This window comes from Zalophus californianus, chromosome 11 (genome assembly GCF_009762305.2).
Source record: "Zalophus californianus isolate mZalCal1 chromosome 11, mZalCal1.pri.v2, whole genome shotgun sequence".
Classification (NCBI taxonomy): domain Eukaryota; kingdom Metazoa; phylum Chordata; class Mammalia; order Carnivora; family Otariidae; genus Zalophus; species Zalophus californianus.
In genome coordinates this window covers 70280813-70352901 of record NC_045605.1, presented here as the reverse complement: position 1 = coordinate 70352901, position 72089 = coordinate 70280813, and the positions used below count along the sequence as shown (strand labels likewise).

Sequence of the window (72089 nt, the reverse complement as noted above, 5' to 3'; positions counted from 1 at the left end):
TGCAGTTTTTACCCCCTGAACATTCAAAATCAAATAGAGAGGAAATACCCACACGCTCTGATCTGCTGAGTGCCAGTACCAAGGGCTGTGGGGCGTGGAGGAGGGAGCTTTTGCACTTGCAAAAGTCACGGAGAGCTCCCAGAGGAGATGTGGAGGAAAAGAAATTTTCCAAATGGAGAAGGGGCAGGAGGGCTTTTCATCCACCATAAATGACTTGAGCAAAGGACAACCAGCAGGGTGTGTGCAGTGAGAAAGGAGTCACATGGAAGGAGGCTGGGGACAGGGGGATCAGTAGCAATCAGATCCTGAAGGGTATTGTGTGCAAGATGGTGAAGCTGTGTTTTATTTGTGAAGCCATCCGGACCCACTGAAGAATTTTAAATAGGAGTGATACACTTGGGTTTGAAATGATCCTGGAGCTCTGTGCATTAGAAGCAGCCAAGCCTGCATGCAGACAGACTAGCCATTCTGCTCAACCAGGAGAGAGCCGATAAGGCTCTGAGAAAAAGCAGTCCCATGCAGTGGGACTGGAGAAGACAGGAAAGATCTGAGTGAGGTAAAACCATCAGGTACATTCACAAAAGCCCCAAGGAGGGGAACTAGAAGAACCTCATGAATCCCTGAGAAGCTTCTGAATGGTAGGTAGTCCTCTGTCCCAATCTTTTGAGCACCACTGCTCCCTCCAGATGATTCTTCCTTTTCTGAAGTAAGACCAAAAGTGAGTCCTTTATTTATCAACATTTGGCTAATACTGTATTTATTAAACCATTTAAAGAAGTCACTGTATATCTTAGTTGTTTGTTTTTAGGTATGTTGCATAATTCATTAGCAGCAAGTGCTTGGAGGATGAAGCTGTTACAGACTCAAGAGAAATGAGTTAGGATAAAGAATCAGATCCTTCTTGCAACTAGAAGCTTCTACCCAACCTCCTCAAGTGGGCCTCTGAAGCCAGACATGTCTATAGAATATATCTTCATAGCCCGCCCCACCAATCCATTCCCATTATACGTGTACCATGAACTTTTAAATATGGTTTGGGGACTGGTTTCTGGTGATACCTGAAACATTATCCACTACATTATCCACTGTGCTCATTCGATTACCATTGGGGATGCTCAGTGAGATGAAAAGGGTCAAGGGAACAGGATGTTTGCCTGAGAATTCTCATCATATGGAAGAAGCAGGAGCACAGCCTTGCTCTAGGTGGTCCCCAAAGACAAAAAAGTAATCAGTGGATAGAAGTGCCCTGGGGGGGGGGGGGGCAGCTTTTAGCTCATCCTCAGACTGATGGAGGAAGAAGGAATCTGCCAGGTAGGAAATGGATGGTGCCATCTGCAGGACAGACTGTACCTTTATTGAGGTCTGACTGCATTTCAGGTACTATGCTAGGACTCTCCTAGCTCTCTTCCCTTTGCAATCCCACACCTCCGCTCTGGCTTAGGGAGGTTATCCCCACTTCATGAAAAGGCATCCAACCCTCCCGGGAGGTAAATCACTTGCCCACAGTCACACAGCAGATAACCGATAGATCTAGGATTCAAGTCCGACCCGAGACCCCAGACTGAGGTGGTCCCTGATGCTCAACAGCCTGATGCTTCCCTGGTAAGTGTGTGGGTGGCCTGACCCTAGGACTCTGCAACCAGAGACAGAGTGGCCAAACGTCTCGGAAGCTCTAGAAGGGAGTTAGCTTTGGACAGGACAATCAGCCCAGATGAACCCACACCTTCCTGCTGGATATTTCTGATTCTCAAACAGCAAAATGAAACTGAAATGAACACAGTGTGGAGGCCCCTAACACAAGATGGTGGAGAGGGATGTTATCTGCAACATAAGTGACTTCTTCCCTTAAAAACGGAAAGAAAGAAAGAACACAAAAGGAAGTAAACACATATTTTATAAAACATTTTTCATCACCAAAAGTTCTGTTTTAGGTATTCTTCTTGCATGTTTTCATGCTGAAACCTATTTGCAAATTATTTTCTCACTTTTTTTTTCCACATGAAATGTACCCTCGATTATATGACAAGAAATTATATGGTGCTAATAATTTATTTAAAACCAGATCCATGTCTCACATTCATCCTGTGTTGTGAAATCAAGTCGATGCAGAAGGGGATTTTTTTTCCCCTGAACTTTCTGACCACCTCTATTGTGGTGGAGAGAGTAATAGCAGGTATGGAGAGTGCCAATTATGTGGTGATGTACAAACCCGCTGCAGAAAAATCTATATGATATTTTAATGCTAGTCAAACAGAACGATGAAGTTTAAATTAGCTTGAAGCTACTAAAAATTCTAAGTATGGCTCTGCCTTTATTGTATGGGAGGGTGAAAAATAGCTTTACAGAAAAATATATGCCTATCTTCTCTATGGGTGGGCTGCCTGGTGCTTCTTTCTCTTGCTGACGTGCTAGGCTCCATTTTTTGTTGTTGTTGTTTGTTTGTTTGTTTGTTCCATTTTTCTTTCCGTCTCTCCCGTCTTTCCCTTCGTGTTCTCTGCCGCTCATTTTTCTTGCTGACCACCTGCCCTTTCCTCCTTCGATCATCTTGTCCTCTACTTCCTTTTATATTAATTCATCTCTCAGCTTCATAAGCTCATAGAATCCAAGAACATTAGAACTCAAAGCTCTGGTTTTAAAAGGTGGGGGGTACTTTGGGGAAAAGTTCAAATCCAACCACCTCATGGTACAGATGGTGGGGAGAGGGCTAGAGAGAGGACCCAGCTTGTTCAAGGCCCCCCAATAATTTTGGAAGGGACTCGTCTGAGCAGGGAGTGAGTCACAGAAGCAGAAAGTTCGGATTAGAACAGGAAACCGGAATTCTTACCTCCATAGACTCTGTCCATTACCAGAAAACCCTGGTGTAATAATCACATTTCCAAAAGACTTTTTTCTTCCAAAAAAAAAAAAAAAAGTCATAGAGCTCATCCAAACCCCCTGCAGCCCTGTCAGAAGGTGAGGTAGGTAGGAACATCTCTATTACATGAGCGACAAAAAAGAGCAGGGCAGGGGAATAATGTTTAATAAATACTTCCTGTGGGTCAGGCACTTTCACATGATATTTAATTCTCAGTCAGCCCCGCCATTAAGTATTTATAACACTGTTCTACAGACAGGAGTCTGAGGTTCTGAAAAATTAACTGGTCACACAACTGCGGTGTGAACTGCAATCAAACCTCAAAAGCCCGTGTCATCTGGAAGAGAAGGCAAGGCCCCTCAGGTGTTGCAACATGCCTGTGGGTGAATCGGGGCTGGAGATCCAGTCTTCTAGCTTGGAAAACTTTCCAGAGGTTCTCAGGAAATAAGCCCAGAGGCTTGGCATCACCTCACCAAGGGACAACAGAGTTCGCATTGATTCCTTATTGATACCGATGCTCATGACCTGCAGGACAGAGCCCAGGAGCAGGGACAGAAGCGTGAAGTTGAACTTGGGGTTTGTGTATTACTCACTTTGAAAAAAATGGCTGCATGAAAAGAAGGAGTAAGAATTAGGGTTTACACAGTAAGCTTTGTTTTTTTTATTCTGGATGGTAGGGTTGGAGATGGTTTCTTTCTTTTTTTTTTCCCCCATGGAAAATAGCTGCATTGTTCCTAAAAAGCTAGAAATACAGAGAGGTTCAAATAAATGGTGAAAATCACCCAGAACACCACCACCAAGTGGTGATCCTTAATAATGATTACATGTCCACCTTTCCAGACCTTTTGCCTTGGCCAGGAAACATATTCACATTATCTTCTTTGTCTTTTCCTATACTTTCCAAATTTTCCATACATGTTATGTATTTATTTTTTAATATATTAAACATTTTTCATCAGAAGAGTCATTTGGGGGCTAGAAGATGAAGAACTTTGGCATGGCAGGATCAGGGATCTGGTTATATGTCTTGCATGTCTGTCTGTCTATTTTCCAACTCTGCCTCTTTCCAAAAATGATTAGAGATGAAAAGATAAAACATGCAGACTTTTACTCCATTAATGACTAGAACATACTGAAGACCTTCCAGCAGAAGTTACAAAGATTCCTCTAGAGAGTGTGCTCGAAATTTAGTGCTCAGACCACCAGCACTGGGGACTTGTTAGATATGCAAACTCTCAGGCCCCACCCAGACTTAGCCCAGGACTCTGAGAGCTGGGGACCCAGAAATCTAATCTCTCCCAAGTCCTCTGGTGATTCCGACACATACTTGAGCTTGAGAGCTCCTATTCTACCCTCCAGCAGCATTTCGAGAACATATTTGGCAGGAGGATTCAGTGGTAAGAGGAGAAGCCCCAGCGGTCACCAAGGTGAGGTCTGAAGAAGGGCTGAAGGTATGTGGGAATCTTGGCTCCCAGGAAGTTTTAAGTTCGGCACACCCAACATCTGGGTTTGGTTTAGCTGGTAGTCCTGAGTCCCCGAATTATCACCTGCAATCTGCATTTATGGATGACTACAGTAGGACTTATGAATCAATTATTTTTTGCATCAATGTAAATCTTCCTCCTAACAAGGCAGGTTAGGTTTTCAATAAATTCATTTTAAAAATTGGGTTTGCCTATTAATTTCTAAATAAGAAGTGCTTGCTTTCTTGTTCAGCTTAATATAAAAAAGAAAAATTTAAAACCCTTCCCAGCTTGTTATTCAATAGCCACATGTTCTAGAAAGAGAATGTTTTTATGGGTGCAGGCACTTTCTTCCTTTTATTTTTTTCTTCCGTCCTCTAACCATGGAAGTGTCTGCACATCCATTTTGAGTCCTTCATCAGCTCTGATTTTGTGTTGAAGTTCACTTCCCAGGCCCCCTCCCCCAATGTGAAAGATGACATTGTTCACCACGACGATTCCCTCAGGATGTTCCCATGTCATGCCTGCCAAGCCCCAATGACAAGATATAGGGGGCAGTTAGACTATTACATACTCTCCCTGCCACTTTCAATCAAGCCTAATGCAATCAGAAACACATGACTACATCAACACATCTCCTTTAATCAAATGTGATTAAGTCAGTCATTAGTTTTTCAAGACAAATAAAGGATACAAGTGCTGGTATTACAAATGTAACCGCCCCCCTTCTTAAGTGATTTGTTAGAAAGGAAGCCCCCTCCCCCGAGCACAGAACTTGGGACCTTCCGAGGTCTTTGTACTTCTCCTGCTGGTGTGTATTATCATAAAGCATCCTGGGTTTGTATGCACAGTTCCTTCTTCCCTGTCCCCCTTCACAAAGCCCCCATGTTGTCAAGCAGAATTTGGCTTCAGCTTGATCAGGATGATTTCATTATCCCATTGTTACCATTATGACTTGGGCAATTAGTAGTTTATAAGTATAAATTTATGGCAATCTGTGATCCAGGCGCATTGGCAGTAGTCAGAGCATAATAAAAACCCAATCAATTTCTTTCATTTAATATGTAGGCTGTGACCCTAGTTTTGATTAGAACTCTTAGCTATTTCATCTTTAAATAAAAAAGAATGTCTGCAAGCAATTATATGGTGTGTTAATTGGATATTCCTTTTTATCTCTTATACTACTGAATGCATTGCTAACGAAATCCTTGTTTTCTCTTTATGTCTCATTCTCAATGATATCTCTGCACATCCCTCTCTCTGAAGGTTACGGTCTTTGTCTCCCTGCATCTTCGTCTCTTCCCCATTCTGTCCTCCCTCTCCATGGTAGTGTATTCTCACTGGCCATCCACAGCTTGGCTAAAAACAGCAGGGGCTTCCCACCACCTGCACTGTGTCCTAAGTACCCCACTTGCCATCAAGCTATTGGGAGCATTATGAAGCTGAAGTCACCAGATTTGTCTAAAAGGTCTAGCACACAGCAGGTGCCCAATAATTGGTAAATGAATGAACGAGGCCACTGGTTTCCTGTGTGTCACCTTCTGTCCCAGGATACTTTGCAGAGGCATGCTCTGTTTTTCCAGTCACATTTCCCTGATGGATCTACACCCTTGGGTCTACACTCTGAAAGGTGGCAGTGTTGTGGGGTGGGGGTGGGGGTGGGGGGTGGGGAGGACTCTAGTCCTGCAGATGGGGAGCCCAGGTCCGCCAGAGAAGAGACGGAGCTTCTTATCTCTATCACACGCAATATGCCCTTCATGGGATGATTCTGTAAGCTGGGATGAGCCAGTACCTGGAAAGTGGGCTCCATGGTGCATGTGTGTTTAATTTCTTAAATACTTCTGTGGTGCATTTAATATCCTTCAGTTACCCACAGACGGAATTCCAATCCTCTTCTCGGTGTCAATACATGAGGGAAAATGTTGTTCTGGTTCTCTCTCCTAAGCATCCCTCCTGGAGCCTTCCAGCTTCCTTTCCAAGCTGTGGCCATCCTTCTGCGGGCCCTCATTCAGCATCCTACAGTTTCCTTGATAAGCCCTTATTTCCAGGATCCTAGGGTACAGTTTCCTTGATAAGCCCTTAATTCCGGGATCCTAGGTTTTCCTTCTCTTCTGTTTTGTTCCTTTGCTTCCACAAAGTACATTCTCCGGTAACACCCTGAGAGAGGGCATAGGGGAGGAAAAAATGTTTGAAACCTGCTTCATCTGAAAATCCCTTTGTTCTCTCCTCATATATAATGACCGTTTGGCTTGGTCAGGATTTGGAAGTTGGTTTTCCTCAGAATTTTCAAGGTATCCCTGACAGTCCTCCAGCTCCCCATGCTGCTGAGGAGATGCCTGCAGCCCCCCACTCCCTCCAGTCCTCAGGACAGGACTTCCTTCGCCTTCTTTCAGGACTCCTGAAGCTTCTAGAATCCTCTCTATCCTTGGGTCCTGAGACTTCACAATAATGTGCCCCCTGGCAGGACGTTTGTTCATGCTGTCTCTGAACCTTGGAAATGCATTCTTCAATTCCAGAAACTTTGCCTGTACTATTTCTCTGGTAATTCCTTCCCCTCTTTGTTTTATCTCTCTGGAACTCCTCCTATTGGCCAGGTGCAAGACCCCTATCTTCAATCTCTGATTTTTCTCATCTTTTCTCTCCTAATTTCCACCTCTTTGTCTTTTCATCTTCTCACTTTTATCTTCCAACCCTTTTGTTGACTTTTTATTCTTCCTATACTTTGAATTTACAAAGTGTCCTTCATTTGTGACTACTGTTATTCATGGCATCCTATTCCTGTTCCAGGGGCAGTCATTTCTCTCTTCTATCCAAGAGGCTTGATACAGATCTGCCGGACCCCAAAGATCATGTGCTGATTATGATATTCTGCCTAAGCAACCATCTTTTTTGATGTTCATGGTCTACTCTTTGAGAAGCTGGAATCAATTGAAATAGCTTCCTGACGGAGATCATAAACTACACAGCGTGTGCTACCCAAGGGCAGGGCCTGTTCTACTGACCATTGTAGACACTTGACCTGAGTCCTCACATGAATAGGTGTTCTGTAAGTCTTTGGCAAATGAATGAATGGCACAAGGACAAAGTTCCCTGATTTTATTTTTTTAAAGATTTATTTATTTATTTATTTATTTGAGAGACAGAGGGAAAAAGAGTATAGTATGAGCAAGGAGGAGCAGAGGAAGAGACAGAATCTCAAGCAGACTCTCTGCTGAGCATGGGCCCCATGCAGGGCTCGATCTCACGACCCCAAGATCAGGACCTGAGCCGAAACCAAGAGTTGGATGCTTAACAGAGTGAGCCACCCAGGTGCCCAGGGGTTCCCTGATTTTAATACAACAGCCACATAAGAGAAAAACAGATGCTTTCTAATTCCTGTGTTGTCACAGCCGTTCAGCAGTTCTTGAGGTGATAGAACAATTTCCGAGTGAGTGTGGCCCTGTCCCCCTGTCTGCCTGATGAAAATAGAATCCTCTAGGAAACTGCAAAAGCAGGAGGTGCGAGGTGTTTAACAGGGCTTGCCCAATGAGTTCATTTATATTGTTAACAGACCCAATTCCTGAACAAGCTCAGAGGCCCCTATTGGACCTGTCAGCCAGGAGAGACAGCTGTCGGCCAGGATTCATGGTGGGCACCTGCCTGCCCTAAGGCCAGCCTGGCAAGGGGGGCCAGCAGAGGGGCAGTGGGAAGATAACAGAGATAAATCTAAATTCATTCGGGAAGCAGTCACACTCAATGACATATTCACTGACTTCTTCAACAGCTCATTTGATAATGTTCTCTCCGCACTATTCATTTTTCTGAAAGATGAAAGCCGGCTGAGGATCTCATCTGCTCACTGATGCAGGGAAAGGATTTGAAATTAGCACACACACATACACACACACACACACACACACACACACACAACAACTCAAAGGGGGAGCGGGTGGGGGAAGCAGGAAACGTTCTGATGACCAGTTTTGTAGTTGGTCCTGACACAGGAGACCCAGCAGCCTGGTGTGAGGTCACCTCTGATTAGCTATGCATTATAATTCAACAATATGCCAATGGGCAGAGAAGAGGCTCAGTAGGGAGGGGGGCATCTATCATGATAATTAATTGCTTGAAGAATGCCTGGTGAGGGGCAGGTCAGGATTTGCGTGTGATTAGAGGGGAGAGAGGTCAGAAGCTGGGAGCCAGGTGCTACATTCTTAGTCTGTCCTGAGTCTCACTGTGCCGATGGCATACATAAACCAGTAAGTGTTGACTCAGTGCCAGTCACTATGCAGAGTTCAGAGGAATAAGAGAAAATGAGACATCGGTCAGGCTTCCTGGTACTACCTTCCAGGGAGGAAGACAAACCCAGAAATGTTAAACTCCAATGCATACTTGTGTGGTTCTACAAAGTTCTACGACACAGGCTCTGCTTTGCCAGCACCTATTGGCAGGGGGGACCAACAATGCTTTGTTTTAATTTGATGCTCTCACATGGCTTCTTAAATAAATGAATGTTTTGTGGTAGAGTATGAAAAGTGCAGGCTTTTGAATCTGGCAGATCTGGGTTAGAAACCCGATTCTTCTATTTTATAGCAGTGCGACCACGAGCAATTGACTTTGTGTGTCGAGGTCCCATTTTCCTTCTTGGTAAAATGGGGAAAATAAAACTTAAATTCAGGGATTAAGTGTTATGAGGATTGACATCTAATTGCTTAACCTAGCATCTGGCAGACGTCACGGGGCCGGTCCCCCTGTCCTGGCAAGCAAGGGCCTTGCTGGGGGGGGGGTGACCCTGAGGTGGGGGCAAGATAGGGAACGAGAGTCCTTCTGCCTCATTCACAGGGCGGTGCTTGACGCTCCAGGACTTTACCGAAAAAATCACGCAACAAAGGTTCATGGCACATAGCAGTTTCTTATCCATGTTCTTTAGCATATTCTGGATAAGTGTTCTTAAGAAGGGTCATCAATCCAAATAAAGCCAGGGAGAGAAAGAGACACAGAGACAGAGAGAAATCAGGTACAAAAGCAAACAAGACAGAAATGGAGAGAAAATAAAATTTAAGAGGCTTGAAGCAAACAGGTAACAAATAATTATTTAGCAATCCTGTCAAAGTTTAGGTGGTTGCCAGCTTTTTATCAGATTCCCCAAACCACTGAGGTGAAATAGTTACTCGTACTGAAAAGACCAGCCAAAAAGCCTATTCTTAGAAGGCACTCCGTAAGGGGCACCTGGGTGGCTCAGTCGGTTAAGCATCTGCCTTTGGCTCGGGTCGTGATCCTGGGGTCCTGGGACAGAGCCCCGCATCAGGCTCCCTGATTGGCAGGGAGTCTATTTCTCCCTCTGCCCTTACCCCTGCTTGGTTCTCTCTCTCTCTCTCTCTCTCACGAATAAATAAACTCTTTAAAAAAAGGGTCGGGGGAAGAAGGCACTCTGTAAGATAGTTCTTCCTTATCCAAGTTCACTGGAAACCCGTGAGCTGATTCAAGGGGATACTTTTCAAACCCACATGGAAAAGTCATCAACTATGTTTCCAGGATAAAATACACCCACAAATACCCAGTTTTTCTTCTTCTTGCTCTTCACAATGATTATCCACTGCCCTACGCCAAAGATTCTGTTCACTAGAAAGCACAAATTTATTGGGGGTGGGCGCAAGAAGAAGGAAGCATACCAGGAAAATGTTTATTGTTTTCAAAATAGGAGCACCAGCCCTTAACAGTAATAAAAGCACTAAAGGTGGCAGGAAGGCAGAGAGACCGGTACGCATGGGGACAAGCTACCCTTGAGTACAGGAGCCATTTAATTTCAAAAGTCATTTCTTTGTTAATCATCAGATGGTTCTTTATCTCCCAAAGGAGTTGGGGGCGGGGGACATCTGATCATTGTTACTTACATTTTTTTTTCCAATTAGGAATTTTAACCCATTTATGTCTGATGGCAGGACTATTAAGTTTTACATCACCAATGTTATATTTGTTGCTTTTATGTTTCCTTGCTTTTTCTTTCACTCAGGGTGATGTTTTTGTCTTAAGAATCTTATTTATAAAGAACAGAAGCGTCGATACTTTCTGAGAGGTGAACCGGTTTTCTTTTATGGCTATAGAAAGATGACGTCTGCAGCCACAGAGGCACTCGCCTCCGACTCCTGTGTGCCTCCACCATTCTCACGCCTCTCTCAACAAACCACCTTTCCCATTTACCTACGGCCTTCTGACCTCTTCATGGCAGCTCACTTGACATTTCAATGACCCACAGAGCTACTACTTGAGTGGAAGTGCTTGACCAGGGTCTCCATGTTTTATTGTTCAAATTCCCAAGCAAAATGCAGGTGCCCCAGGCCAGCATCTGACCTGCCCCCCCGCTGCCCCCCGCTCTGGGTTCAGCATCACAGCGGTGCATGGGTCAGGTGGCACATTCCTGCTGCTGGGGCTCCGGGCAGGGGACTGGCTCTCATCGAGTGATCATGTACAAGGAAGCCGTGATTGATGACTGCTCTTTCTACCAATGTCTTTTTTTTTCTTTTAACTCATTTGTAAGGAATATATCACTTTTTATTCCACTAGAAATTATCTTCAAGTTACATTTTCTTTAAAATGTTTCATCAGCATTGACAAGGGACGCATGCTCGTGTTGCCTGCCTATATTAGATGAAGAACTGAATAATTTTATTTATTTATTTATTTATTTATTTATTTATTTATTTATTTATTTATTTTAAGAACTGAGTACATTTTAAATTTCCCCACCCATTTCCCTTTGCCGATATGGTCTCGGATTTCAGATTTGGATTATTATTGGATTATTTTTGGTAGTACATATCACCTTAAAATGATCCTTTCTCAATATATGTATGTATACATTCTACACATAACACAAATCTATATTTCATTGATTTTCTTTGTTCGTTATTTTATACTGTGACATTTCAGTTCATGAGTTTTTCATATCATGATTCAAATCTTGGCTTAAAATCTTCAAGTTATAAACGCCACCCCCACTGACCCGCCACACACATTTTTTTTTCCTCAGAGAGGGTTCCAGAGTGGTTTACCTGGTCAGCTCTTTTAAATAAGACTAATTTTTTTCTTGCATCCCTACAGGGAACACTTCTAATAGTATATATTCTCTATCCATAATCCTATTTTTTCTTATATGCTGTAGAAGTAATTTTTTTTTACCATTGGAATTTAATGGGGTTTTTGTTTTTGTTTTATCAGAAGTGTCAGGCTAGCCTGTTTTGTTTTCTTCCCCTTCAGATGACTGTTTTTCTGTCTATATGCCTGCCATGCTTTGTTTACTTGTTTTTTTTTAAGTCACCAGAATAAATTCAGATGTTTGTTTTTACTAAGAAACTGCCTCCTACACAGTCGGTCCCTTTAATCTCAAGATAAATTTCTTTACATCATGACTTTTTTTCTCTTCTTCCTCTGTTTTCTCAATTTTCTCCTCCTGGCATTACCCCAGATATTTGAGGACACCAAAATCTGCTTGCAATGCCCTTCCCCCCAATTATTTTTTTTCTCAGATAATTTTATTAAATGTATCTACTCTGTTATTTAGAACAGGTTTTTTTTGGTTTTTTTTTTTTAATTCAAGTTGAAGGACAAGACATTCCAACAGTTCCCAGAGTAATCAAAGTTCACGAAAAAGATCACAAAGACATCCCATTTCTGACCAGAGGGGTTAATAATGAAGTTGATGATCTAGGTTCATCTCTGAGGATCTGGCTCACATAAGGGCCAGAAGTGCCTTCAGAAGTAGGACATGGAGGGAGAAGCGAGAGGGTTTTTTACCACATGTTGGTACAGACACCATAATAATGAAAAATGATCCAGAATCCAAGTTCTTCCTGCTCTTCCTGCTGTAATGGGTGCATAGGTCCTACTAAAACATGAATCCTAAAATGAGAAGCAATTCCTGAGACCAGACTGAATGAATTCTGTTAAAAAAAAGAAAAACTAATATATTTTAAATGCTCCACTTTCTGTATAAATGGAAACAGTGTAGAGATGTTTTCATCTTGTCCAAATAAATGATTCATCAGTTAAAAAAGAAAAAATAAAAACACTTTTTGTCTTTAGCACTTTGTATGTCTGTCACCTTTCCCTAATTTCTAGCACAAATGCTTGCCTTTCCCTATTTTTGTTTCTCCTATTGCTCATTTTAATAGGAAAATCAGAGGCAGGGGAGAATTTGACTCATGATCTAGGCATCATCTGATCTTACAATTCCTTCTAGTTTCCAGCGGCTATTTCTAGGTATTTGCTGTCAAAATGCACGGCTGAGGAGGGGGACAGAATTCCACAAGGATATTAATGCTGACAAAGAAATAACAAAGCCCAGAACTGGCTTAGATTCAAGCCCTAGTCCAGGAAGGCAAAAGTAAAGGAGACATACTTAAAGCAGAGACAGAAAGGTCAGTCAAGTGACCTTGCGTGTGAGAACGGACCGTCTGAGAGAGGACGTGAGGGCAGGGTCCGTGGCAGCTACAGCACATTCAAGGTGAGAGGAGCCAAGAAGAATGGACGGTGCCCAGCCCTGCATGGCATCTTCTAACTCTACGGCTGACACCTGGACCACTTCCAAAGCGGAAAACACAGGGGTCCCCCTGACTCCTCCTGCTTGCTCTCCTAGGCCTCACATTCAATTTGTCACTTGCTCTTGTTGATCCCTTGTCCTCAACGACAAAAAAGCCCACCTTCGTCTTCATGCTCCCCTGCCACCATGCTGGTCCAGGCTTCCTCACCCAGAGTTCCCAACTGGTCTTCTTACCCTCATGGCTTCTTCTTGTATCTAAAATGCATAGTATATCTCTTCTCAGATTAAAGTTTTCTGCGACTTCCTCTTATCCTCAAGATATGTCCAAATTCCATGTGGTCTGCTAGGCCTGCCTCATGTGGCTCCTCAGTCACCACAGCCCCCCACCCCTTGCTCTCTGCCCCCTTCTCCCAGATGGCTACCATCTGTCGCCCAGGCCCAGTCATGACCTGTTTTCTCTGCCAGAAACACTCCCTCGGCTATCTTTCTGAATGCAACCTTTGCTCTTCCTTGACCTTCAACTTTTCATAAAGTAGACCACTTGGTTCATCTTCGTGTCACAGACTGTAATCCTAAAGGACTTGCACAAGGTGCGCTAAAGGCAAAAAGCATTGTAGTGGGTTGAACGGTGACCCCTAGAAAGATATATCTGCATCCTAATCCCCAGGCCTTGTGAACGTTACCATATTTGCGGAAAGGGCCTTTGCCAATATGATTAAATTAGGATTGAAGTCATTCTGGATTATCTGAGTGGGCCCTAAAGCCAATGACAAGTATCCTTATAAAACAGACGAAAGAGAGGACACAGACACACAGAGAAGGCGGAGGCAGAGACTGATGTGACGCAGCCACATCCAAGGAAGCTGGCAGTCACCAAAGGCTGGAAAAGCAACAGATTCTCCCCGAGAGTCTCTGGAGGGAGTGTGGCCCTGACAACATCTTGATTTTTAGACTTCTATCCTCCAGCACCGAGAGAACAAATTTGCATTGTTTTGAGCCATAATATTTGGCATAAATTGTTATGGCAATACCAGAAAACGAATACACGGGTGTTTGGGTCATGGCTATGGAGGGACTCACCTTCCCTGTGATGGACATTGTTTCTGAGTGTCATTTGATGCTGGAGCCCAATGTCTGACAGGTTCTCCTCTCTTCATCCCTTTTTGAAGGCAATCTGGGCCTTCTGTGTTGGCATTCACCTTGGGTACCTATACAGTTTTATTGCGCCAACAAGGTCCTTCCGAGAATTACCTTCTCTCTGTCCAAGCCAATGGTTCACTCTAGTCCACTGGCTGGTATCTCATGTTTCTTCAACTTCTCTCCCCACCCCCCTCCCACTCATCTCCTCCCGCCTCACACTTCAGCAGTTTCCCTGAAATTAAAGTATACAGCCAGTGTGCCCTGTCTCAAGTAGAGAGCCAAATTTCATTACCACTTGAGTACTTTAAATCAATATTTGGGCATTTAATGATTTTGCTCATTTTATCTGAATACATTAGAGAAGTCTGATAGGCCTATTAGGGTCCCTGTGATTAACATCTTCGAATCAGCAAAAGGTGCCAATTTTAAAAAATTGGCTTGTTTCAAGCCCACCATAAAAATCTGCATAATTTAGCAATTATTTTATCATTTTGAATATATATTAAAAAGTAGTTTTCAGTGTTTAATTAGAAGATATAGTCAACATATTTTAAAGTGAGCTACCTCCTCTACGTACTTAAGAGTTGAAAGGAAGAAATATTTGGGGCTGGCTCCAATTTGTAAACTAACTTCACATCATATTTCTACCCAAGGCATACATGACCTTCAATCATCCTAGCCCCTCATTAGGAGCAGATTTACAACTAATCAGATGAACTAGAATCTTTCCTAGAGGCTCTGGATACTAACACCACAATTAATAAAGAGGCTGTGTCCTCAAAACTTAGTAACTTCATTAACCTGAACCCCAGAGACAGAAATCCTAGAGGCTGTATGGGATGTATTTTAGGGGGCCCAGGCTTAGCCATGGTTCTACAACCTTCCTGCAAGAATTAAGTTTGGGAAGATGGATGTAACCTATGCATACACCCTTCCTAGCTGCACCCACTCAGGACCCCTAATGGAGTCCTATCTGTCAAGCTACAGGCTCATCATTAAGTAGTTAAAAAAAAAAATACTGAATGATTATCACTAGTAGCTGTCTGGACTTTTGTTCAAAGAGGCATGGCTAGGTCTGGAGAGGGCATCCACAGAGCCAGCTGTGCAACTGATGAGTGGGGAGGTTTAGATCCGGCCTCGAAGCTAGAACAGGGTACCCACCTGCTGTGAGACAGATGTTAAGAACAGAAAATACTGTCAAGAAATACAAAGGGGATACCGAACCCTTGGAGGCTAGGAAGAAAAAACACAGAGCTGGAAATAGGAAATGAACACTGGGCAGATGTGGAGCCGAACATCAACCGCACTGAGGGGGTGGCTGCAGAGTCCGAGCCATGCCACCTCATGGCCAATGGGCACAAGACCAATGGATGGGTCAGTTATGCTTACTTAAGGATCTGGGAAGATAATAAAAGCAGGGAAACCTCACTCAGCTGATTTTAACTTGGATGCTGGTCCTTCATCATCTCTATCCTTCCCTTAACTTTGTCCTATCTTCCATAATTCCCCCACCATACCTGGCCCTCCTTTCTTTGCCTACACTTCTGGCTTATTTTGGCAGCAGCTTCTCTTTCCCAGTTTGGACCGTGCTTCTTCTGTTATGTGATTTCTGCTACAGAACTTCCTGGGACCTCTGCCCCTTCCTCTAAAGTCCAAAACTCATCAGCCATGACAGTACAGAAGTATGATGTTCTCATATAACCACTCAGGAAAACAGCTGGAACTGGAAGGTGCCATGAGATTCTTCTAAAAGGATGAGGCAAGAACCAGGAGGCAGACCCAGGAGGCAGAGAGAGGCTTCACCTGTTCATTTGAAGCACCTCTGCCTGAAGCAATGTCCGAAAGGTTTCATGAGTGGCAAAGGTATTGGTGTTGATGTGCTAGTACACAATGAGCTAGACAGGTAAAATACTACGCAAATATCACCTTAGAAAATTATAAGCATTAACAGAGCAGAGCAAGGTAGCAAGGATGACAGGCAAGTAGCCAAGACATCCTCTGGGAAAGAGAGAAATGAGAGATAGGGTTGAGACGGAGAATTCATAGGACTCCCCACAGTAAAGAGAGAGACCTTCTAGAGTTGGGATACCCCCAACCTCCCTTGGGCTGTGGTTCGTTCACTAGCTAACTGCCTGTGCCCATCTCTGGGCAGAGGACATGTCAGCCAGTGCTTACTCACCTACATCAGGAAGACCACTTTTAAGAAAAGAACAAGACAGACAACTGCAAGCTTGGCTAGAACCACAGACTCTGGCTCCTGTGCAGACCTATACATCTTTTCCAAGATCTTTCATAAAAACCCTGTTTCCTCATATGAATTACATTTTCCAAATGTCTCATTTGAATCACAGACACCAATCTGTGATAGTATCTAGCTGAATCTCATCATCACTTGAATCTACCTGATCCAATTTGGACCTCTGGATATTGAAACCTAGGCACATACTCTGACCACATCTGTACCTCAACCATCTGCCTCAAGCACAGACAGAGTAAACATTCTCCTCTGTGTTTCCATTACATTTTTGTAAGCAATAAATAACCACTTGAGTGCCTAGTGAGCACCAGGCCACAGCCTTGGCACTGGTACCAAGAGATAAACAAAAAATAGCCCTTCTCTTTCAGTCTTTGTGCAATCTTTATAATAGCAGCATCTGGCTTTACCACTACAATATGCCACTTCAAAGTCAGAGACAGCATCATTCTCCACATATAGGACAGGTTCTCACTGTGACCTAACATAGAATTGGGTTCAAACTACAGTGCTGCTCACTGGGTGATCCTGGGGAAGTTGCTTATGTCCACTACCTCGGACCATCCTTCCTCACTCTTTACTCAGCCATTCTCGAAATTGTTCAATTTGCAGACTAGGGAGACTTGCACTTCCTCCAGTGAAAGACTAGCCACCATGAGAATCACGGTCCCACTATCAACAACTAGAAAACCAGACAAAATACATGCAGTAGCGATTTTCAGACATTAGACAACAGACAGTATGAGGCTGTGACCTCTCTGAGAGAAGAGCAAGAGAGATTAGCTCTATGAGTACACCATCTTCCTCCCTGCATATTCCCATGACAGAATGCAAAGAGAGAAATCCAAAGCAAAGCTCAGCTCTGAATTGAGGAGACAGAGACCAGAGCTGTAGCTGGGACTTCAACACCCCTCATTCAGTAATAGGAAGAACTGGTAGGCAGAAAATCTATAAGGATATAGGAAACCTGAACAACGCTATCCACCAATTTGTTTCAATTGACATTTATATGTGGAATGTTCCACAGAACAAGAGCAGGATACACATTCCTTTCAAGTACACATGAACATTCACCAGGACAGACCATGTTCTGGATCTAACAAGCCTAGAACAAGCATTGACACATTCCAAAGGATTAAAATCATACAAGCATGCTTTCTAACAAAAATGAAATTAAGTTTGGAAAATAACAGGAAGACACCTGCATAATTCCTGAATACTTGGAAATCAGACAACTGATTCTTAATGGGTCAAAAAGGAAGACTCAAGAATAATTAGAAAATATTTTCAATTGAATGAAAATACAACGCATTTGCGTTATGTAGTTAAAGCAGTGCTTGGTGCACAGATCAACATGTTTTATTGTTTTTTTGTTGGTTTTTTTAATTGTCTGAGAAAACAGAAGGAGAAGGAGGAAAGGTGGGGGAGAAAAAGAAGAAAAGGGGGAGGAGGGTGGGAAGGAGACACGGACTAGTCAACAAGAGCCATATATAGCCTGCGAAGTCTAAAATATTTACTATCTGGCTTTTTACAGAAAACATTTGTCGACCCCTTGGTCAGAGGGAAATGAATAGCATCAAATACTTTAATTAGAAATCAAGAAAGTTCTCAAATCAATAATTTAAGTTTTAATCTCAAGAAGCCAGTAAAAAAAGAGCAAGACTCAAAGGGGGATGTAATAAAGATAAGAGTAGAAACTATCAGCATTGAAAGCAGAAAAATTATCAATAAAGTCAATAAAACCAAAGGCTGGTTTCTATGAAAAGATCATTAAATAGATAAACCTCTTGGCAGACTAATCAAGAAAAAAAGAGAAAAAGACATAAATGACCAATGTTAAGAAAGAGGGAATATACAGACGGAAAGGCAAATACTATACGATTTCACTCATATGTGGAATTTAAGAAACAAAACAGATGAACACAGAGGAAGGGAAGGAAAATTAAGTAAGATAAAAACTGAGAGGGAGACAAGCCATAAGAAACTCTTAACTATAGGAAACAAACTGAGGGTTCCTGGAGGGGAGGTGGGTGGGGGTGATGGGGTAACTGGGTGATGGACATTAAGGAGGGCGCTCTTGTTATGAGCACTGGGTGTTATATGCAAGTGATGAATCACTAAATTCTACCCCTGAAACTAATAATACACTATATGTTAACTAACTTGGATTTAAATAAAATCTTTGAAAAAAAAAGAGGACTCAACTACAGATATTAAAAAAGATGATACGTTTTTAAACACTTTATATCAATAAGTTTGATAATTTAGATTAAATGGACATGTTCCTTGGAAGACACAAATTACTAAAGCTCACTCAAGAAGAAACAGATAATCTAAATAGTTCTATATTCACCTGCAGTTAAATCCTTCCTCCCTCCCACTATAAAAACAAAACAAAACAAAAACAAAAACAAAAAACAAAAAAACCTCTGGGCTCAGATGGCTTCTCTGGCAAATTCCAGCATCCAGCAAATTTTTAAGAAAGAAATTATACCAAGTTTGCACAAACTCTTCCAGAAAGTGGAAAAGGAAGGAACACCTCCCACCTTCTTTTATGAGGTCAGCATTAATTACTCGAATACGAAAATAGGACAGAGTTTGCAAGAAAAGGAAACTGCAGAAAAATAATCCTATAGGCAGGGAAGAAAAATTCTTAACAAAGCATTAACAAATCAAATCCTGTAAAAAGGACGGTATACCCTTGCTCAGTGGGTTTACCTCAAGAATGCAAGGTTGATTCAGCCTCCATAAATTAATATAATTTACCATATCAACAAATCTAAATGAAACATTGTAAGATTGCCTCAATAGATACATAAAAGCATTTGACAAAATTCCATATTTAGTTATGATAAAAAGTCAGAGTAAACCAGAAAGCCTCAGAGAATGAGGCTTTCTCAAACTGAGAAACAGCATCTGTATAAGATCTTCAGCTACTCTGATATTTAATGGTGAAAAACTGAATACTCTGTTCCTAATATAGAGTGTCCACTTTCATCACTTCTACTCAAGCTGTACTGAAGGTCGTCCTAGCCACTGAAGTAGGCAAGAAAAAGAGATACAAATCATGTAGATTTGGAAAAGAAAAATGTCCTTATTTGAAACACCATTATGTAGAAAATCCCTAGGAATCCCCAAAAATTATTATAAAAGTACCTTAGTAAGGTCACAGGATATTAGCTCAAATATAAAAATCAGTGATATTTCTATAATTTAGCAACAAACAATTTAAAAGTTGAAATAAGGGGCGCCTGGGTGGCTCAGTCAGTTGAGCAAATGACTCTTAGTTTCAGCTCAGGTCAGGATCTCATGGTCCTGAGATCCAGCCCTGCCTTGGGTTCCCTGCTCAGCCGGGAGTCTCCTTCTCCTCTCCATCTGACCCCCGCCCCCCCGCCACAACCTGTGCCTGCTCTCTCATTCTCTCTCTAAAATAAATATATAAATCTTAAAAAGTTGACATAAAAAGCAACAATGCTGTTCATAATCATTATCAAAAACCACAATTTAAGGTTAAATTTCATAAAAGACATGCAGAATCTTGACACAGAAATCCACACAAATTGCTGAGAAAATTAAAGAAGAGCTAAATAAGTGGAAAACAAATATGCCATTTAACATCGCTCAAATGACAGTCCTTCTCCAACTATAGATTCAGTGCAGTCCCAGTTAAAAATCTAGCAGGGTCTTTAGAGAAATAGACATGCTAAGTCTACAATTTACACAGAAATGCAGACTTTGGAGTCAAACTGCCCACTTTTCGAATACTGGCTCCACCACTTGCAAACTTTAGCACATCTTGAGAGTTGTTTCCCCAAAACTCAATCCTCCCTAACCTGCCTTTTCTTGTTGGCAGGACACTACTTGTTTACAGTACCTGCCCTTTTCTTCTCTTCTCTTTGGGGGCTCTGTCCCCCGCTCCCAAGTGTAGCTCAAGAGGCAATCTGATTCTTCTAATCTGATTGGCTTAGAGGTGAGCACGTGACTCGGTGTGGCCAATGCGTTACGAATGGGGTTTACTGCGGGACTTCATCCCAAAGGACTTCCTTGGAGACGGAAAGAGACATACGTCCCTCTTCTCTTCATCTACTGAATGTGTTCTGGGTGAGTGTGAGGCGCGGGGCTATGGTTCTCCTAACATGAGTCAGACTGAGGACGGGTCTGAGAAACGGGAAGGTACAACAAAAACCTGCAAAGAGCCTGGATCCTAGATGAAGTTGTTAACCTGCTGATTCCCTCTCCCGTGGGACCATCATTTGTGGAAATTTGATGTGATATGAGAAAATAAACCACGCTTATTTTAAAAATCATTTTATTTTTGGGTTACTGATACTTGCAGTCAGAAGACCCTAACTGATAAAACTAGGTGTCCCTCACCTCTAAATTAGGGATAAAAGTAATTCTTAACCTCATAGAGTTTATAGGCAAATTAAATGAGATAATGCAAGTAGAGCATATAATAAAATGTCCAGTAAGTATTCAATACATGTTGGCTGCTATTATTGCTATTATTATTATTATTAAACTGATATATTGGCTCTCTCTCCTGAAAATTAGGGCAACTCAAGACTGAAACAAAGAGATTTATTTCAATCAAAAAGTATCTATCAGCTGCCTAATGTATGTCGAGCTCTGTCACCGTGGCTGTGAATGAGTCCCCGTCTCCCAAAGTTCACACATTAGAGGGGAACAGAGTCAAGAAGAAAGGCAATGATGTCACAATACTTCAGCAATTTACAGTTGCTCTGAATGGTTAAATACACGGTGCCAAGGTTACACAGGGAAAGGGGGTTCAACCATGGCTCGGTAGATTGTTAAGTCAGTAAGACTTGTTGGAGAAGGGAACATACAACTACGGCCTTGTGAACGTGAATGAAAAATCCAGATGAAGAGGACACAGGAGAGCATTTGGAAAGTATTCCAGGAAGAGGAAAAGGCATAAATGAAAGCTCAGAGACAAGGAAGAGCACGGGGCATTCAGGGAACTCCAAACAGTTCAGTGTGGCTAAGCCAACGATCAGGTTAACAGAGGAACAGGCACGGAGGACACTCAGGTAGAGTCTAAGTCATGCAGAGGAGGAACCCGCAGGCTCCCTGGAAGGGCTTCTAATTTAGAAACCGGCATAAAGTAGGTCTTAGTAATGAAAACTGTGCTGCTCCTGGTTCATGTCTCTAAATATGAATTTGACCTGTTATTTATTTAAGATGCGAAGTTCTTGCCTATACATCAAAGACCTCAGTTTAAAAAAAACATAAAATCTGGCTCAAGTTAAGATTGGAACTTTTAAAGTGGGGCAAGCTATAAATTAACAAGTTTCCCACTGTATGCATGAATTGGAGGCTTATGCTGAACTAGGTCACAGGCCTGGACCAGACTAATTGGCCTTGATTTTTTGGGTCCCCACACTGTGACAGATATTCTGGGAAAGGAAGAAAGGGAGGTGGGGGAAAATGGACTAGTGAGGTCCAGAATTATGAGAGTAATCAAATTTAGAGACAGTTCAGAAAAGCTCTTTGATACTCTCTAGTCAGAGTTCTCAAACTTTTAAAAATACGGCACCGTCTCTTCAAATGTTTGTGTTAATCTTGGTAGATTGCAAAAAATGGCCAAAATTTCCTCCCTCCGATCCCAGTATTCATGCCTTTTGTATCATGACTTTACAGCTTTTCTTACCAAGAGATAAGAGTCTGTGTTTCCCCTCCTTAAATCTCAGTTTGATCCTGAGACTTTTTGACCAACAGGGTGTTGGCAAATACGATGCAGACAGACTTGAAAAGCACTGGCTCATTATGTTTTGTCCTGGTTTTTGTTTTTGGAACCCTAAGATCACCATGCTGAGATCACTAACCTTAATACCGTGCTAACATCATAATCCCAGGTTAACCTTGAGGAAAATAGACCATGTAAAGAGGAGTCCAATCGCCCAGGCATCCCAGTCAACACTATCATAAATTGACCAACCAGTTGCCCTCAGTCTCATGAGTGAGTCCCACTGAGAAAAGTGCCAGCCCAGCTCAAACCGCTGACCCTTAGAATCATGAACTAAACAAACTGTTATTGTTTTAAGCCACTACTCTTTGGCATATTTTGTTATGCAGCAAAAGTTAACAGCTACATTCACTAAAAAAAATTCAACATCAAAACAGGTGAAGCAAGACCTGATGATTAAAACAGTGTGAAGGAAAGGGAGCCCGGGCCACTCTTTTCCTAAAAGCCAGGAACACATCCCTCTCCCCCTGGAGGCCCTAAAGAGGCAGAATCACTAGATCCCTGAATTCTAGTTTGACCTATGTGCCAGTCCAGTGTCTATTTTATAGATTAGGACACTGAGGCCAAGAGGTGATCCTGACTGGCCTAAGTCCATCAGTGCACTGTGAATGTCTAGCCATGGTTCATAGATGAGTACACAAAAACAAATTAGATCCAAAGAGACACTTACACTGAGAGGACATAAGGCCAGGAGCAATTGCAACCATCCGTGAGAGACGAGCCTACCTGAGAATGGAGGCATCACAGCGTATGGCAGAGAGGGAAGATGCAGAGATGTCAAATCCCAGTGACATCATATGGACCCAGCTGAAGCTAAGCAAGATCTACGTTTTGACTTTCCAGTTACATGATCAAAAAATTCCTCTCTGTTTCTTTAGCCAGGATGAGCAGTATTTTCTGTCTCTTACCGCCAAGATTCTTAACTGACTCACTTATTCTGATATCCTGATTCAATTTCACTTGATCAGTGCCAAAGCTGAGACTCTACCCACTTGATTCCAAATCTTTCCCACTGTCTCTCCAACAGGACAGGATAAAATGTCATACTTTTATCCCTTACGTGTCTTCCTGAAGGGAGCAGGGATCTGGAAACTTCACCATATGAAGGAGGTAGAGTGGAGATGAAGTAGGAAGAATCTTTTAGTGGTACACCCAGAATCAGAAATCTCTGGAAATCCATGGAGGTGGGCTTGCAGTATAAGGAGATATGTCAGCACGTAGAGAGAGAAACTTGATGCTGAATCCATGCACTTAGCCAGAATCATTAAGTCATGGTTCTTTAAATATCTCTCATTTGGGATCAGAATTGATCTCAGGAGGTGGGAAAGAGGATGGGGAGCTTTGCTCTAGTGGGGTTGAGGTGACCTTCAGTATGGAGGTAGTGCTACATGGGATAGGAAGCCAGACTGACTAATAGCACAAAGTAGATGTGAACCAGGACATGCAGAATAATGTCATCAGGCTGAGATGTCAAGACTCAGAGCTGAACCCTATCTTCTTTATGTGAACCCACACCACAGTTGGGCAAATGTATGCTCTATCTAATCATTGGAAAGTAAAAATAGGCCCTTCCTTCTTCTACTTGTTTGCAAATTGAAAGTCTAACAACTTTACCACTCAACTGCTTGATGATTAGTAGGCGGTAATTTAAACTATACACATTATGCTAAGTATCCTTATATTAATTCAGTCTGAGTGAGTTTTTATAAAATGCTTTGTTCTGCTCAATAAAGTTAATTATATGTTCTATGTTTCATAACTGAGTGTCTTGATTTTTTTAAACATAATGGCAGCTTCAATTGCGTTTCCTTATAAACTCGGGTGTGTTACAAAAAGCAATCCATATAAGGAAGCAGAGCTGTCCACTCCCCACCACCCTGCCTCTTTATCCCCAGCAGCCTTACAGAGGTGGGGAATGTCCTCTAAGTTTACAAGGGGCTGGCTGCACCCAAGAGATCCAGAAGCAAAAGCCCTGAGCAAATACGCCCCTGGGAAACCTCTCTAACGTGGAAAGGGAAGGTGAGGGTCTAGGAGCTATGGGCATAAGTACCCAGGGTTGGGTGTAGTGGGCTTTGAAAACAAGAGGTTAAGAGGTGGCACTTAACCAATGTATGGGCAATCCCACAACACATAGGCCCGTTCTGCAAAGTGCAGTACCACTGATGGTACTCACAGATCCTGTGCAGATTCCCTCCCAGATAAGCAGGATGAATGTTGTATCCAGCCTGGGTCTAAAAGCCCGGGAAGGCATGAAGGAGAAAGATCACTTATATGAGGGTTACAATAGAAATATGAATGGCCAGTATTTCCTGAGCACTTATTTTAAGCACTTTACGTGTGTCAACCCATTTAATCTTCCTTAGAATCCTGTAAGATAGGTGTTATTACTCCCAATACAGAGATGAGGAAAACTGAGATCTGGAGAGGTTGACTAGGACACAGAGTCAAGAGGAGAAATCAGGAGTTGGCATCTTGAGAAGATCGTGAACTCAAAGCCAGGCCATCATTACAAAGGGAATGGACAGCAAAAGCACAGCTAATCAGCTACCAGGGGAATCACAGGGAAGTAGGAGGGTCAGAGGCAGAGGCGGGGGAAGCAGAACCTGAATGGGTTTTCGAAGTGCTTGCTCCCTTTTTGCACTGTGTCAGTGGCTTCCGGCACATACCGGAAGGAAGCCATTAAGGAACCAATGGATACTACTAAAGAACAAGAAAACAGAAGACCGGGAGATGAAAGTGGAGAATTAGTAGTTTTTTATCTCATTTTTATAATAATAACATAGTTATGCATTATTTATTTAACCAACACCATTTTCACGTTTAGGGTATTGGCTTCTTTAATTAATGATTTAATCACAATCCACCCAGCACAGGGTTTGGCTCATGGTAAGAATGAAATAAATCACTGTTTTGGTGGTTACTGCTAAAAATAATGTACATGTACACTGATGGATGCAGTTTAGTGGAAAGATGACAGAATTGATGCAACAGCATACACATGGAGATTCTAACATGTTTTTTGTCCATGTTCTCTTGGACAAGTCATTTCACCACTCCGAATCTCATTTCCTGCAAGAGTAAATGGGAATAAAGAGAACAGTAAACTTGCCCTCAGACCTATTTCTAAGATCAGGTGAGATAATGCATCTGAAAGCATTTTTAGAAACTATAAAATAGCATCTCCACATGGGGTTCCATTAACCTAATTAACGTTCCTGTTTACAAATACACTGGACAGTTACGCAAATACACTTGACAAATACATTTAACAGTTTGTATTTCCTTTGATTTGTCCACTGACAATGACTTTCAGAGGAGAGGTACAGATCACCAGCCAGGGGCGGCTTCACATAAGCTTCTGTGTCCTGATCCATTTGTGGTGGCTGCACCTCTGGACAGGGATGCAGGAATTCACATTTTAGCCCCTGGCTCCCCACTTAACTACTGTGTGACCAAGAACAACTAATAAAATTTCTAAATCTCAAGCTTCATCCCTGAATAATCAGGGTGAGAAGGATATCTGCCCTACTCACCTCCCGGGGTTGTGGTGAGGAAACCTGGACTGTAGAAAGCCCAGGTGTTGAAAGGTATCTTTTACCTCCTCTGACTCAGGCAGTGAGTGCTGCCTATGACCACGCAGTAGTGCACAAGCCCTACCACATCTAAGGTCAGCTGCGAGCACTGCAAGAAACGGGCCATAATCCAAGGACTCAAAAACCGATAAATGTTCTGAGCACCTGTGAATTCTCCGAATCTAACAGGAAAACCAAGCTGCATTTCACAGAGAGAGGTGCCATAAGTAATCCAAAATAGTAGATAATCCCCCTTGCCACCACCAAAAGAAAAGCACAATTTATCTAGATTCAACACATATCTGTCAACCTGTGAAAGGCTGGTGTCAGATTCTCACCAGCACGTTTCCGTTCGTTTTCAGTAATCCTCCCAAAAACCCAGGGAGATCGAGGCTCTGCGATATTCACAGGGAAGAAAACAGCTTCACAAAATGTTAGTGGCACTTGTCAGGTTCATGTCTCCAGGGTGATGGAACCAGTTTGGTGCAGTGCTGAGATTCTGAGCCTGGGAGGGGAGAAAGCCACTTGGCGGGGGGTTCTTCCTCTTTGAGCCTCAGTCTACCCATCTGTAACCCCAGGGGTGAGAGGCTTTTGCCTGTGGCCCTGGTGGCTTGTGATTCTGAGAAAGTGGCAGCCTTGTTTCTATGCTGCTCGTGTGAAAAATCCTATGAATGATTTATGGCCGAATCCTTTACTTCTCTGTACCCTTCCTTTGAACTTATCTTTAGATATTTGTCCATTCAGTTATGGGTTTTATTGAGAGCTGACTTCATGAATCACATCTTGCAAATCCAGGGAAAAAAGATACAAATGTTCCACTCAATTTTCTTCTCCAAGGAGAAACTCCTTTTTCCTTCACCTTCTAAGGAAAAAAAAAAAAGTAGTTTTAACCACTAATCACAACTAATGGAAAATGCACTCTGCTATTCTTGACTACAATGACTTCAGGCAGACCCCGGGGAAGTCAATATTAGATCAGCTGGCTGGTAGAAGCTAGGGAAGGTGTAAAAAGCTCCCACCGTGGGTCCATTGTAGAGCCCTGTGAGGCCTGCACTTGACTGGGAAGCATTTAAATCTATTTTCTTTTGACCTCTGAGGGCTCTTAAGTGAAGGGGGAAAAAAGCCCTTTGCAACAAGTCTGGTGTTTTGACATTCATTTCCCAGGGCACAGGATCTTTCTGAAGGAGAGGGCAAACGCCAGCAGTTAATGGAAGCCATGCTGGGCAATTGGTGTCATCAGAATCCCAGACTGAGCTCAGAGGCAAGGCCAGAAAATTCGAGGAGACACTGAGGGGTGGCAGAAAGCTGTACCCCACGGTGAGCCAGGGGTAGGGGGGAATGAGAGGTCTGGACAACCTCAACCAAAGACAGTGCCCAGAGACTGGAAAGAGCCCCTGGTAACAGATGAGGACACCTGGCTTCTAATTGCAGCTAGCATTTAATAAGCACTTAGTATGTGCCCAGCACTAAGGGAAGACTCACTGCCTTCCCAATAACCCCATGTGGTAGATCTTCTTGCTACCCCCATTTTAAAGATAAGGAAACTAAGACCTAGGGCATTGAGATATCTTGCCAGTTTCCACAGCCAGAGAAGAACAGAAATGAGACTCAAATATGAATCTAAACCTGACACCCATGCTCTTAATCATTACATTATCCTATACCTACCTAGGTATTCTACATAGATAGACACAGATATAGAGATGTTATCCATATCATCTGTTCTGTTTCTCTCTGGAAAACCTCACTTGCCACAGCCATCTGCCTGTGAATGCTGGAATCCTATCCAGGACCCCCTGGGTTGGGGCTTCTCTCCTGCTAGAAGGTAGGAATATTGGGATATAAACGAGGATAGACATTGGGGACTTGTTTAATTACCCTAAGTCTACCACTGGTCAACTGTTTTTTTCCTCCTTTGGTCTCCAAGGTTCTAGTTCAAGGAGATTCAGTCTACTCGCCTGAATACCCTTGAATCCTGGGTGAGAAGACAATGTTAGAACTCAACAGAAAAAAGGGTGTTTGTTTAGTTTCCTAGGTTCCTTGAGGGTCTGAGAAATGGGAAGGAACTATATAGGATCCAGATAAATATCTTACAGGTAGTTGCTTTTGTGGATGGAAACAAGAAGCAATGTGGTATAGTGGTTAAGTACTCAGCACTGTGGACTCCATCAGACCCGGTTTCAAATCCCTGTTCTGTCACTTATCAAATGGTGACTACAGGCAAATTACTAACTCTTACTAAGCTTCAATTTCTTCATCCCTAACATGGGTGTCTGAGAAGAAGACCACTTAGAGATTTGTGAAGATGATGAGATAAGACATATTATACATACATGCATGCTTAGATTACTATACAAGAAACATTAGTCATTATTGCCACCTCCATAAGAGAGCAGGGACTGTGTTTGGGGAGAAGAAAAGAGCAACTGAATGTGCAAGAGCACTGGCAACAAAGTGCTAGCCAACTTGGCAGAGCTTGACTAGCCATCTGGGCTAGTTTCGTGTGGACAGAGCCATCCCGTGGGGAGGAAAGGCTCGGTGACTCCAGCTATGTTTGCCTTCTTTCAGCAAGCCCTTCCTGGCACTTGGGACAGAGCAGCCTGGAGTAACAGAAGACCCAGAGAAGAAAAGGGCAGAACTGGGAGGGGATGGGACCAGGGTGGAGTGAGCGTGGAACTTGATAAGGGATAAACTGAACCCCAACTAGGATTGCAGAGTGAGAGATTTTTGGAACACAGCCCACTCCATGGTGGTGAGAAAAGGCAGCACAAGGCCAACTTGGAAGACTGCCAGTCAACAGAAACATCAGAAAAGGAATGATTCTAATGGGTCGTACAGTACAGAGGAGAGGTCTTCCCCACTCTATCCGATCTCCCTGTTCTCCAGCAGCTTTAAGGTTTGGATAGGATTGACTCTAACCCAGCTCCAGGAGTGGGGCCTGATTAATCTAAGCCAGGGATCAGCAGACTTTTCTGTAAAGTGCCAGAGAGTAAATATTTTAGGCTTTCTGAGCCAGATGGTTGTAACTACTTAATTCTGCTGCTGTATCATGAACACAGCTATAGGCAATAAGTAAACAAAGGGGTCTGGCTATGTCCCAATAAAACTTTATTTACAAAAACAGGCAGCAGGATAAATTTGGCCTGGGACAATAGTTTGCTGGTCTAAGCCCAGCTGGTCTAAGGTAGCCCCATCCACCCTTCTTCCAAAACTATGCCTAAACCAAACGGTTAATGACATTCCAGTGGCTACAGTGATTGGCTCTGGGATGGTCTAATCAGAGTGGATATCAAGAACCTGTTTGGTTGTTGGCACAGGGGGCAAGGGAGGGTGGGTAGAGGGGCCCTGCATTGTTTTTCTCTCAATGTAAGAAAATGATCATAAGCAAAGCCAGGCTGAGAAAGAAGTCAGTAAATGAAGAAGAAAAAAGTTCAGAGTATATCAGAGAAACCAAACTGAAGGCCTGATTGAATAATGCCTGAACACTGCCCCACATCTTGGCCTCATAATTATGAAAGCCAGTCAATTCCCATTTTATAAGATATTTTGTTTAGATTTACCAGGACTATCAATCTAAAGCATCCTATCTGATACCAACTGGAGATCATATGAACTGGAAGCAAAAGAACACTGTGCTCTTCCACAATTAAAACAATAAAACACTAAATATGCGTTATGGTTAATTTTATGTGTCAACTTGACTGGGCCACAGGGGGCTCAGATATTTGGTTAAATGTTATTTCGGGGTGTGTCTGTGACAGTGGTTTTGGATGAGATTAACATTTGAATGGTAGACTGAGTAAAGCAGATGGCTTTCCCCAGTGTAGGTGGGCCTCATCCAACCCATGGAAGGTCTGAATAGAATAAAAGGCTAAGAAAGAAAGAATTCTTTCTGCACAATTGGCTTTGGGGCCTTGGTCTTCTCCCACCTTGGCCTCAGACTCAGACTGGAACTTATACCATTGGCTCTGCTGGTTCTTAGGCCTTCAGACGTGCACTGAAACGTGACGTCATCAACTGTCCTGCTTCTGGCGCTTCGGACTCAGACTGGAACCATATCATCAGTTCTCCTAGGTCTGGCCTCCACAGCCTCCGTAATTGTGTAAGTCAATTCCTTATAATAAACCTCTCTTATATGTATATATATCCTACTGATTTGGTTTCTCTGGAGAACCCTGACTAATACAAAATGGAACTGCTTTTGAAGGAACTCACCTTAGGGAATCAAAGTGGGCCAGACTCCACCTCCCCCACCCCACCCCCAACTGCACCCACCCACACAGTTCCTGAGGCAACTCCCCTGACACCTCAAGTTCTAAAAGCGTACTTTGAAAACCACAAGCTGAAATTATCTCTGTTGGGCCTTTTGTATTTTAGAAGTTCTGGGATGCTTTTCTTCCACATGTTCTGAGAGCCCCTCTGTGGACCTCTATTTCCTCATTTGTAAAGGAAGCGTCTTGGATGAAATGAGTGTCAGAGAGGCTCTCCTCCCACCCTACACAATATCAGAGGAAGAACAGGTTGATCATCCATCTGACAGAATGAGAATTTGGGCAACTATGATTATTTTTATTTCTTACACAAAAGTGGTTCAACTTCCTTGAGAATATTTGGAAATAAACATACAGAAAAAAAAACAGAAAATAAAAATCCCTCATAATTCCTCTTTTGAAAATAACTACTGTGAACATTTTGGTGTGAATATGTTCAAGCTTTCTCTCTCTCTCATGCACGCGCACACGCACACACACTCAAATATAAGAAATCATACAGTACATGATATTTATAACCTGTTGAATTATCTTAAAAATATAATAGTCTTTCCATCACAGTAAATATTCTTCTATATTATAATATTTTAATAGCTGTAAAGAATTTCAATTGCATAGATATACCAAAATTTATTCAACTAATGTCTATCTGTTGGAAATTTAGGTTTATCCAATTTTCTGCTATTTTAATAGTATGATGAACATTATTGTAGCTAAATCTCTACACATTTGCATTATTATGTCCTTAGGATTTATTTTTAGAAATGGAATTACTAATTCAAAGAGTATAAACATTTTAAAATTGTTTGATGCATTTTACCAAATTATCCAGAAGGTTTATGCAAATTTAAACACCCTTTCCCTGTATATGAGGAAGCCTGTTCACTCACACTCTCACCACTATCAAGCAGTGATTTTTTAAAACCCTAATAAGTCAGAGGAAGCAAGAAAAATAAGACTGGATTTTTTATGAGAAGATACCTTGGACGTGTGTGTGTGAGTGTGTGTGTGTGTTGGGGGGGGAGTAAATCTCCCCGGTTTGATTTGTAATTGTTCCCTGGAGCTATGTTAAGATCTAACTCTAGTTACATGGCCTATAATAAAGAGTGGTGGCACAGAAGGACAGTTTTCCTCTTTCAATATCTGAAAGTAGAGCAGAAATAGCCTCCTAGGACAAGAAGGAAAGGGCTTGATGAGCCAGGGGAGGACAGCAGCTGATAGATAGTAAGGGCAATTCCGAGTTTTCTGAATCCTCCCACATATCCCCTTCTAACACTCAGAGCATCAATCTTTACTGATCAGTGCCTTAACTGTGACATAACAGCTGATCCATATTCAATTCACAGAGCCATCTTGAATATAGTTTTCTGCCCTGTGACTCTTCAAGATAATTTTTTAAAGCACAGTCATAAGTTCCCAGGTAAACACTGTATGAGTATGCTTTAAAAAAAAAATAGGGACCAAAAATTTTGAATTTAACATGTCATTTTCTTTCATTAGCAATGCAGTGCTTTCAGAAGTGGTCATTCCATTCCATTACACCACTGTATTATGGCAAGATGTGGCAAGTGGCAAGATGGTCTTCAAAGCCTTACTTTCAGTGGCCACATCATTGCAAATGACTACAGGTGATAACTGCTTTGCCTCCATGTGAGGTGATCCTCCAGGTTTTCCATCCTTGAATACTAACAAGTTTTCAGTGTCTTAATCCTAGACAAGCCCGAGAGCCGAAAGCATCTTCTCTATTGTTACAGATCCTAAGATGATGCCCCGATGACCGCTTGATGTTCACATCTTTGTGTAACCTTGAGAGTGGGCAAGAGTTGTGACTTACTTCTAACCAATAGACCATGGCAAAGATGATGAGATGCCACTCCCATAATGTCTACCTTATATAGGAAAGATGATGGACTGTCACTTCATAATTATCCTGTTAAGTATACTATGTATAATATACATATATACATATATATGCATACAACTTGGCAGTAACTCACTTTATCTCCCTCTCTCCTGTCCTCCCTCCCCAATCTCCCTTCCCCCATCTCGCTTCCCCAATCCTTTCCCCCCACTGGTCTTGAAGAAGGAATCTTGCCAGAGTTCTATAGCTGCAACAAAGTCAATTCTGTCCAACAACCTGAATATGAGTTTGGAAGCAGATTCTTCTCCAGTTGAGCCTCTGATAAGACCTCAGTCCTGGCCAACACCTGGATTATAGCCTAATGAGACCCTGAAGCAAAGAACCCAATTCCATTACAAAATTGCTCAGACTTTCAACCTACAGAAACCATGAGATAATAAATATGTGTTATTTGAAGCTCTTAAGTTTGTAGGAATTTGTTGTGCATCAACAGAAAACAAATACACCCACATATGCCTCTTTCTGTTACCAGTTTCTATAACAAGGCTCTCAACTGCACACCAAGTCTATCTAATTTAGACATAAAGCAATTCACTGAATGATAAACCAGGGAGGCCACAGAATCAACAGAAAGGCTACAAAACTGGTCTTGCTCCATGGGCAGGAAGTAAAGAAGCCCAGCTGCAGAAAGCACAGCCAAGCTACTTCAGCATCAGACTTGTCAAGATACCACCACTGGTCTAGCTGCCAGTCACCATTCCTGCTAGACAACACTGCCACTAGACCCTGTTGCTGCTACTAGATCCTGGGCGTGGTGGCCATGCCATACCACCACTGCCTTCTCCACTACCTTGCATCTTTGCATCACTTTGCTGAGATTGGAAGTATTAGGTGAGAGCACACTGTTAGCCAATTTTAAGTCACACATCCATACTCGAGTTGCCAGGAAGCAGTTGGGTGGAGTTTCTGCTCAGGACTATAGAATTTCTCAAATCTAGAGTACACATTCATGTTTTATGTTGGTAGTACTTTAGTTTGTCTGGGTGGCTGTAACAAAAATAATATAGAATAGTTGGCTTATAAACAACAGAAATTTTTTTTTTTCCTCCCAATTCTGGAGTCTGGGAAGTCTAAAATTCAGGTACCAGCAGATTTGGTGTCTACTGAGGGCCCACTTCCTGGTTCATAGATGACTATATTCTTGTTGTATTTTATAGGGTAGAAGAGAGCTGTCTGGAGTCTCTTTTATAAAGGCACTAATCCCATTCGTGAGGGCTCCATTCTCATGACCTAATCACCCCCCAAAGGCCAACATCCAAGTATCGTAACAATGGAGATTAAATCTCAACATATGAAATTTGGAGGGACACGTTCAGTCTTTAGCAAATGGCATGTCCTGGAGCTTTACAGAACTCAGCTGTTCACAGACCACAGTGTAACTAGTGTTCACTAGAATTATGCAGTGCATAACTACTCAGTGATTTTACAAAGGGAATGGGAACCCCTTGGAGTTGAACAGTGGAGAGCTCTATTTGCTTCCACCCAGCTTCTACTATAGAAGCGTAACATCCCACCCTATCCCACATAACGTCCCACCCTATCAAGACTTAGACTATGGAATTTTTCCTCCAATGGGAAGGTGTTTGGATGCAGGGCAATCATAATTTTTTAAAAAGATAAATGGCTCACACATCAGTAAATAGATGATAATTGAAGCCACATGTGTAATAAGATTGCTTAGCCCAAGAGTGAGTATAGAAGAGGACAGAGGATAGAAGAGAACCTTTAAAAAAAAAAAAAGCCCCAAAATGGGCACCAGGGTGGTTCAGTTGGTGGAGCAGCCAACTCTTGGATTCGGCTTAATTCACGATCTCAGGGGCATGAGATGGAGCCCCACACTGAGCCCCACACCAAGCCCCACATTGGCTCTGTGCTTATTGGGAGTCTGCTTGTGGATTCTCTCTCTCTGCCTCTGCACCTACCCCCATCACGTTCTCTCTCTCTAATAAATAAATAAATTTTTAAAGAAAGAAAAAGCCCTAAGGAACGCCATCACTGCCATTCCAGGGAGGGAATAAGAAGTGTGCAGAGAGAGAGTAGTGATGCACCTCCAGGGGTGACTCTGAAAAAAGAATTTTCCAGGAAGGTTTTGATTTCATATAACAATGAATTATTATTCTTAAAGAAATATGTTTAATGAAGTATGATTTTTATTTTAAATAAAAATAACTATAAAAAGCAGAACAAACAATGTCTCTTCTTTCAGACTCTATGTCCTGATTGGGAATTCAGAAGTTATGGTTACTACAGAGGCAATGTTCAAACCTCCACTTATAGTCTGCAGTTTGAATGAGGGACTGGGATCCAAGATTTTTGTCTCAAACATCCTAGTGGGGCCAAAATCATTTCGGTCATATTGCAGTCCATCCAGTCCCCCAATTCCTAACTTATTGAAAAAATGCAATATATTTGTAGAGTTAGGTGAAATCTTCCCTAAAATAATCAAAATGAATTTTCTTTAATCATGAGAATGTAATGTGTTGTCATGATATAAACCGGAAAAGTTAATCAAGAAAAGTTGCAGAACTTAACAAATTGGGTATGGCAGGCAATCATCTTACTCTACAGAGAAGCAAGGATAATATCAAATTTTAATCAACATGTCTGACTCCTCTGGTTCACAGAGGAAGTGAGAAAAAAAAAATCTATCTGTAAAACTTCAGGATGGAGAAGAAGACACAAGTGAAACAGATACCCATGTATATGAAGGGAGATCATTCTTGCTAAAGAATGGATTGAAAAATAGTGAAGAAATTCAAGAGAAGGTGAGCCCACATATTGTCCTGTGAGTCATACTGCCTTGCAGACAGGGTCAGGCTGAAATGGAAGCTGATGCTAAGTGGGGCTCGGAGGAGAGGCTGGAAGTAGTCTTTAATTAAAGGGAAAATTGTGGTCGGGGGTAATCCCCAAGCACCCTGGATCTCAGGCTGTTGGCAGCACAATTAATTCCTTTCCCTGAGTGCTGGAGGGACTGAGCATTTCCGCATATTGCCTGCCCAGTGGGGACTGGATCAGAAACTGAGCATGGCTGAGCCTATAGTTAATAGCGGCTGGGGAAGACAGCGCTGGCAGAGTCTACTCATCTTCCCAGCTGGACAATGAGCCCATTGATGAAAGGGACTGAGGCGTGGATATCTTCTATACCCATTCCAAGAGCTGGCCCACGGTAGGTCCTCAGTATGCGCTCGCTGATGGACTGACTGATAGACCAATTGACTGGATAAAAAGGCATTAGGGAAAACAACATTATCCATTATCCCTCTCTGCTTCCTCAGACCTGCCTCACAGAGATGTGACTTACTGCTTCCCCTCTTTCCCCTCCTTCTCAGAGAACATAACGTGACCTTTCTCCTTCCATAGAATGGAATTTACTTTCCCCCTGGGCACTTTCGATTTGCATTAAGTGAAACAATGCTTACTTTGCTTTCTCCTCTTATCTTAATAAACGAGAGCCCTGACTATCTCTGATGTCCAGACAAACAAATGGCCCAGATCACATGAGCTATGAGCGGATCTGATGGCTCAGCTCAGCAGGAGCGATGGCTGTACACGCACCCCACCCCCCATCTCTCATCACCACCTTCCACCCCAATCCCATACTGCAATGCTCTGGCTAACTGGTTTAAGACATGAAGGACAGAGCATTACACTGAGCGTCTGAAAGACAGCACATGCCAGCCTGTTATACCAGCCAATGGAATCAGTCAGGCACCGAGGTACAATAGGAAGCCAGGGTACAGTAGGAAGGTCTAACGGGGCAGACCTTCATCATAAGTGTCTGTCACCGGTGATACTCACATCAGACAAGGTCAAGTCCTTGTTTTGGTTAAATACCACACAAACCCTGCCCATCACCCTGATCCCTGATCCCACGATAGGATGCTGCAAGTCCTCCTTCAGGCAGCCTGAGGTTCCCGAAATAGAAGCCTGACTTCTTTGCCCAAGCTCTTGGAGCATTTGTGTTCTTATCCTCCTTCAGAATATTTATTTGTAATACCTTCTTTCTAATATTAGCAGGGTGACCATTAACTTATTTTTCAAGTTGAGAAAACTTTGAGTGAAACTGGACACTATTGATAGGTATACAGGAATAAGACACACAAATTGGGACTATTCTAGGCAAACCAGGTAACCCTACTGTTGGCTTCACAAATCACAGTGTGAGCACCCTGTGGACAGGGTCCCTGGTCTTTCCTCCTCTGCCCCTCCCTCCCCCCTTAAGCTCCAGTCCGTATTCAGGGCGGAGTTACAGCGCTCTCGATGCTCGGTTTCCAGGGGCCCCTGCTGATCTTCAGGTTTGGGTATAGAGGAGTATTATCGTCAAGCTCAGAACCCCTTATCCCTGACCAAGTATTAGCCTGAATGTCCCAAAGAATCTCAAGCATGGTTGTTTCTCCTTTTTCTAAGCCCTTGAGCAAGTCGGATGAGTTTCTTTCTTACGCTAGAAGCAGTCTGACCCTGACCAGGGAGGCCTGACAGCCTGGTGAGTACCACAGCAGGGAGAAGAACTGGGGCAGCTGGGTGGCCAAGCACCATCGGGACCCTTTCTGAAGTATTGGTCTTCGGCAGAAAATGCCAAAGTCAGACAAGGTAAATGCCCAAGTCTTCCTCCCCTGCCAGAGCTGGTCTCGGCGGCCCCTGGAGTGGTGTGGGCATCGTGCAATTCCCTGCCAATTCTCAGGACCAGCCCTTCAGGTGTGCTGTCACCCCGCAGCCCTTCTCCGCTTCCCACTCACAGCCCCATCTCCGGCCCTGGCTCCCAGGGCCCTCACTCAGCAGTGGGAGCGGACAGGATCGTCGGCCAGTCTCGCCCTGAATTCTTGGCCTCAGCAGTGCCAGTCCTGGCCGGTCGTGCACTGAGCCATCCCTGGGTGCTGTCAGTGCTGGATCTGGAGGGTCTGGTCCCCCTATTCACTTTCTCAGGCTCCACTCTAGCCCTCTGTCACCCCACCTTCAACATGAAAACAGTTGTTGGGTGGGAAAAGATACCCATTCTCTCTTCATCCCCTGAATCTCTGGGGGCCTTTGTACCTGGGATTCCCTGCACTGCTAGGGAACCAGGAGTGAATCCCAAAGGTTCTCTCAGTAGCACATGCAGATATTGTATGCACAACACCCGCACTATCTTACTGACTCCTCCTGCCAGTCTCGTAAGTGTTATTATCCCCTTTGTTTATACCTGGGGAAAGCGAGGCAAAAGCCAGGTTAGGTCGTTTGCCCAGAGTCACAGGGTTTCTGCTACCTTGCAGGGAAAGGCGCCTGCTGCAAGATTGTTCTTGCTGAGACACAAACACGCAAACTAGAAGAGCAGCCCAAGATACTGTTACTGAAGAAATCCAGGAAAGTGGAGTGTGAAAAAGAGTCCGTGTTTGGGAATCCCTGACAGAAAGACACATGACCGGACCATCCCGCTGTCTGGGCATCATTCTCTATCCTGGAGTCAGTACTTACATACCAATGCCCTCCAGGCTCTGCTAGAACTCTGGAGGCAGAGTTTCCAGGAACAGAGTTTCCTTAACTAATTGCCTTGCATTCAATAAATAAGGCAAAACATTTAATTCTGAGAACTCCAGCAAAGCTAGTTCTAAGTAAATATTTAAGGACTTGCAGTATAAGGTTTCAATCTGTACAATTACGAAACTGTATCCAAAAATATGCAAATGGAGAAAAGACAGTAAGAAAACACATCAAAGAGCTAAGAGTGGTAACAATTACTTTTCTTTTAAAAAAAGAAAACTCTAAGTGTTTGCAAAATTATTCTCGTCTATTTTTTTTTTTTTTTTTTTGAAGTTCGTGGAGAGAAAAGAACCCGAGACCTCAAACAAAAGCTCCACTCTCTGCGGGGGTTTGTTTTTATTTCCCTGAGCCTTCCTTTCCTTGTTTTACAAATAGAACACATAGTGGCTATTAATCCTGGACATAAATTATCTAACTCACTGTCTGATGCTCTGTGTTAACTCTCTTTCCCTTCCCAACACGAAGTGAAAATGTCCCACCAGGGACATTCACCTCCAGGTCTTTTCCTACAGAAAAGTTTCCCCGAAGTGAGGAGGCTAGCGTTAGGACCCAGCTCCGTGCTCATGGATCCATCTCCTTCCACCACATGCAAAGCATCAAAAGAACAGCACTGTCCATGAAAATCATAGCACCGGGAGGGGGGAAATCAAACCCCAAATTAATCAAACAGGATGTAATTCCCAGAGCAAACATGCATCAATTAGGGGAAATGTTACAGTCAGGTACGGCGCCTGGAATTTCACGAGGGAACATAAGGTGAATACACTAAGCTCTGGCATTGATTATGGAAAGCAGTAGCTGTATGATGTCAGGGCTGCTGTGATCAGTCCAGCCAGAAATTCACTTTTCAGTGCCTTGATTCCTGGGATTACCTTTGTGCTGACTGACAGCCAAAGAAAGAAAAACTGCACTGCTTCATAGAAAACTTGCTCTGATCTGTTCTAACATCCAACGGACAGCTCGATGCTGATTTTCCTTGCCTGTGTTTGAGTGACACATTCTTCAAATTGGAGCAAGTCAAAGCAAGAGATTCTGCATTGCCCCTTCTGTGGACACGGCAGTGGGTTGACACAGTGAGGGGTACAGAGGTGAGAAAAAGCCTCTCCTCACAGGGACCAAAGGGAAGAAAACCGGATTGCTACTGGGGCGTGGCTCTGTGCCAGGCACTAGTCTCCAGGATTTAGGTTTATTATTATGTAATTTTTTTCTCCCAACAATCACATGAGGCAGGGTTATTGTTCCCATTGATTTAGCCCCAGCTTGCTGAAATCTGAAGTCTCTATACCTCATGACTTTATAATCTATCCCCAGATCAATGTCCAAAAAAATCATCCTTTCTCTGCAGAGACCACAGAATGAGAAAGATAGGAAGCATCAAGCCTCAGATTCATTTGTACCTCCCAGACTCGCCGCATCTTGTCCACAGAGGCTAAACTAAGTCAGAAAGTTTCTCTACTCACCTAAGTCGAGGCAACCTGTCCCATTCCCTGAGAAAGTGCCCTCATCTCTCCAGTGGCAATCAATCACTCCTTGCTTTGAGCTCCCACTGCATTTTGTTTGAACTTCTCTAAGGAGAAAAAAAGAAAAAAGCCCTGGTTGATTACATGTCTATTCTTTCTCCAACCTTTGTTTTAGAATCCATTTCTCCTCTAAGAGTCCACCCAAATCACAGATTTAGCAACTATTGCTCTCTACTCTGAGCACACACACACAACTTTTCCTGCTTTTATTTTTTGAGACTTTATTTATTTGACAGAGAGAGAGAGCGAGCAGTAGAGGGAGAGGGAGAAGCAGGCTTCCCGTTGAGCAGGGAGCCCTATGCAGGACTCGATCTCAGGACCCTGGTATCATGACCTCAGCTGAAGGCAGATGCTTAACTGACTGAGCCAAGAAGGCGCCCCCTTTTCCTGCTTTTAAAATCAGATGTGAATTTCAACCCATCACATCATCCATGCAGTGTAACTTTTTTCTCTTCCAATTCAACCATCCATTGAAATCCTCTTCATCTCCTCTGGTCCTCAGTAATCTCTCCCTGCCAGTCACTGCCAAGCTGCTCCCCATTCCCAACTGCACAGTCTCCTTCATCAGCAAGTCCCTCCTTTAATTCCACATCATGTTGGGGCTCTAGAGTCTCTTGGATACCCTTCTCATCCTTACCTCTCTAGGTAAATCAAGCAGCCCTTTCACCTCTGGGGTCTTACTACTTCCCTGTAGCTGTGCCAGAGTGGGGACCCTCTGCTCTCAGATCCCACAAACCCACCTGGAATCTGAAGTCTTGAGGGTTTCTTCTGCCTGGGAGTCAGAGTCCAGAAACTCCCTTCTCAGACCCTATCAGTCTGTGATCATGTAGCTTTTTCCCTCCATTTTTCAACACTTCCAAAATCAAGAGAATCCTTTCTAGTCGGGAGTCAGGAAGAGGGAAAGAGAATCTTTTTCCTCAAACCATCTAACATTTTGGCCTATCCATTTTTCCTAAGAGCACTAGCATTTGGAAACTAAGAACAGTCATGTTTCTTTCTTAGGGAAATGAGCACAGGAGGAAGGGCCAGTGTGACTGAATAGAGCAGGAGAAGAGCAGGAGAGAAATGAACTGGCAGCAGAAACCAAAAAGCCATTGCTTAAAATCTCAGTATCATGCTAGCCTCTTTTACTGGCACTTGGCTCAGGGCACTTCAGCTCTTGGCTCTGCCTCCTGCGTGAGGGGCAAGCACTGTCTTATTCACTGTTGCTGAAGTTGAATGACACAGCCTGGGTTGGTAGATGTGGGTTGTAGTCCCTGTTCTGATACTAATGTGATGTGTGACTTTGGGAAAGGTAATTTCCTCTTTCTTTATTTCTCCTGTGCATGAACCATAAAATCAAGAGAATTGTAGATTACTGTTCCTAATCCTTGGTCTTCCTTATACTACCTTCATAATTGCCCTATGTAGAATTATCATCCATATTATTTTTACTTAATAATTTTCCTTAAATCGACTCACTTTTTTTTTAAACTTAATTAAACTTATTGTAAAAGCAAACCTTATATGACTGGTGTGAAAATTAATAAAGGTGGAAACCTCACTGAAGTGGGAGTCCAGACGCTAAAAGGGGGAATCCCAGGCCACTCACTGTCACTTATAGGAAGAATTGTCAATTACAGACCCCAACAAAAGAATCTTCAAAGGGAAAGAAGGATCAGTTATAGAGCCCAACAGGAAAAGATCTACACTGAATCTTCCACAACAAATTTACTGCTCCTGAACTCTTACTTTTCGCCAGTGTAGCTTCACTCAAAACAACCCTTTCCAGTGCCCTCCTTCTTCTCCATAAAATAATGTCCCTCTCCTTGGTTTGTTGGACGGGCCTATGGTTTTGCCACAGATTGTATGTCCCTCATTCCAACTCTCTGCCATTCCCAAATAAACCCATATTTGCTGGTAAAGTAATGGACGGTTTTATTTTTAAGGTGAACACTGGTGCATCACTAAAAAGTAAGCAAAAACTAAATAAATATATTCATTGAAAATGAAACAATGTCGGGCGCCTGGGTGGCTCAGTTGGCTAAGCGACTGCCTTTGGCTCAGGTCATGATCCTGGAGTCCCAGGATCGAGTCCCACATCGGGCTCCCTGCTCAGCAGGGACTCTGCTTCTCCCTCTGACCCTCTTCCCTCTCGTGCTATCTCTCATTCTCTCTTTCTGTCAAATAAAAAATAAATAAAATCTTTAAAAAAGAAAGAAAATGAAACAATGTCATTAAGTTCTGGCTGGGTACTTTTGCCTGCCAAATGTTCTTTCTGTTAAAAAGTTGAAAACAGCACCTGTCAAAGAGGTGTTAAAGACACAATAACAACAACCTAGAGCTTTCTTCCTGGTCAATAAGAGAACTGAAATATATCTAAAAACGAAGCATCTTTCTGGTTACTCATTCACTGCTACATAAAGGCAGGCACGCCCTCCTGCTGCACAAAAGCTTCTCCTGCCACTAAAGGTAGGGTCCTGGGTTGAAAGTGCTGGACTCGATGATACTTCAGTCTCTTTACAGCTCCAGCATTTCTGCTTCATCCTGTTTTCTTTGCGTTCTTCGATTATTCGCACACAATCAATTTCTTGTCCAGATCTTTGTATTTCACTTTTGTTCCCAGCCAAGCCGCCATACCTTAATTTCCTTTTAGCATCCCCTTGAGTATTTGGAGTGTTAGGAGGTCCCGCTTTTCCCCCTCAGTCTCATAGCTTCCTCATTTCACCTAGGCAGGACCTGTGCTCTCCCTCTGTGCCCATCCACTCGGTTTCCAGCTGGAAGAGTCCAGCCCCCTGGAGTTCAGTGGCCAGATGAACTCCTAACACAGCTGGTCATGCCACTGCAGCCCGTGTTTTTCAGATCTCACACTTGTCTGCCAGTGTCACTCACACCTGCGGTCATTGCTGTCTTAAAAACACACCTGCTCCTGAACCAAGCCTGCAGAGAAGAGTTGTCAAGCATGGTTAATGTCCCAACAGGCTCTAGGCCACAGTTTGCAGCGTCTTTCGACAATTGGGTTTGGTCCTTTTCTCCCCCGGGCCAGCCTGAACTTGCTCCCCCACCCACCCACAAGAAAGCAGGGAAAATGGTCCAGCATATTCCCAGTAGCAAATATGAGAACACAAACAAAGCCTTATAAGTTCCTATCTAGAATGGGATCGAAGCTATAGTCTACCATCTCTTGGAGTTCCTCTTTGGCCACTATAATTCTCATCCTTTCCAGTTTTGAAAAAGAACAGAAATAGCTTCTAAGGGTATGACAGTCAGATACCCAGAAGTGCTCTCCCACCGCACACCAACTATGTGCTATATAAAAAAATACTTTTGAGTGCGTTGCGGGGCTCTCAGAAAGTAAAAGAAATCTCCAAGCACCCACCCTCCTCCTCAAAAGGAAAAAAAAAACAATCAAAAACATGAGTGTGACCTGTAAGCAAATACAGTAGGCAAGGTGTTTCTGAAGTAAATGACAATATTAGCACTGTATTCTGGTCAGCATGCCTTGGGCCAGCTAAATGATGAAGACATTTACCTTTAGACACTCATGCTAACCTGGAAATTTAGGAAGAAGTTCAAAGAGGTCCCAGGTAGATAGCAACCCTCAGGCTCCTGGAAGAAGCAAATAAATGGTTTTTTTGTTCTTTGGGTTTTTTTCTGGAGCTTTAGGTTACACAGCATTCCCAAAATTTAAAATCAAGCCACTAAGAGCTCATAATAAGAGATCATCACATATACAAGGCAACAAACCATCATGAGTAAGAATCAGCAGAAACAGCACATGCCAGATTTTAACCCTGTACCAGAACTCTCTGATGTGGCAATGCTGATGCACTTGACCTCGCCTCTCTTACACTCCTGTCACATCTCTCATGACCAGCTGTGTGAGCCCTGACCAACCTCATGCAGGTGCGTCCTGAAAGTGTCCCACCTCATGCCTGTACTGTGTGCTTCTCCCCTCCTGACCCACGGCCGGTTCCCCTGTGGCTGCAAAGGTAAAAGACCCTTCTCAGTATCCACACATGGAGAAACCAGAAATGTGGCGAAATCAATGCCCCATTGGGCAAAACTTTGACCAATGGGTAGAAGAGACAATGGACAAATTATTTCTCATACCTCCTTCTGGATAGATAATCCTGAGAAACAGTTTATATGGCCTCCTGAGAGGCTATTGCCCTGAGGCAAGTTCTCTGCTCCTCCTATAGAATAATTGGCTACCATTAGTGGCATCTTGCTAGTAACACATCCTTACTTAAGCTGTTCCTCCTTCCTGCCCCACTCCCCCTCGCCCTCATTCACTCCCCCTAGGACTGTACTCCTAAGAAACAGTCACATATGACTTCTGATTTCTGGACAACCTAGGCTAAGTCAGTCTAGAGCTTTAGCTATTATAGTTATCAGATAAAATATATGACAACTACATTTGAAAGATTTTTTAATACAAAAACAAAACAAAACAAAAAAAACCCAAGCAACTAAATATTATAAAATAGCCAGGCAGAATAGAAAAGTTATAAAACAGAAGTGAAAAATATAACTGTTGAAAATCAATTTTTTAAACCTCATTAGATATGATAAACAGCAGATATGATAAAGCTGAAGAGAGAATTAGTGAAGTGAGAATTAATGGAAACTTCGTGAAGATATAGGTGAAATAATTGCCCAGAGTACAGCACAAAGAGCAAGAAAATTAAAAATATGGGAAGTTAAAAGAGATAGTGGACAGAATGGAAGCTGTAACATGCTTAATCAGAGCCCTAGAAAGAAAGAACAGAGAAAATGGTGGAAAAGAAGTATTTCATTTTATTTTGGGAAAATAAATAACTTAAACCTGGGTGGGAGTTAGGCATGATTAATGAAAGAAATGAATCCACACGTGCAGGAAGTACCACACTTACCAACTAAAACAAAATAACTGTAAACTTAGGCTTGTGTAAGTAGCAATACTTTCTTTTGAAAATGTAAATAAAACAAAGGTTTTTATATTAAAATTTATCACAATATTCACTTAAAAATTTTTCTAGGGCACCTGGGTGGCTCAGTTAAGTGTCTGCCTTCAGCTCAGATCATGATCCCAGGATCCTGGGATCGAGTCCCACATCGAGTTACTTGCACCACAGGGAGCCTGCTTCTCCCTTTGCCTCTGCCTCTCTGTCTCTCATGAATAAATAATTATTTTAAAGCATAAAGATTTTATAATCTTTAAAAAAAGAAAAACATTTCTAAAAAATATTCATATAACCTAAATAAAAAGAAGGAAAACTATCTCAGAATAAAGAGGAAAACTATCCCAGAAGGCTGTTCTGAAAAGCAAGAAGATACAGTGTGAAAAGAAATGTTGAACATTAGGTTAATATAAGTAAATCTGTTTAAAATAGTAACAGTAATAATAATATCTAGTTTCTGTATAAAAAGGAGAACTAAAATATTTGATAATAATGCCATGTAAGTAGGAAAGTGTTTCAACTTAAGTGTTATTGGGCTCTTATGTTGTTCAGAAAGAGAATTATGATATTAATTCTAGATTTCACTGTGTGTGAGTGGTAAATATCTCAGATAATCATCAAAAATAGGAAAAGAAGTTATAATTTCTGGGACACCTAGGTGGCTCAGTCAGTTAAGCATCTGCCTTCAGCTTGGGTCATGATCCTGGGGTCCCGGGATCGAGTCCTGCATTGGGCTCCCTGCTCAGCGGGAGCCTGCCTCTCCCTCTGCCCCTCCTCCACTCCTGCTCTCTCTCTCTCTCTCTCTCTCTCTTTCTTTCTGACAAATAAATAAATAAAATATTTTTTAAAAAAGAATTTATAATTTCTATATTATTAGAAGGAAAAAATCAAAACAGAAAAACAAAAAAATTTCTCAATCATCTATGAATGGATAAAGAAGATGTGATATGTATGCATATATAATATGGTGTGTATATAATATATGGTGTATACAATAATATATGATGTAATATTACACAGCCATAAAAAAGGATGGGCCATTGTGATATTGCAATTTGTGACAACATGGATGGGCCTAGAAGGTATTTATGCTAAGTAAAATAAATCAGCCATCAGAAAGGATGAATACCCAACTTTTGCATCAACATGGATGGGACTGGAGGAGATTATGCTAAGTGAAATAAGTCAGAGAAAGTCAATTATCATATGGTTTCACTTATTTGTGGAACATAAAGAACAGCATGGAGGACATTAGGAGAAGGAAGGGAAAAATGAAGGGGGGGAATCGGAGGGGGAGACGAACCATGAGAGACTATGGACTCTGAGAGACAAACTGAGGGTTCTAGAGGGGAGGGGGTGGGGGATGGGTTAGCCTGGTGATGGGTATTAAGGAGGGCATGTACTGCGTGGAGCACTGGGTGTTATACACAACTGATGAATCATGGAACACTACATGAAAAACTAGTGATGTAAGGTATGGTGACTAACATAACATAATAAAATAAAATTTTAAAAAATAAGTCAGCTCAAAGAGAAAAATACCATATGTTTCACTCATATGTAGAACCTAAAAAAAAAAAAAAAAAAATGAATAAGCAAACAAACAAAAGGCAGAGCCAAACCTGTAAATACAGAAAACAAACTTGATGGTTGCCAGAGGGGAGGGGGGTGGGGGGATGGGCAGAATGATTGAAGGACAGTGGGAGATACAGGCTTCCAGATATGGAATGAACAAGTTACGAGAATAAATAGCACAGAATAAAGAATATAGTTAATGATATTGTAATAACGTTGTATCGTGACAGATGGCTGCACTTGTGGTGAGCACAGCATCATGTTGAATCACTATGTTTTACACCTGACACTAATGTAACATTGTGTGTCAACTACGCTCAAATAAAAAAAAAGTTTTAAAAAATTCCTCAATCAAAAAAATAAATAAAGCAAAGTGGAGAAAAATGAAATACAGAAATACAAGTCAAAGAAAACAATAAAATAGTAAATACAAGCCCAAATATATTAAGAAGCGTAAAGAGATTAAACTCATCAATTAAGGATAACAATTTTCAGTTTGGATAACAAAGCAAAACCTAGTTATATGCTCTTTGCAAGACACATCCCTAAAACATGAGAACTGGAAAGCTTAAAGTAAAAGAATAGAAAAAGAGATATCAAATGCATTTTAACCAAAAGAAAGCAAGGGTGGATGTATTAACATCAGACAAACTAGATATGGTTAGCGTCCTTGAAGATGGCCCCCACCTCCTGGTACTCCCAACCTTGTATCCTCCCTGCTTGAGTAACTTGCTTCTAACCAATAAAATAAATATGTTGAGGCAATGTCCAGGACTCTGTTACAAAAGATGATAACTTTGCCTTGCTCAGTAGACTCTCTCTATTGCTCCCCTAGCTCGAACATCTTGAGGAAGCAAGCTTCCACTTAGAGAGGTCCATGTGGCCAAGGAACTGAGAGCAATCTTAGGCCAACCACCAAAGAGTAACCAAGACCTTCGGTCCAACTTCCTGTGAAGAATCCACTGAATGCTGCAGACAATGACAAGCTGACCTTCCCCTTCAGATGAGCCTGCAGACCCTGGAAGGACACCTTGATAGCAGCCTCCTGAGAGACTGTGAAGCATGGACCCAGCAAAGCCAAGCCTAGATCTTGGCCCAGAGAAACTGAAATAATAAATAATAAATAACAAATACATTAGAAGCATGAATAGATATGGAAGTGTTATTATTGATCACTACTTAAGATAAAGGTTCAATTCACCAGGAAGATACAGAAATTCTAAACTTAACATGAATCCAATGCAACAGACTCATACGACATCATAAGATTGTAATTTTGGGAAAATGCATGTGCTGTGCAAAGAGAACTGGGCCAAGTATGACAAACCAGATCCTAAGCCTGACTCTGCTCCTAACATTCTGTATAATCTTATGCAAACTATGTTGTTTCCCTGAGCCTGAAATTCCTACATTTCTTTAACTGTGTGTCCAGTATATTTTATTTCCTTTACTTCTTTTTTAAGATTTTATTTATTTATTTATTTGAGAGAGAGCAGGGGGAAGAGAAGAGGGAGGGGGACGAGCAGACTGACAAGCACGCCGAGTGTGGAGCCTGATGCAGGGCTCAATCTCATGATCCTAAGATCATGACCTGAGCTGAAATCAAGAGTTGGACACTTGACCAACTGAGCCACCCAGGTGCCCCAAGTTTCCTTTACTTTCTAAGTTTTTTTTTTTTTAACATCTATAAGCATTTACCAAATAAAATAACATTTGCATGTTATTAGAAAAGCATATGCTTTATTTCATTGACTAACACTGGTGTGGAATTTCTTAGGGGTTCCTGGACCAGTCTAAGCAAACACTCCATCATGCTAAGCTACGATACACTGAATAGCAGGCCAAGTATGATTACAGAAAGTCAGAAGAGTTGAGTTCAAAATGATTGAAACAAGCCCCTTTGGGACGTGTCCCACTCCTCCACCCCAAGTATCATGGAAGAGCTTTGTGCAATTTGCTTCCCCCCTTTTTAATCAATAGGTTAAGTCATCATGATTGAAGAACCCAAGCCAGATGAGCAGCAAGTAGAAAAGCCACATTCATCATAGGGCAACATATCCCAGAGAATTTGCTTTCAGCAGTGGAGTAAAAGAATCCTCTGCAGGAACTTAAAGACCATGGAAATATGATCACATTGAGGCTGATACTACCTTGTCCCTCCCAGTTGGTAGGGACACTAAATAATGCAAAAGTCAGTCTGCCAGGTATTGATTTGGCATAAAAAGTCTCACTGGTGAAACTATATATTTATGTATAAAATATATTTAAAAAGCTGCAATACAAAAAAGAAGTATACATTCAGGAATATATATATATATGTGTGTGTGTGTATGTATATATACATATATATATTGCTTTTTCCTTCTGCTTTTTAAATGTAAGCCCTGATTCTTTGTCTTCAGGCAGAAATTTAGCCATATTCTCCTGCAGGTAAGTTGTCTACAAATTCTAGCCTAAGGGTAGACTTTTTTACTTTGTATTTAATGCTGTTTGAAGATGCCTGAGTGGAACTTAGGAAATTCCCAGCATCACAGAAGAGGTTTGTATTTTCCATTTAACCCCTGAGTTCTGCCTCCTTTTCACAAATTGTCTCTCCGCTTCAGGCGGCCCCTCCAGCCTGGAGCTGCTGAAGCTGAAAGAGGCCTGTCTGAATCTTTCAGGACAGCTTTGAGTTGGGCATAAATATTTTCACTACATCCAATCCCCAATGGGTGTGAATTTTGGAAATATTTTTATGAAGTCTGGGCACATCTCTAGCCCAGAAACAGAAGCAGGTCTTTACTTCCAGAGCAAGGAAACCGGCCGTTTCATAGCACGGCTCCTGGCACGAAGCAGGCTTATTTCCAGATCCGGACTCAGCCACCTGCTGACTACAGTGTTTAACTTCGGGTGAATTTCTTAATCTCTGGTACACTTGGTTGCCTCATCGGTGACATGGGAATGACGATGGTGCCAGTCTCAGAAGTTTTCTCCGAAAAAATAAATATTAAAATGTATGTAAAGTACTCAGCGTGACACCAGGTATACAAAATTGTTAATAAATCCTAGTTATTGATAATAATGTAGTGATAACAAAAAAGAAAAATATGTGAGAGTTTTATTGTATCAGAACGCCCCAGCCAGTCATCAACTAGCTAACCCACAGTGGCAGGGTCAATGAGGATAAACTCCTCACCCTGTTATTTTATAGACCAGAAACCTGAGTCTCACAGAGGTCAAGCAAATGCTCAAGTTCACACAGCAAGGTCATACATAGTCTTACATACAAATAGCAGGATTTACATTTACCAAAGCAGAGCCAGTAGGGATCCTATAAAGTTAATTCAAATAGCTCACCCCTAAAGTTAATATATTTTTAGGACCGATAAAGCTCCTGTAATGGGGAATGCTCAGGAATCCAAATCTACTTGGCATTCTCAGAAGCGTCCTTGGGCTGCTTGAAGATTCGCAGCCTATAGCTTTTGGCAGTCCCCAAAGAGGGAGCTCTTTCCACTAACAAAATACAAAATGCAAAATTAATAAAAAGACCCTTTGAAACTGACAAATGTGCCTCAGGCAAACTATCTGCCCAGCAGCTGGTTAAAATTTAATCAGCTTTTTTTTTTTTTAATTTTTTTTCAGGCTTGTACATCTTTTGTATGGAGCTCTCCAGTCTGAGTGTGGTCAAAGTTTGTTAAACAAGAAATAATAGCCAAGGCTTTTTAATTCTGCAAATAAGCAGCGGATGCTTTTAGTGGCTCTGCAACACTCAAGAAACTAATCGCCCAGGTCTCAACAAAGCTGGATAATTCTTTAATAATTTCTCTTCTTTCTGTTAGAAAACCTAAATTGGCAACTTTACACTGTGCAGTGAATCTTAACATTGATTTAGGCTTATGAATCACACTGTGGCTTTTTCTGGAAGTTGACTGAGCCCCAGACAGAGAAGAGACAGAGAAGAGAGGGAGGGAAAGAATTAGAATGAATATAAGAATGAATCAGCTGGTATAATGATGGGGGTTTCATATGAAAAACTCTGTGACAACTTAGTGACGGGTCTGCGGCTGTCACTGTCACTTGGGACACTGGGGACCAGAGGATTTTCAATTCTTGGCCAATCAAGTGTCTTCTAAAGAACGAGACCAAAGGGCCTAGCCCAAAGTTTCTTTGTTTTACCTACTCTTCTTCCATAAACATGCATACAATTAAAGACCACAGTGAAACCCCGGGAAACCACCATCTAAGATGGAAGCTGTCTACCAAGAAGGAAATTCCCCATTGTCCACCAACTTTAGCAATAATCACACAGCTTCTCTGGTTCCAGATATAGTTATTTATATGGAAGGAAAATGGGGATTGACAGAGAGGAGAGTTAGGGTGAGAAAGAAGACCTTGCAAGAGATGAAGGAAACCGAGTAATACACCAAGACCTCGGAAGTGAATTCCTAGGGTAGGACAGGTGTGTGTTGGGGAAGGGGGAAAGCTGAGGCATGGAGTCAGGTTAGAATGCCCTCTAGCACAGTGAATAATTGCTAATAAATACTTTACCCTGTCATAAGAGTTCAAGCCATTTATATGTTTGTGGCCATAACTATATCCCATGCTGCCACACCTCCAGATGAGATCTGGCAACTCTCCTCATAAGGGAGGGATACTACCCATAATGCTCAGATCTTGGCACTGCGGGGAGGCAGGCTGGTCGGGAGGTATAGTTATCAGCTTAAGAGCTGTGTCTGGATCTCAGTCTTAGTCCCCCACATACCAACCACTTGACCTAAGCGATTGACTTTACCTCTTTGAAGCTTGTTTTCTTCATTACAACTTTCAGAGTTACTGGGGAGATTGAATCTGACAATGGTTGGAACATGAATACCACGGTGTGTGACCTATTACAGATGCAGAGCAAATGAGTTTCCTACACACATTCATAGACATGCACTAACCGTACGCTCAGGAGCTCAGACCCTTGCTGTTCTCTGGTCAAGCTTTGAGTCCTGGTAACTCACCTACTTTTCTGGTTCCAAATCCTCGGCTCCTACTTTGTTTCAGTTTGGGCCTCCCCTGGCGACACTTGTGCTCACTGGACAGCCCAGTAATTAACTCTCGGCTTCACCCTGTCATTCTACTCTTTGCTTTTAAGGCCATACCTGACAGACTCTGGAAAACCCCAGCAGCAAAATAACAACAGAAATAATCTCTGACTCTTATTGGATTGCTAAATATACCAGGAGCTGTTCTCAAAGTTCAGATAGTAAGCCTTAAGAAAAACACATAAGCTAGGCATTATTTTATCTCCATTTTGCAAATGAGGAAACTGAGTAACAAAGAAATGAAGTGACTTGGCTAATGTCACACAGCAAGTCCAGAATTTGAACGCAGGCAGTTGAGCTCCTGAAGTTCGTTCCGAAAACAAAGCTAAAGTTACAACTAAAGCTAGCTTACAGGAATCGGATCAGTGGCACTGGCTGAGTACTTAGTATGTGCTACCCACCGAATTAAGTGTCTGATGTGTGTTATATGTTTAAATCTTCATTAGGACCCTGTGAAATGGGTGACAACACTAACTTCATTCTCAGGTAAGAAAATGGAAGCTAAGGTATGTTCAGTGATCTATTCCAATTCCACCTGACTTCAGACCTGCTCAGCTGAAATTGTAGCGTTACCTACAAATGCACACAGCATCTAAGCTGTCCTCTAGGAAAAGCCCTAATATGTTAACACCAAGAAATTGAGTAAACACTTCATGTTCGAACACCTTCATCCCCATATCTAATTGTTCCCCAAGCTGGCTGAACCAAACAAATAACCAAAACAAATAAAAGCCACCCAAATTGGAAGGGAAGAAGCAAAACTGTCTCTGTTTGTAGGCAACATGATATTATAGATAGAAAACCCTAAAGACGCCACTAAAAAACTGATAGAAGTAATAAATATTCGGCAAAATTGCAGGATACTAGATAAATACACAAAACTTAGTTTCACTTCTAAACACTAAAAAAAGAACTAGAGGAGAGAGAAATAAGAAAACAACCTCATTTACCTTAGCATCAGATTTGGGCTATTATGAGGAGTGCCGCAACGAACATACTTCCACATACCTTTCGGTATGGAAAATCTATTTGTCAGGTATCAGTTAAGTCCTTTTCAAAACCTTGTAAATGTCTTTCTTTTAGAATGCTGATATGCTTCTTGGAACAATATTGCCAGGGATTCTGCAATGTACCTTTATTTCTGGAGAAAGCTCAAGGATTCTGTATCACACAAGTTGTGGCTGGGTTCAAACAGCAAGAGGTCTCCCATTAGACCACGAATCTTCCTATTTACCAGAAACAGACATCATAGTGTGAAAACCTCCAGAGGGGAAGCCCAATTGTCTTGGTGTTGGATTGTCACAAGGATCAGAGGCACGTATGAGGTGCTAATGATTGCTGGTCTTTATTCGTGTGAATGTAGGGATAACAGGGCTGCTGGTGTGGGGTGGTTCTGTCTGGCTGTAGCATTATCCAGACCTCCCTGGCTCTCTTCCAGAGTTCTAATGGTTTTGCTCCTGCTTCTGTACTAGGCTGGGTTTTAAAATTCACAGGAAACACTCTCTTATGGGCTCCCTTTTGTCAGCTGTCAGGTCTCCCCTCAACCCCTTCTACTCCATTTACCTATTTCAGGGCCAAGAAAAGGAAAGCGTGAAATTCTACCCAGCTGGAGTTTCTCTAACTACACATATCAGGTGTCATTAGATGGAGAAATAAGTCCTTGGGGGACTACAAGTCTACAGAAAATTCCTAGTCTGGTGTTAGGGCCCCTCTACAATGTGGCTCCTATGACGGTTTTAACACCATTTCCCATCGGTGCCAACACACCCTTCTCTGAGGCCCTCACGCTGCTCCATCTGCTGACCACACAGTCCTGCCTCCTGATCTCTTCATACCATTTCTGCTTCCTCAAAAGTTGTCCTCCCTCCCTCCTACTCTTCTATCCATTTAAATATTCTACCTGTTACATATTTTCTCTATGCTTAAGGCACTCTGCTAGGTGTTTGGGATAAAAAAAAAAGAGTAAAATATAGACCTACTTTCAAGATACTTTTATTTGGGTAGGGGAACAGACCAGAGGTAAAGGTAACCCCTATGATGGGTGAAGGGAGACACCTGGGGAATACCAGGAGGGCGGCTGTGCACCTGTCTAGATTGGGGCTCATTGAAAAGCTCTGATCGCCAGGACAAACTACAGAATTTGGAGGGTACAGTGCAAAATGAAAGTGTGGGGCTCCTTATTAAAAAATTATTAAGGGGCGCCTGGGTGGCTCAGTCGGTTAAGCGTCTGCCTTCAGCTCAGGTCCTGATCCCAGCGTCCTGGGATCGAGCCCCGCATCGGGCTCCCTGCTCGGCGGGGAGTCTGCTCCTCCCTCTGTCCCTTCCCCGGCTCGTACTCGCTCTCTCTCTCTCTCAAATAATTAAAATCTTTTAAAAAATGATTGAGAATTTAAAGATGACAACAGCAAAGCATTAAACCAAGCCCAGGTTCCTATGCAACTGTGCAGGTTGCCCATGAAGTCGCCCCATTGGTAGAGGCTACCTCAGGAAGGTGAGATCCAGAGGACACGGCAGGCAGCTGCCTGTCTCAGGAGATGCAGACGGTCAAGATCGGGACTGAGCTGGTGATGAGCAAACAGAAAACTGAGCAAACACCTACAACAAGATAAGACAACTCTTCCTTTTGGGAAAAAGAAGTTATGCAGAAAAAGTCCTTGTTTATTTTCATGGCTCAGTCATGAATACTGTTTGCATAGTCAGGGTTCTCCAGAAAAATAGAACTGGAGGGAGGGAAAGAGAGGCAAAGGGGGAGAAAGAGAGAGAGAGATTTTAAGGAATTGGCTCCCACAATTGTGGGGCTTGGCAGGTCCAAAATATCAAAGCAGGCCTGCGGGCTGGAGCCCCACCCACATTATGGAGGATGATCTGTTTTACTCAAAGTCTGGTAACTTAAACGTTAATCTCACCTAACAAATACCTTCACAGTGACACTTAGACCTGTGTTTGACCAAATATCTGGGTATCATAACTTAGCCACAATTCACGACCGCACACAGTTATAATAATTTAAACGCCAGTTGTAACAAAGTATATTGGAAGGATGGGGAGCACAACAAGGGTGCCTAGTGGGTGGGCTGGAGGAAAAAGGAAGCTAAATCTCATCTTCCACACCGCACAGTGGGTGGTCAAGGAGTAATGACAAAGCAGGGGAAAGAAGAGGAGGCAACAGAGACATGTTTTATAGAGAAAGGGAAGTGGGCACCAAGGTGATTAGCTACAGGGGGTGAGAGGGTTGCCTCTGAATAGGGAGAAGAGGATTGCAGGAGGTGGGAAAATGCTCTGTTACCTAACACAACATGTACTTACATTTGGCTTTTCAAAGTATGTATATGTATAACTTTGACTGAAAAAATGCAAACGCTTTAAGAAAGGAAAAGGAAGACAAGGCATCCACGGGAGAAAAGTTGTTAACAAGTCATTTATAGAACAGGAGAAACCAATGAGGTGCGGGCAGAGAGCGAGGCTTATGTTATGAGAATAAGGACCGGCCCATGGAGGATGGATTGAGAGGGAAGTTTCCTTCGAGAGTGGTTCACTTATGCCGCGTCAGAGTTTGCATGGAGAGCACACTTGGGAAAGACATCCCAGGCAGTCTCCTACACGTAGGGCCCCGCTTCCCATCAGTTCCATTTTGCTCCTACGCAGAAACTTACTGAGGGGCTAGGCTCAAGTGTCCCCTCACCCGTAACAACTTTCTGTGGCCTCTTGGAAAGCTGATGCCTCTGTCCCCCCAATTCCTACAGCGAATAAAGTGCATCTCACCTGACACCCACTGGATTGTTTAGTAAGTTGATCTTCCCTTGACTAGAGCCCGTCTGATGTTACTAATATCCTTGGTTACCATTTACGAGCATCTACTCCAGGCTGCTCCCAGCTAAGTGCCCTCACTTCCGTATCACTCCCATCTGATAGCTGACCAGTGAGGGGAGTGCTGTCATTATCCCTGCTTTGTGGCGAAAGGAAATTGAGGTTTACAGAGTTAACGGGACTTGCTGGCCAGGACGTGGCAGAGATGGAATTCAGAATCAGATCTTGCAGACTTCACAGCCCATTCTTTAAACCTCTCTGCTACATTCTTTCCCAATCCCTCAAACTGCCCGTGTCATTGCCTGTGCTTAGGATAGTATCAAACACGTCGTAGGTGTGTGGGAAATGGCGTTGGTTTGAGAGGGGGGAGGGGGAGAGAGCAGCCACTGGGAAGGCATCTTGCTGCCCCCTCGCAGAAACACATGGAGTCAAATTTCCATAACCAAAGGAAGCTGTCATGGCGACACTCTTCTGACCCAACATATGCATCTAATGACAGCTCACTGTGTGTAAACAGATGTCAGGTTTAAATCAATCTTGCTTCCTGACACCTTACTTAAAAACAGTAATTATGTGCTCATTTTTGAATATGCAGCCCTAGGTAAATTATCCATCTCCACCCTCCTCCCCAGGTTTTAATTTTTTAATATCAATTAATTTTTTTAAGGAACTCACAGCGGGAGACACACACAGTGAGACCAAAACAAAAGAGTGAGCCCCTACAGGAAGCCAGCGAGGACGGAGGGTAGTGAGGCGGCACCGAGTGTGGCAACAGAGTCGGGTGACGTGAGCAGCAGAGGTCGTCAAAACCCCACAGGCAAGCCCAAGGGTCACGGTCAGAGGGTCATGGTCAGAGGACAGGGCCCAGCAGGGCTCAGAGCAGGACGCGAGGCTTGGCCAGGCGCAGGAAGAAGGGCAGCTCCCGCAGGAACAGGCTTGATACTGTGCGGAGAAGCCACGGGGGTGCTGCTCAATCCTGCTCTGGTCGCTGTGGACTTACAGACTCCGGACCCGCCAATGTGAGACTCCTCAGTAGCCCATGCCCGAGACAGGGATCGGCCACCTATGACAACGGTGTCCTTGTCCACCTCCCACCAGAAGATGCCACTGTGGGAGGAGACACATCCTCTTGTCTCCTGTTGGAGAGCAAGGGCTTCGGATTTGGATCCAGGTTTGCAGCTCAATCCTTATTAGCTGTGTGATCACAGGGAAACACCGAAACTCTCTGAACTACACAAGATTAACTGTGGAGCCTGAGGGCTATGTGTTAATTTAATCCTGTGTAACTTGAAGCAAGTCCCTTAACCGTTTCATGCTTCACCTTTCTAAGCTTCAGTTTCTCCAGCTGTAAAATTGATACATTGTTTCTACCTGGTAGGGATGTTGCAGAGAATAAATGTAAGGCATGTAAATGTCTTACCATATGGTCTACTACTAATGATACAATAATAATTTTCTTTCTTTAGTGCCTTAATGAGTGTAAATTGACAAAGATGCGTTTGAAGCACCTAGCTCAATATATGCCAAATTCCTCCCCCTTCTCTAGGTGGATTAGTATCGAATCATGGATGTGAGGTGCCCACTCTGAGTTCTGTTGGAAGAGCAGTTAGGATCAAGAGGGGGAGTACCTGACCTTGGCCATCAGTGTTTTATCCTCAGGCAAGAGGGCCAACATGGAGGGCAGGGATTCTAATAGAAATGCAATGGAACAGACTGGCCAACAGCAGGATGAGAGATCGAAGTGAGACCAAGGGCACAGGCTCAACCTGAAGACTGACCATCATGGGAAATAGAGAGATTATTATTCCATTGTACCCAAAGCCTACCAATCCAAAGTGGATGGTGGCAGGGCTCCTGCTAGCCCACTAAAAGACTAAGGTAGGAAATGTGCAGCTGCCCTAGGAGGCAACCTCTTCTCTTACCTCTGCCTGGTCCTGTGAACTACTCTGCACCAGCCCCCTAGGTTCCAGCACTGGCACTATTCATCTCAGGTCTGAAATACTTGCCGGCACCTAGACCCCCTTTCTCCCTTTTAGTTTGTCCTGCTCCCCACTTTCCTGGCTTCTGGCCCGGTTACCTGCTTCCATTTTCAGCCTTGGCTCCTTTCCCAGATCGGGCTTTGCCCTATTCAGGGGATACGTTTTGGCTTTTCCAAAGTTGTAAGGGCCCCCTTTCTCCATTACCACAAACTGCCTTAGCTAGGAACCCCTCTTGTCTCCTCCAGGATCTTGTATTCTCTTCTCAGGATCCAGGGAGGTCACATGATCCCCAGCTCTAAGAGTGAGCTCTCCCTGCACATCAGATACACCCCAAACTCTAAAATGCCTCTGGATCATGGGAGGTGTTGCTCTTCTGCTCCTCAGAGCAAAACAGACATTCTTTGAGATCCAGGATTTGTGTGTGTGTGTGTGTGTGTGTGTTTACTTTGTTTTGTTTTGTTTACTGCAGGAGAAAAGCCCAGAGACATCATTTTAACAGGAAAAAAAGTGATTATGGAAACTCAAAAAAATTAAATGTAGGAAGTAACCCTAAAAGGACTCATCCAAAATGTGTAAGCTGGCAGGGCCCTTTGGATCCATCTTCCCCTTCTCCTCATTGTATAGAAAGGGCTGGTGGTCATTTGACCAAGGCCCCAGAGTTCAGTGGGGTACAGCTAAGACTAGAACTCTGAACCCCTATTTCTTGGCCCACTACATATCCTATCACATGTATCCATTTCTACCTGGTGAGTTTTAGTCAAATGGACACAACCTTTGGCCTCTAGTAGCAAACCAGGCTCCCCCTACCCCCAAGAGTGTGCATGGCGCTCATCAGAAATCTCTGCTTATTCATAGACCGCCCCTCATTAATAAGTCATGGATCCCTCTCCCCTTTGTGATCTATTTGTCCCTTTGACCTTGAATTTGATTCCTTGCTTTGGTTCCTCCCCCAGAGCTCTGCATCAGCTTCTTGCTTCAACTATCTCTCCTTGGGCTCTCTGGGACTCCAACCTCCAACCTGGCTCACTGACGAGTGTCCAGTCAGGCTAGCCTGCTCCCTCAGGAAGGGGGCGTTTAAATGCCCCTTTAAATGATGCTCCACAAGTGTTTGCTAATAGCAGCATCAGTAACCCTGAGCAAGAGCAGGGGGCCGTGCCCAGAGCCACACTTAATTTGAATCAATAGCTGTTGAGGTATGGAAGGTGTCTCATTAGTGTCAGGAGGCTATGGCTTCCCCTTATATTTTTCTCCTCTTTCCCTCTCTTTAAATGCCTTTGAATAGCCAAGACTAGTGTCCTGCTTAAAGAATCTTCAGTAAAGTAGGAGTTGCTTTGCAGATGTTTACAGAGCGATGAAGTGCTCAGGACTCTCCCAGACAAGGGCGGGATGCCTTCCAGATACTGAAAGGACAGCTTTATGAACACCCCTCTGATACCCTGATGGGGATTCAGGCCCAGAGCCAGGCTTCTTGACCCTGTAACTATGAGAAAGCCATTATCACCTCATAAGCCTTCTCTGTGCCTGAATGTTGTACTCTGACCAAGCAAACCCAACCCCCTCCTTCCCACATTCCTGGATAGAAATGAGAGAGAAGCTGCTAAAAACTCTCAGGTAACTGATACCTGCTCTGGGAAACATTTTCTTCCTGCCCACCTTCAAGGAGCTGTAATCCTGGGACCTGGGGCTTTTCTCAGAAGGCCACCCTGGGGCCTGAGAGTAGGAGACACAGTGGTCTCTATTGTTCTTCCCAGGCAGAGAAGGTTCCTGATGAAGTGTATGAGGTCATAGCTGCAGAAGCAAGGCATTTCCTAGTGTGTGTGCTCTAGTTCAATTTTGCTTTCAGAAAAGGTGACGTTGGCAAATATCAAGGTGTCTTGAGCCCACGCAGACCACAGACGCGCGCTCAGTAGCATCCTCCTTCTGTCTTCTATCACACTGTTGGCTTATTTGGGACAGCTGCCACGACACAGGGGCTCAGCTCTGCCTGGAAGAGCCAGCACAGCAGGGAAGCCCCTCTGGCCTCCGGCTGCATCATCAAGTACTTCAGACAGCAGGAAGCACAGAGCTTGTCCCTGACCCATGGTTATCCCCCAAGGAAGCTGCAAGTGCCAGTACCTACGAAAAGCCTACTACATGATGTCTTCATTCATTCGTTCATTCGGCATCTGTTCATTGAGCCCCTGGGCACTGGACATGCAATGGTGAGCAAAGCGTCCCCCTCCCCACAGACCTTGTGGTCAACACCAGTCAGATAATCATACAAATACATTGCCCAAAATTATCACTGTGCTAAGCATCATGTGAAAAGATAAATCAAGTCTGGTTGGTATTGAGGCCACAGAGCACTTCCCCCTGTGGTTTGTGAAAGGACCCTCATTGCCAGGTTACCATGATCAATCTGACTTTACTACGTTCTGTCATTTAGCAGATTCATAAAAGTAAGACTTCTTCCCCAGGCCCTTTTCCACTCAGACACAGTGATCACCTGTCCTGTGGGCCATCACTCCCCCTGTCCAGGGCCACTAAACCCCACAGGTGGCTCAAAACAGGGCTATAAATGGCCAGCACTAGACTTATAAAGTGGTGTGGGCTTATCAGATGCAACTAATGTCCTCCAGGGATCTGTAACATTAACTCTAACCTTTTGTTGTACGTTGTTATCACCCAAGAAGATGAAGAAGAAGAAGAAGAAGAAGAAGAAAGAAGAAGAAGAAGAAGGGGGAGGGGGAGAGGGAGAAGCGGGAGGGGAAAGGGAGGGGGAAGAGAGGGGGCAGAAGAGGGGAGGAGAAGGGTGAGGGGGATGAAGGGGGAGGTGGGAGGGAGAGGAAGGGACAGGAAAGATGTGCCACACCCTGCCCAATTAAGGCAGACTCTTTGGGGATGGGACCCAGTCATTACTGTTTTCTCCAATCTTTCCAAGTGAGTCTAAAGTGCACCCAGGACTGAAAATACCTGAACGTGTTCGTACCAATACAATTTAAATGAGACGACACAATGTCCCAAAGGCCCTAGCTCCAATTCCATCACTAACCTGTTTCTAGGTCACACGAGCATAGGCCCAGCAGTTGGAGTTATGAAAAGCGATAGAGATACAACATAAAATCTACTTACAAAGATTTTTTTAGACACAAAGGAATTACTTTAAGAAAGAGCATCGCCTTAATGGCATTTAAGAGTTGCTTCATATTTGATGATAAAAAAAAAAATGAGTCTTTCAGAATTGAAAGCACCTTTAGATACTACTTTGAAGCCATTTCAAACCCTAATTTTTTTTAAGATGCATTTATTTATTTATTTGGGAGAGGGCAAGAGAGAGGGAGAAAGTCCCAAGCAGACTCTGTGCTGAGCACAGGGCCCGACGTGGGGCTTGATCGCACGACTCCTAGATCAGGACCCGAGCCAAAACCAAGAGTCAGACACCCAACCAACTGTGCCACCCAAGCACCCCTTGAACCCTAATTTTTAAATGGTAGAAGCTGAAATTCCAAGAGACTGGAATTTTTACCACTAATTAATGGCTGACGAACTCCTCCAGTCTCTCATGCTAGTGGCAAAACTTGGAGGGACCAGCACTCACTGACCACCCCAGCACTCACTGACCACCAGCCTCATCGCTTAAACTAGCATTTCCTTACCTACCTGTCTACCTTCCTTCCTACCCCACGATGCATCCCTTGGTACAGGCTCTACCTTTGGGTTACGTGGTCTGGCCTTGGCAGGCCTCTCCATGAGCAGGTGTGTTTTGCCTTATGAACACTTGTGTTCATTGGCAACTGCTCCTTATATGCTCCCAGTCAAGTCGCTCCTGGCCTACTAACTGCCCACTTGCTAGGAGCATCGGTCTCCTGCCCACAGCCTTGCAACCCACAGCCTCCAGCTCCCTCCTCGGGGAGAAAGAGACAGATCTTCCTTGGCATTGTACTGTGTGTACCAAACCTTTCTAAAGGGGTCAGATCATCCTTCTTTAAGCATTTTATGATTTACAGTTAAAACAGGATATCCTAATCTTTCTGATAAGTATTTTTACCCCCAAACTCAAAATCTCACACAGATGAGGCATGTGTCCCTGGAGTTGTTCTGTTGGTTCTACATGCAAATGAGGCAGAAAAGTGAGACTTGTAAGCTGAGATCATATATGGGGTCTGGACAAGAAGATCTTGTCAGGTGTGAAGCCTGCAATTCTGCCTTGAGTTTTCTTTAAAAAAAAAATTTATTATTTGAGAGAGAGCGCACAAGCAGGGGGAGCTGCAGAGGGAGACGGAGAAGCAGGCTCCCCACTGAGCAGGGAGCGCAATGTGGACTCGATCTTAGGACTCTGGGATCATGACCTGAGCTGAAGGCAGACACTTAACTGACTGAGCCACCCAGGCACCCCTGCCTTGAAGATTTCTGTCCCCTTTTCTCCTTACTGCCTCATACACTGACCTCGTATTGGCCTCCTGAACTGTCACCCTCATTTTCTTCTTGCTCAGCTCACAACCTTGAGTCTTCCCACCTCCAATTCATCCTGCATACAGCTACCAGAATACTGTTCCTAAAGCAGATCTGTGCTAAGCACTGTTACTGGCAAAGGCTTCCTTCAAGTGAAAAAAAAAAAAAAAGTTAGTAGCTCCTTGTACAATCCTAGCACTCTACACAGCCTTGTGTGACAGAGTGGAGGCATGCATCAGACCTCCAAGGCGGGGAGGCTAGAGAAGCAGCCTCAACGGACCTCTAGAAAATGGCCAGCCTAGAGCCCAGCCTTGGACACACATGACTGCTAGTGAATGTGTTCATTGTCTTGGAGTCAGTGTGGGTTTATGGAGGAAGGGGTTTCCCTTGCTGCTCTAGGATTCAACAGAGAGGCCTAGAGTGAGTCTCTGCTCCCTCCCTCAGGCTCTCACCTGTTACATGTGGATGTCAGTGGCACCCTTGTGTGAGATACGATCTGAACATGGTACACATGGTGGCCCTGTCAGTGGCTTCTCGCTGCCTCCTAAATAGAGTCCAAGTGCCTGGTAAGGCCCTTCTCAATTGTCCCTGCTTACTTGGTCCTCCCTTTACATCTCTTCTGGTCCCATCAATCTGAATTCCCAATCTCCCTACCTCTCCAGAATTTTTCTCCATCACACCCTGCTCCAGTTTTTCCCTCTGCATGACACCCCCATGGCCCAGGCTTCTCATATTCTAACACCTCCTGCTTCAATGCCACTGCTGCTGGAAGGGCCCCCCTCATCCCTCTGAACCCCCTCAGCATTTACTCCTTTAGAACTGACACAGCCCCTTCTGGTATTCAAGAGGTATTCGCCTTAACTCTTGAACTGTCTTGCACTCCTTGAAAATAGATTTCATGCCTCATCTAAACTTAGAATACCCAAAGTCTCATGCTCAGACCATAAACTGTAATAACAATTAATCTGGCCTCACCCTCTGACTATTCCACAGTCTCTCACTTGACCTCTACCCTCTGACTTTGTTGATGCCTTAATCATTCCCTCCACCCTCTAACATGCTTTGTGCTCTGATTTGACATCTGCCCTCTCCAGTGAGTTCTTCTCTGTCTTCTATCCTTGATTTTGATCCTCCATCCCAAAGTGCTCCATCCTTGCCTGCACAAACTAGAGCTAGGACATTTGGGTCCAAGGCTGGCTCAGTCACACTCTAGCCACATGGCTCTGGGCAAGTCACTTAACCTGCAGGGGTCTCCTTGTCTTCATCTAGAAAAAGAGGAAGTTAACCCAGATGATCTCTACAGTTCTTCGCAGCACTCAACATTTTCTGGCTCTAAAATCCAAATGGTGTTATGTGTTAATCTTCTCTATACACACATTTACACTGCCATTATATTTATATTAAAGGGGGCATGCAACAAAATGCAAGCAGCAGATCTAATAGATCCCAGGGATTTTTCTGACCTCCCTGTTCCAATGGGCCCTTTCCTCGGGGAACGCAGCTTTTCCTGCAGTCTTTGAACCTCTCACAGGCCTGCTCATTATTTTGTTGTCTGAAGAGGCAGGAACATTTCTGTGATTAATTAGGCAAAAGGACCCGGTGCTGGTTGTGCAAGAACCATCAGATAATCACGCCTTTGGGGTGCTCACCAGGCTTGGGGAGCAGCCGGGCTAGGGTCCTCAGAGGGCTGATTAACTCTGGGAATCTCAGGCCTACCCTAGACACGTGGCTGCCTGAGACACCATCCTACTTTATAGGAACAGTCAAAGGCTCACCTCACGGGGTCCTACAGGGGTTGGACGGTCAGGGTTACAAGGTTTCCCCACTGCGATGAGCCCAACGGCAGAGCTTGGAGACTCCTGAACCAGAAACAGTTAACACAAAAACTCTGAAGCTTTTTCTGAGGAGCCCCAGCATTCCACATCTCCATCTCAGAAGCAACCTGGGTTTGGGGGAGTAGATGAGAGTACGTGGTGGGGCTCTAGCCCAACGTAGCTCAGCTTTGACCTATGGATTCATTTCTGAAGACTGCTGTAAAAAACCACCATCATTTGGATGGCTTAAAACAACAGAAATGTATTATCTTGCATCTCTGGAGGCTAGGCATCTGAAATCAAGGTGTTCATTATGTTGGTTGCTGCTGAAGGCTCTGAGAGAGAATCTGTTCATGACTCTCTCTTTGCTTTTGGTTGTTGCCAGTAACCCATGGCATTCTTTGGCTTGTAGACACATCCCTGCAGCCTCTGCCTCTTTTTCTGACCTCCTTTCTTGTGTGTCTGTGTCTCTATATCCAAGTCTCTCTCTCCTTTCTCTTATAAAACACCAGTCATGGAATTCAGGGTCCACCCTAATCCAGTACGGCCTTATCTTAAATTGATTACATCTGCAAAGATCTTATTTCAAAAAATAAGGTTACATTCACAGATGCCAGGGGTTGAGACTTGAGCATACATTTTTGGGAGACACAATTAAACCCCCTACAACCTGCCCTTTGTATTGAGCACCTGCATTCAATTTCATTTAAAGAAAGCATTCCACAACTAAAATAATGTTAGAAATCAAGATTGTAAATTATGGGAGGGATCATGAGTAAACCTTCCTGTTCCAGAATCTCTATTGAGCCTATACGCCAGGCTTACCAGGGCCCTGTGGACAGAAAACTGACCCTCTGACGACTCTTCCCATGGCCTGTCTCCAATTTTGTCCAAATATATATATAAGTCAGTGTTCGGTCAGAGAAGCAGAACCTTGTGGGAGCTCACTAAGCAGTCTCTATATGGCTCTCCTCTTCCCCGGAGCTTGAGCTTCTGTCCTGATCTTGAACACTACAGGGCAGACAGTTAGGAAGGGAAGACACATATAAAGTGGGAGAGAGAAAGAACAAACCAGAACCTACAAACATAAGCTGGAACCCACAAGGATAGACCAAAACCAGTATAGTTCTTATGACCTCAGGTTCTCTGACCTTGTTGATGTGGATGTCCTGCAAAAGCAAGGGCCCTTCATCATGGAGCAAACACACACATCTGGCCCAGGAGTCTGAGAAGCTGAAGGATCCTGGGAGGGTGGCATGGTGGCCGGCCTGGCTGTTGCCTCACACGCGGTAGGTGAGCCAACAGATAAGTGAGCTACAAAATGGCTGCTTCCCCACAAGAATTTCTCTGGTTGGGCAACCTAACTGGAAACGTGAAGGAAAAGGAATTCTGGGAAATGCAGTTCAGCCTAGCCAATCAGGCACTTTACAAAGCGGCCGTATCTAATGAAGGCCTCCCTCAGTCAGTGCCTTCAAACTGCCTGTCCGTCTCTCACTGGACTAGGAGTTCAGGACCAGGGAGCCGGTCTTCCTCATCCCCTTACCTCCATGCTATGCACAGTACCTAGGATTCAGTATTAGGTGTTCACTAAATGATCATTGAATTGCACAGACCTGAACCACAAGGAGACAGACTTTCAAGACAGATCCCAAAATAATCCTGGCATTTCAGCTAGACTAGACTCAGTAAACATCTATCCAGCACCGCGTGCTAAGACTTGTGCTATCTTAGACTTAGACATTGCCTCTTTAATTTGATGGCAACACCCAGGAAAGTACGTGCGTCTCTCTTTTCAGATAAGCAAATGAAGCTTCAGGGAAGTCAAGCCACTTGTTTGAGGCCACATATTTAGACAAAAGCAGGCTGAGATTTAAATCCAAATCTTCTTTGAAGCCATGTCCACTTCAAACTCACAACTGGCTAAGGAACCTATGCCTTCAGCCCTGCTTTCAGGCAATATTAAACGTTATCAGCAATGCAAGTCATAGAGAAGAAAATCCAATTTGACTTTGAAAGTCTGGACTCAGCTCTTGGTGGTGCTCTGAAGAAAGTGGAAAGGGTCATGCCAGAGGCAATTAATCCTGAGTAATAGGAACTGTTAGCAAACCTACCAGGTCACATGTTAGAGAAGGAGTGGCTGTTTCCAAGGGAGAATGGTGAACTTGCATATGAGTTCCTGCCACCCCTCCAAGCTCTTCAGACCTGGCTATGACTCTCCCAGCAGCAATCTGTTGACTAAATTAACTGAGGGCGGTCGATCTGCACGGCTTCACCAGACAGAAGTGACAGTAGCCGATGGAGAAAAGCAGGGAGACAAGAGCCAAGGAACAGTTCTGTCCCTGAATGGCTTCCAGGTGGGGAGCCTGGAACAGGAAAGAGAATGAAAACTGTGCATCACGAGCCAAATACTTTGGGTGGGTTAGGAAGGGGGTCTGGAATATCAATTCCAGAAATCATGCTTCCTATTCCCCTCAGCAGAAGAAGGAGGTTGGGGTTGTCAGGAAGTTCAGTCTTGGAGACATCCTGAGGCTATCTGTGGACATAATAGGTCAAGAAGGAGCACCTGTCAGAATGATAAAGTCATCTATGAGAAAAGATAAGGTTCTCCAGCAAGACCAACCAAAAAGTTAAAGTAGGAAAAAAAAAGTTAAAGTAGAATGTGCAAATAAATAGATGCCAAATGAAATAGGAAAACTAGCTAACTCCAGGGGGGAAAAGAGGCTAAATCAGGTCTAGCCTTGTCCCGTCTTGTGTGCAGAGGCATCTTTGGAGTGGCTGTCGTCTTCTGCCATCCTGGGAGGCTCTTGGGGCCCCGGAGAACTTGGGAGCCTCCCGCACGCCTTTCACCAGCAGAGCACACTGCTCACACTGCCCTGACTCCTGTGACCCACTGATCTGCTGCACCATCATCCCCACACCTTGTAGGGTGGAGGCTCGTGGAGGGCTTTTCTGGAAGCCTCCCAGAAGGTGCACCTTCTAAGGATGCCTAGAGAAAAGTGCCCCTAGTGCTGATGTCCTTTAAGAACACGTTTGGATGAAGGTGGCGCCTGCGTGGCTCAGTCGTTAAGCGTCTGCCTTCGGCTCAGGTCATGGTCCCGGGGTCCTGGGATTGAGCCCCGCATCGGGCTCCCTGCTCTGCGGGAAGTCTGCTTCTCCCTCTCCCACTCCCCCGCTTGTGTTCTCTCTCTCTGTGTATCTCTCTCTGTCAAATAAATAAACAAAATCTTTAAATAAAGAAAGAAAGAACACGTTTGGATGTTCTGATGTCCCCTTTCCCCACTCTAAGGTTGGGCATTGCAGGAGGTGAGCAGGGAAATGAGAAACTTAGACCGTTTCCTCCTTCTTTTTGAGCCCCACAAAGCCTTCAGGACGGAAAGGGAAATCATTCTCCCTATCAGGTCTACACCTCCCCTAGGTAAACTTCTATGATCTATTCTAACAGACTCACCTTGTCACATATTAAAGGAACAGATCAAGAAAATTAGAAATCTGTTTCTGTCTTTATAACTTCCATACTTCTGTCCTACTCTGCTGTTCCACATTGAAAGACAAATATTAAGGGCGGAGCAATATGGCGGAGGAGTGGAGACCTGGATTTCGTCTGGTCTCAGGAATTCAGCTGAATAGGGATCAAACCATTCTGAACACCTACGAACTCAACAAGAGATCGAAGATAAGAAGAGTAACAACTCTCTGAACAGAAAAGCGACCACTTACTGGAAGGTTAGGACGTGCGGAGAAGTGAATCCGAGGCGATATTCAGGAGGAGAGATGGCGGGGGAGGGGGCCTCCGTGGGCCGCTTCTGGCAAGTGATAGAGCCGCGGAGCACAAAATCGGAACTTTTAGGAAGTCGGCTCCGCTGAGGGACGTTGCTCCAGTGGCTAAGTGGGAGGTGGAAACCTCGTGGGACAGTGTGGTCTCAGGACCCTCGGGGTCACAGAAAGACCAGGGGTGCCTGAGTGCAGCAGACCTCCCAGGTATTGGAGCGGGGAAGCCAGCTGCAGAGACGGAGCCGAGGCGCAGGCTCTCAGCTCGGGGTTGCCATAAACCATGATCCGCGGCCCAGTCGGGCCACTGCTCCTCCAGCAGGGACCCAACAAGCGGCAGAGCCGGAGAGACTCCCCTTCCTCCTCTGGGAGGAGCAGCGCGGGAGCGCACCGCAGGGATTTGCTGGGTTTGGAGACTCCACACGGGGTCGGGTGCCAGAGACAGAAATACTCAGTCACAGGCCGGGTGAGCACGGAGTACGGCCAGAGACCGGGTAGACAGGAGTGATTAACTGCTTTTCTCTGGAGGCGCACTGAGAAGCGGGGTCCCGAGTTCTCAGCTCCTCTGGGCGGAGATTGGGAGGCCACCATTTTCACCCTGGTGCTCCAAAGCTGTGCCAAGAGCTTGCAGGGAACAAAAGCTCCTGAGAGCAAACCAGTGCAGCCTGCTTAGCCCGGACTCACAAGGGCGGGGCAATTCCGCCTCCAGCAAAGACATTTCGGAACCATGGCAACAGGCCCCTCCCCCAGAAGATCAGCACGAACAGCCAGCAAGCCAAGACCAAGTTTACTGATCAAGGAGAACCGGAGAACTCCAGCGATAGGGGAATACTGCACATAGAATTCATGGCTTTTTTATCATAATTCATTAGTTTTTCAAAGTTAATTTTTTTAACTGTTTTTTTTTAATTTTTCTTTTTCCCTTTTTCAACCAACATCTTATCAATCCCTTTTAAAAAAAAAACGTTTTTATTTTTCATTTTTAGAGCCATATTTTTATCCCTTCATAATAGTTACCCTTATTTTGGGCATATATATATATAAGTTGTTCTCTCCTTAAAATTTTGATATACAATTTCTTCTAACAGATCAAAATATACCCTAAATCACTACTGTATGGCTTTGTTTTATTCTCCTACCTGATCACATTCTCTCCCTTTTTTTTTCTTTTTTTTCTTTTTTCTTTTTCTTTTTAAAAACAACTTCTTATCTTATCAATTCCTTTTATAAAATCTTTTATAATTTTCATCTTTACAGTCATCTGCCATCCCTTCATTGTATCAACCCTTATTTTGTACATATATAAGTATTTCTTCCTTTAAAATTTCAGCAGGCACTTTCTTCTAACAGACGAAAATATGCCCAAAATCTAGTGTGTGGCACTGATCTATGCACTAGCCTGATCATATTTGATAATATTCTGTTTTTTCTGTTTTGTTTTGTTCTGTTTTTGTTTGTTTTTATCTTTTTCTTTTCCCTTTTTTTTTCTCTTCTTCCTTTCCCTTTCTTTTCCCCTTGTTTCAGGTCTTTTCTGATTTGTATAGAGTATATTTGCTGGAGACGTTGTTAACCTGTTACATTCTGTTCTCTCATTCATCTGTTCTCCTTTTGACAAAATGACAAGACGAAAAAAATCACCTCAGCAAAAAGAACAAGAGGTAGTACCGTCTGCAAGGGACCTACTCAATACTGACATTAGTACGATGTCGGACCTAGAGTTCAGAATCATGACTTTAAAGATACTAGCTGGGCTTGAAAAAAGCGTGGAAGTTATTAGAGAAATGCTTTCTGGAGAAATAAAAGAACTAAAATCTAACCAGGTCGAAATCAAAAAGGCTATTAATGAGGTGCAATCAAAAATGGGGGCATTAACTGCTAGGATAAATGAGGCAGAAGAAAGAATCAGCGATATAGAAGACCAAATGATGGAAAATAAAGAGGCTGAGAAAAAGAGAGATAAACAACTACAGGATCACGAGGGCAGAATTCGAGTGATGAGCGATACGATGAGACGAAACAACATTAGAATAATTGGGATCCCAGAAGAAGAAGAAAGAGAGAGGGGGGCAGAAGGTATATTGGAGCAAATAATAGCAGAGAACTTCCCTAATATGGGGAAGGAAACAGGCATCAAAATCCAGGAGGCACAGAGAACCCCTCTCAAAATCAATAAAAATAGGTCAACACGCCGACATCTAATAGTAAAACTTACGAGTCTCAGAGACAAAGAGAAAATCCTGAAAGCAGCTCGGGAGAAGAGATATGTAACCTACAATGGTAGAAACATTAGATTGGCAACAGACCTATCCACAGAGACCTGGCAGGCCAGAAAGGACTGGCATGATATCTTTGGAGCACTAAACGAGAAAAATATGCAGCCAAGAATACTATATCCAGCTAGGCTATCATTGAAAATAGAAGGAAAGATAAAAAGCTTCCAGGACAAATAAAAACTAAAGGAATTTGCAAACACAAAACCAGCCCTCCAAGAAATATTGAAAGAGGTCCTCTAAGCAAAGAGAGAGCCTAAAAGCATCATAGATCAGAAAGGAACACAGACAATATACAGTAACAGTCACCTTACAGGCAATACAATGGCACTAAATTCATACCTTTCAATAGTTTCCCTGAATGTAAATGGGCTCAATGCCCCAGTCAAAAGACACAGGCTATCAGATTGGATTAAAAAACAAGACCCATCAATATGCTGTCTGCAAGAGACTCATTTTAGACCCAAAAACACCCGCAGATTGAACGTGAGGGGGTGGAAAACCATTTACCATGCTAATGGACACCAAAAGAAAGCTGGGGTGGCAATCCTTATATCAGACAAACTAGATTTTAAAACAAAGACTGTAATAAGAGATGAAGAAGGACACTATATCCTACTTAAAGGGTCTATGCAACAAGAAGATCTAACAATTGTAAATATCTATGCCCCAAACGTGCGAGGAGCCAATTATATAAGGCAATTGATAACAAAAGCAAAGAAACACATTGACAACAATACAATAATAGTGGGGGACTTTAACACCCCCCTCACTGAAATGGACAGATCATCTAAGCAAAAGATCAACAAGGAAATAAAGACTTTAAATGACACACTGGACCAAATGGACTTCACAGACATATTCAGAACATTCCAACCCAAAGCAACGGAATACACATTCTTCTCTAGTGCCCATGGAACATTCTCCAGAACTGATCACATCCTAGGTCACAAATCAGGTCTCAACCGGTACCAAAAGACAGGGATTATTCCCTGCATATTTTCAGACCACAATGCTTTGAAACTAGAACTCAATCACAAGAGGAAAGTCAGAAAGAACTCAAATACATGGAGGCTAAAGAGCACCCTACTAAAGAATGAATGGGTCAACCAGGAAATTAAAGAAGAATTAAAAAAATTCATGGAAACCAATGAAAATGAGAACACAACTGTCCAAAATCTTTGGGATACAGCAAAGGCAGTCCTGAGAGGAAAGTATATAGCAATACAAGCCTTTCTCAAGAAACAAGAAAGGTCTCAAATACACAACCTAACCCTACACCTAAAGGAGCTGGAGAAAGAACAGCAAATAAAGCCTAAACCCAGCAGGAGAAGGGAAATAATAAAGATCAGAGCAGAAATCAATGAACTAGAAACCCAAAGAACAGTAGAACAAATCAACGAAACTAGGAGCTGGTTCTTTGAAAGAATTCACAAGATTGATAAACCCCTGGCCACACTTATCAAAAAGAAAAGAGAAATGACCCAAATCAACAAAATCATGAATGAAAGAGGAGAGATCACAACCAACACCAAAGAAATACAAGCAATTATAAGAACATATTATGAGCAACGCTATGCCAGCAAATTAGATAACCTGGAAGAAATGGGTGCATTCCTAGAGATGTATCAACTACCAAAATTGAACCAGGAAGAAATAGAAAACCTGAACAGACCTATAACCACTAAGGAAATTGAAGCAGTCATCAAAAATCTCCCAACAAACAAAAGCCCAGGGCCAGATGCCTTCCCAGGGGAATTCTATCAGACATTTAAAGAAGAATTAATACCTATTCTCCTGAAACTGTTCCAAAAAATAGAAATGGAAGGAAAACTTCCAAACTCATTTTATGAGGCCACCATTACCTTGATCCCCAAACCAGACAAAGACCCCATCAAAAAGGAGAATTACAGACCAATATCCTTGATGAACATGGATGCAAAAATTGTCACCAAAATACTAGCCAATAGGATCCAACAGTACATTAAAAGGATTATTCACCACGACCAAGTGGGATTTATCCCTGGGCTGCAAGGCTGGTTCAACATCCGCAAATCAATCAACGTGATACAATACATTAAGAAAAGAAAGAACAAGAGTCATAGGATCCTCCCAACAGATGCAGAAAAAGCATTTGACAAAGTATAGCATCCTTTCTTGATCAAAACTCTTCAGAGTATAGGGCCAGAGGGTACATACCTCAATATCATAAAAGCCATCTATGAAAAACCTACAGCGAATATCATTCTCAATGGGGAAAAGCTGAGAGCTTTTCCCCTAAGGTCAGGAACACGGCAGGGATGTCCACTCTCACCACTGCTATTCAACATAGTATTAGAAGTCCTAGCCACAGCAATCAGACAACAAAAAGAAATCAAAGACATCCAAATCGGCAAAGAGGAAGTCAAACTCTCACTCTTTGCAGATGATATGATACTGTATGTGGAAAACCCAAAAGACTCCACCCCAAAACTGCTAGAACTCATACAGGAATTCAGTCAAGTAGCAGGATATAAAATCAATGCACAGAAATCAGTGGCATTCCTATACACCAACAACAAGACAGAAGAGAGACAAATCAAAGAGTCCATCCCATTTACCATTGCACCCAAAACCATAAGATACCTAGGAATAAATTTAACCAAAGAGGCAAAGGATCTGTACTCAGAAAACTATAAAATACTCATGAAAGAAATTGAAGAAGACACAAAGAAATGGAAAAAACGTTCCATGCTCATGGATTGGAAGAACAAACATTGTGAAGATGTCAGTGCTACCTAGAGCAATCTACACATTCAATGCAATCCCCATCAAAATACCATCCACCTTTTTCAAAGAAATGGAACAAATAATCCTCAAATTTGTATGGAACCAGAAGAGACCCCGAATAGCCAGAGGAATATTGAAAAAGAAAAGCAAAGCTGGCGGCATCACAATTCCGGACTTCCAGCTCTATTACAAAGCTGTCATCATCAAGACAGTATGGTACTGGCACAAAAACAGACACATCAATCAATGGAACAGAATCGAGAGCCCAGAAATGGACCCTCAACTCTATGGTCAACTTATCTTTGACAAAGCAGGAAAGAATGTCCAATGGCAAAAAGACAGTCTCTTCAACAAATGGTGTTGCGAAAATTGGACAGCCACATGCAGAAGAATGAAACTGGACCATTTCCTTACACCACACACAAAAATAGAATCCAAGTGGTTGAAAGACCTAAACGTGAGACAGGAGTCCATCAAAATCCTAAAGGAGAACACAGGCAGCAACCTCTTCCACCTCAGCCACAGCAACTTCTTCCTAGAAACATCGCCAAAAGCAAGGGAAGCAAGGGCAAAAATGAACTATTGGGATTTCATCAAGATGAAAAGCTTTTGCACAGCAAAAGAAACAGTCCACAAAACCAAAAGACAGCCGACAGAATGGGAGAAAATATTTGCAAATGACATATCAGATAAAGGGCTAGTATCCAAAATCTATAAAGAACTTATCAAACTCAACACCCAAAGAACAAATAATCCAATCAAGAAATGGGCAGAAGACATGAACAGACATTTTTCCAAAGAAGACATCCAAATGGCCAACAGACACATGAAAAAGTGTTCAACATCACTCGGCATCAGGGAAATCCAAATGAAAACCTCAATGAGATA

General features: G+C 43.2%; 1 long non-coding RNA gene across 1 annotated transcript; it reads right to left on the bottom strand.

Annotated features, from left to right (window-relative positions):
- Window positions 1-25924: 25924 nt before the first annotated feature.
- On the bottom strand, window positions 25925-54342 carry LOC113915346. Its single transcript, XR_003517626.2, has 3 exons — window positions 54126-54342; window positions 38738-38844; window positions 25925-26430 (listed from the first exon to the last, which is right to left on the bottom strand). It is a non-coding gene; the product is annotated as an uncharacterized LOC113915346 (long non-coding RNA).
- Between the last annotated feature and the right edge of the window lie 17747 nt (window positions 54343-72089).